Raw genomic sequence first — 72089 nt, 5'->3', positions numbered from 1 at the left:
ATGAGGCCACCATCACCCTAATACCAAAACCTGACAAAGATCCCAGAAAAAAAAGAAAACTACAGGCCAATATCACTGATGAACATAGATGCAAAAATCCTTAACAAAATTCTAGCAATCAGAATCCAACAACACATTAAAAAGATCATACACCATGACCAAGTAGGCTTTATCCCAGGGATGCAAGGATTCTTCAATATCCGCAAATCGATCAATGTAATACACCACATTAACAAATTGAAAAATAAAAATCATATGATTATCTCAATAGATGCAGAGAAAGCCTTTGACAAAATTCAACACCCATTTATGATAAAAACTCTCCAGAAAGCAGGAATAGAAGGAACATACCTCAACATAATAAAAGCTATCTATGACAAACCCACAGCAAACATTATCCTCAGTGGTGAAAAATTGAAAGCATTTCCTCTAAAGTCAGGAACAAGACAAGGGTGCCCACTTTCACCATTACTATTCAACATAGTTTTGGAAGTTTTGGCCATAGCAATCAGAGCAGAAAAGGAAATAAAAGGAATCCAAATTGGAAAAGAAGAAGTAAAACTCTCACTATTTGCAGATGACATGATCCTCTACATAGAAAACCCTAAAGACTCCACCAGAAAATTACTAGAACTAATCAAAGACTATAGTAAAGTTGCAGGGTATAAAATCAACACACAGAATGGGATCTCTTAAAGAAGAAATAAATCTGTCCATAGCCTACCTTAGGTCTTGAACTGCGACAACTCTTTCCAGAGTCTCTAGCCTGCTGGCCTATCCTGGATATTCTGGACTTACCAGTTTCCACTATCTCATTCCTTAAAATAAACTCTCTGTATATGCACATCTTATTGGTTCTGTTTCTCTGGAGAACCCTTACAGCAGGTGAAATATTTGGAAATACTACAAGACAAAACTACAGAACCGCTCTGAGGGATGCACCGTGATCAAGGCTAGAGATACAGAAAACAAAACAACCACATAATAAAAGTCCTCTAAGAACTCAGTCCACCCCCCCACACACACAATAAAACACACTAGCTTAAAACAAAACCACTCTGAGGTACATAAAAAAGTCAGTTTCATAGTAATTCTTTTCCATTCCATATAACATTATACTGAATAGTAATATGAAACAGAAAATAAAATAGGTATATTAATATTATATATATAATATAATATATTATTATATTATTATTCAGTCATGAAAGAATAACTGAATGATAAGGAAGGTAAAAACTATCAGGCAGATTTGAGACAGACCCAAATACAACAATTAAAAATGAAAACATATAAACAATAAAATTAAAAAATGTAAAATTGCTAATTTCTATAAATTAGGAATAGTTGAAGAGAGGACTGGAGAAACTGGGTCACTGCATTCATTAGCTATAATGCAGAGCAGAGAGATGAAAAAAATATGAGAGTAGTGAAGAGACACTGAGGCTAAAATGAGAAAATATAACAAACAGTTGAGTTATCAAAGTAAAGTATGAAAGAGAGGTAACATTTGAAGGTTCCATGGGGATATTCACATCCCTTGTTTACACCATATGTCTTGCACATCATGGTAAAACTGCTGCTGCTGCTGCTGCTAAGTCACTTCAGTCGTGTCCGACTCTGTGCGACCCCATAGATGGCAGTCCACCAGGCTCTGCCATCCCTGGGATTCTCCAGGCAAGAACACTGGAGTGGGTTGTCATTTACTTCTCCAATCCATGAAAGTGAAAAGTGACAGTGAAGTCGTTCAGTCGTGTCTGACTCTTAGGAACCCCATGGACTGCAGCCTATGTATCTCCTCAGTCCATGGGATTTTCTAGGCAAGAGTACTGGAGTAGGGTGCCATTGCCTTCTCCAGTGGTAAAACTACATAATAATACAACAAAAAATACTGAAGCCACTAGAGAGGAAAATGGTTTATTTGCAAAGGAACCTTGGACTCAAACTTGAATTCTCAGGCCCAGCATTCAAAGAACATGACAAATGAAAATAACTTGAACATGTTGGATGAAAGTGCATATAAATCTAGAAGGCTATACTCTGGCAAATTACTACTGAAACTTAAGTTGAAAGTTCTAATGGAAACTGAACAATGTTTGCTGTTTCTGGATCCTGGACTATTATTCAGCTAGTATTCATCAGAATAGCCACAGGAGTTGTTAGAACATTGAGATAATTCCATCAGTTGGAAAACAGCTGATGCTCTAAGACTTCTGATTGTCTCTCTGAATGACAGAGTGGAATAATGGAAACAATGGTAGTCAGACAAATCACTAAGCATTTGGTTAAAAATAAGGCAAGAAATGACTGCATAAAATAGGGCAATTATACCAACTAATATTTAAATTACAAAAATAATATGGAATTAAAATGCTGTAAGATGAAAGGAAATGTATCTTCAATAACAGAATTGGTCAATAATAATTGAAAATATCAATAGTAGCATGCCATTTAAAAATCAAATCATTAGCTAAAATTCTTCTATCTTCCTAATCCACATTTGAAAAATACATTTCGAAAATATCTAGGCCCAATTATTTTATAAGAGAATATTTTATTTAAAAAAAAACAGGTATTTGTCTTATTCAAACTATTTGCATTAGGAACAAAAGGAGTAGTATACCAAATAATTGTTGCTCTGAGATCAAAAACTAGGTAAGGACCTTGGAGTAAAATTATAAGTGAGTTTCACTTAAAATATAAGCATAAAAATTCTAAAACATAATTTTAAATGAATAAAACACTCACAAATCAAGTCACAATTATTTAAAGGTTATAAAATTTAAGATTTATATTTAAAATCTTTACAAGGAAAATAACTCAATAGGTGAAGAAAAGCTATTTTATAACACTATTATAATAAAAAGTAACACTCAAACTTCAGAAGAATATACTTAAATGAATTACCATTTTTCATATCTAGTGCTGAGAAGAACTCAGAAGAGGAATAAATTACTATGTTCTTTGTGACTATTATTTACTAGAATCTATAAAATAGTGCATACTCTTTGACTAAACAATCCTTCCTCTAGTAACCTACACTGAAGGAATGATTCAAGCACTAATCAACTTCTGTGAAGAAGAATGTTCATTTTGCATTATCCATAATAGCAAAAGCTGGAAACAACCTAAATCAAAAAGTGATTATTTAAGTAAATTATGGTTTAGCAATGCAGTCATATTATGTAGCTCCGGAATGAGATAATTCTCTAAGGACCAGCATAGAGTGCAACCATGATATAGTGTTGAGTGAGAAAGTAAGTACCAGAAACATATGAATAGTGTAAAGCAATGTGTATTTTAAAAAATCTATCTGTTTATGTATTCATAGAAAAACATCTAGAAGGATAGACACAAAACTATTTATAGTGGCTACCTCTGGGACATGGGATTGGAGTGAGTTTTTATGTGAATTTGTTTATTATGCCACACAGACCTTTGCATTGTTGCATTTTAAGCACCAATATTACTTTTAAATAATATTAGAATAAATGATCATTAAATGATTAAATTTACACCTGGGACATAGATCACCAACCTTTAACTCTCTGCTCCTTCCATATTCATTTATTAAAACCTCATCTCTAGTTAAATAACCCTGTTTATTCCACACTTGCTCCCTGTACCTGAACATGGCTAGATAGAAACAATCCATCCTGGTGACTATTCTGACTTTAAGTTCATAGTCACAAACATCAAGTGTGGTCTTTAGTGATGCCAATAAATCAAAATTCATTTCCAAAATTCAGTCAATATCCCCATGCTCCCAAGAAAGCTATTTTCTTTCTTCTTTCTTTTTCAAACTTTTTTTTTATTTTATTTTTAAACTTTACATAATTGTATTAGTTTTGCCAAATATCAAAATGAATCCGCCACAGGTATACATGTGTTCCCCATCCTGAACCCTCCTCCCTCCTCCCTCCCCATACCATCCCTCTGGGTCGTCCCATCTTCCCTGTCCTTGCTTTCTATGTGAATAAGAAAAAAAGGAGCAATCAGGAAAGCCTTGCCACCAGCTGTAACCAAACTCCCTAACCCATCCATGACCCTTCCCTTCTGTTACTATGGATGAGTTATGTTCTAAAATTAATACTCCTAAAATGCATTGCATTTTCTTCTTTCTCATCTACATGGAAACACAGCTTCTGCATTTCTCTACCTATGTCTAGTAACACATCAATGATAATTTCTCCCATTTTAAAAACAAAAAATCAAAATAAAAATTTCTTGTATCCATCTCCTCTCCTGACAGTGATTTATTTCCCTGCCCTATTTTTACAGCAAACATTTCAATGTTCTGTTCCCTAACTACTTCTCTATTGCCCTGCTTCCATTTACTTTTGAGCTCACTGCATTCAGCCTGTTACTACTAGTGCTTCACTCAAGATTGCTCTTACCAAAATCAGCTATCAATAGTGAATCTTCATTTGCCATCTAACTTGGCACATCTAGACATATTCTTGACTTTGCTTCTATATTATCCTCCTAGTTTCTTCCTACCTTACTGGCTATTTCTTCCCATAACTGTTCTTGGTTATCCTTTCCCATTCTCTTGTCTTGCCTATTTGAAGGGCCTTGTCGCACAGAGTTGGACACGACTGAAGCGACTTAGCAGCAGCAGCAGCAGCAGGGAAATAGATGAGGAAACAGTGGACACAGTATCAGACTTTATCTTTTTGGGCTCCAAAATCACTGCAGATGGTGACTGCAGTCATGAAATTAAAAGACGCTTACTCCTTGGAAGAAAAGTTATGACCAACCTAAATAGCATATTGAAAAGCAGAGACATTACTTTGCCAACAAAGGTCTGTTTAGTCAAGGCTATGGTTTTTCCTGTGGTCATGTATGGATGAGAGAGTTGGACTGTGAAGAAAGCTGAGCACCAAAGAATTGATGCTTTTGAACTGTGGTGTTGGAGAAGATTCTTGAGAGTCCCTTGGACTGCAAGGAGATCCAATCAGTCCATTCTGAAGGAGATCCAAACAGTCCATTCTGAAGGAGATCAGCCCTGGGATTTCTTTGGAAGGAATGATACTAAAGCTGAAACTCCAGTACTTTGGCCACCTCATGCGAAGAGTTGACTCATTGGAAAAGACTCTGATGCTGGGAGGGATTGGGGACAGGAGGAGAAGGGGACAACAGAGGATGAGATGGCTGGATGGCATCACTGACTCGATGGACGTGAGTCTGGGTGAACTCCGGGAGTTGGCGATGGACAGGGAGGCCTGACGTGCTGCAATTCATGGGGTCGCAAAGAGTCAGACATGACTCCGCAACTTAACTGAACTGAATTGAACTGAGTGATTAGTTCTTGCTCCTCTTTTCTTCTCTGTCTTCACTCATCTCCTTGGTTATCTCATTCAGTCCCATTGACTTAAGATCTGTTTCCATGCTTACAATTCCCGGATATGTATCCCTAGTTCAGACCTCTCCTCTGAACTCCATATTAAATTCTATAGTTGCCAATTCGATATTTTTTTAGAAGTCCCATAGTCTTCTCACACTTTTCATTCCACATTCTCCTCCTCCAGTCTTTAACTGATTAAGCTAAAATCCTATGGTCACATCCCACAGCCAGTCTGTCAGAAAATACTACTCTCTTTACTTTTAAGCATGCTCAGAAATTGATCATTGCACACTATCTCTATCATGAACACCCTGGTTCCCACTATCATTATTATTTAGCTAGATTATTTCAATAGATTCCAACTTAAATTTCTGTTTTTCTTTTCTCCCCTACTGCCTCTTCTCAACACAGTTCAGTGTTCTTTAAAAATAGGTCAGATCATATTAGTTTTTTGCCCCAAACCCTCCAATCACTTCCCATTTCACTTATAGTAAAAGTGAAGGTTCTTACAATGACCTGGGGGGCCCTACATGATCTGCTTTTCTTTTTATTACTTTTCTGACCCTCATCACCTTCTATCTTCCTCCTCATTCAGTTCATGCCCTGCTACTTACTGAACATGTTGACAAATTCCCTCCTGGTTGCCTTTGTGCTTGCTTTTTCTTCTGCCTGAAATATTTTTCCACTACATAGGCACACAAATGGTTGCTTTCTTATCTACCAGCATTTTGTACAAATTCTGCCTTTTGATTGGCAACTTCTTTGGCTGCCTCGTTTAACATTGTAAAGCTGTCTCTTACCCTAGAATTTCCTAGTCTTCTCTGCTTTATCTTTTTCCAAGGCATTTATCACCATGAGAAATATTTATTCGCATGATTATTTATGATAATGTGCCCCCAAAACCCTTTTATAATATTTGTTGGTTAGTTGCTAAGTTGTGTCCAACTGTTTGCAGCCCCATGAGATGTAGCACACCAGGCTTCCCAGTCCTTCACTGTCTCCTGGAGTTTTCTTAGACTCATGCCCATTGAGCCAGTGATGCCATCTATTTCATCTTTATAATATTAAGAAATTTTAAATTTATTGTATATGCTCAGCATCTAGGATATGCTTAGAAACAAAAGTTTTTCAAATATTTCAAATGAATAGATGAATGCTCAAGGTCTATCAGACTCAAAACAAATCTTTTGAAATGCATTAAAAATCAATGTAGAGAAAGTTAAAAATCCATTTGCTAAAATTTCCAATAAAACAATACCAGTTATTATAAAAGTTGGTTACCTATTAAAATCAAACATTTAAAGTCCATAGCATTATTTCTTTTTCAGTTAATAGCTCAATGCAAAGAAATAGAGGAAGACAATAGAACTGGAAAGACTAGAGACTACTTCACAGAGAAGGCAATGGCAACCCACTCCAGTACTCTTGCCTGGAAAATCCCCTGGATGGAGGAGCCTGGTAGGCTGCAATCCATGGGGTCGTGAAGATCGGACACTACTGAGTGATTTCACTTTCACTTTTCACTTTCATGCATTGGAGAAGGAAATGGCAACCCACTCCAGTATTCTTGCCTGGAGAATCTCAGGAAAAGTGGAGTCGGGTATGCTGCCATCTATGGGGTCGCACAGAGTCGGACACGACTGAAGCAACTTAGCAGCAGCAGCAGCAGCAGCAGCAGCAGCAGCAAAAGCAGCAGCAGCAGAGATTTCTTCAAGAAAATTAGAGATACCAAGGGAACATTTCATGCAAAGATGGGCTCAATAAAGGACAGAAATGGTAGGGACCTAATAGAAGCAGAAGATATTAAGAAGAGGTGGCAAGAATACACAGAAGAACTGTACAAAAAAGATCTTCACGACTAAAAAAATCACGATGGTGTGATCACTCACCTAGAGCCAGACATCCTGGACTGTGATATCAAGTGGGCCTTAGGAAGCATCACTATAAACAAAGCTAGTGAAGGTAATGGAATTCCAGTTGAGTAATTTTAAATCCTAAAAGATGATGCTGTGAAAGTGCTGCACTCAATATGCCAGCAAATTTGGAAAACTCAGCAGTAGCCACAGGACTGGAAAAGGTCAGTTTTCATTCCAATCCCAAAGTAAGGCAATGCCAAGGAATGCTCAAACTACTGCACATTTGCACTCATCTCACACGCTAGCAAAGCAATGCTCAAAATTCTCCAAGCCAGGCTTCAACAGTACATGAAACGTGAACTTCCAGATGTTCAATCTGGATTTAGAAAAGACAGAGGAACCAGAGTTCAGTTTGCCAACATCCGTTGGATCATTGAAAAAGCAAGAAAGTTCCAGAAAAATATCTACTTTTGCTTTATTGACTATGCTAAAGCCTTTGATTGTGTGGACCACAACAAACTCTGGAAAATTTTTAAAGAGATGGGAATAGACCACCTTACCTGCCTTCTGAAAATTCTGTATGCAGGTCAGGAAGCAACAATTAGAATTGGACATGGAACAATAGACTGATTCCAAATAGGGAAAGGAGTATGTCAAGGCTGTATATTGTCACCCTGCTTATTTAAAATATGCAGAGTACATCATGAGAAACGCTGGGCTGGAAGAAGCACAAGTTGGAATCAAGATGCTGCGAGAAATATCAATAACCTCAGATATGCAGATGACATCATCCCTATGGCAGAAAGCGAAGAAAAACTAAAGAGCCTCTTGATGAAAGTGAAAGAGGAGAGTGGAAAAGTTGGCTTAAAACTCAACTTTCAGAAACTAAGATCATGGCATCTGGTTCCATCACTTCAATGCACATAAATGGGGAAACAGTTGAAATAGTGACAGACTTATTTTGGGGGGACTCCAAAATCACTGCAGATGGTGATGGCAGCCATGAAATGAAAAGAAATTTGCTCCTTGGAAGAAAAGTTATGACCAACCTAGACAGCGTATTAAAAAACAGACATTACTTTGCCAACAAAGGTCTGTCTAGTCAAAGCTATAGTTTTTCCAGTAGTCATGTATGAATGTTAGAGTTGGACTATAAAAAGAGCCGAGTGCTGAAGAATTGATGCTTTTGAACTGTGGTGTTGGAGAAGACTCTTGAGGGTCCCTTGGACTGCAAGGAAATCCAACCAGTCCATCCTAAAAGAAATCAGCCCTGAATATTCATTGGAAGAACTGATGCTGAAGCTGAAACTCTAATACTTGGCCACCTGATGTGAAGATATGACTCATTAGAAAAGACCCTGATGCTGGGAAAGATTGAAGGCAGGAGGAGAGGGGGATAACAGAGAATGAGATGGTTGGACGGCATCACCAACAAATGGACATGAGTGAGTAAACTCCAGGAATTGGTGATGGAAGGGGAACCCTGAAGTGCTGCAGTCCATGTGGTCACAAGAAGTCAGACACGACTGAGTGAACTGAACGGACTAATGCAAAAGGACTAATTTTATTCTTAAGACTAGATACTTTTCCTATATTTTTACATCATCATTTATTGAGAGTTGCAACATGAAAATTCATAGATTTATGAAATTGAAAGTGGCTCAGTTGTGTACAACTCTTTACAACCCCATGGACTACACAATCCATGGAATTCTCTAGTCCAGAATATCGTAGTGGGTAGCCTTTTCCTTCTCCAGGGTATCTTCCCAACCCAGGGATCAAACCAGGTCCCCTGCATTACAGGCAGATTCTTTACCGGCTGAACCCCAAGGGAAGCCCTATGATCAATCATTTCAAGTCCAAAGCATGAATTTTCTCAGTTAATGGCAAATGGGTTAATTTTATTATTAAGACTAGATGCTTTTGATGTATTTTTAGATCATTATTTAATGAGAGTTGCAACATGAATTTGTCTTTGACTGGAACACAAAATGCATTGAAGACAACCTCTGATGTGTGCAGTAAATGTTTCTATCAGCATCTGACTGCAACACTATAACTTAAAAAGAAGACTTTTTCTTATTTTTAGTTACTTATCTAGAAATATGTCTTATACAAAAAGTTGTTGCCTGGTCAGAAACCTTTGCAAATCTCTACAGGTATAACCTCCTATCAGAAAGTAAGCAAATCATCACATAGTAGACATGTAGAGTCAATATTAAAGTAACCTATTTAACTGGATTTAACTGATGATTTTGTAAACTTACTTGAGCATCCAACCCTTTTTTCATAAAACACAAATTAATATGCTAAGGAACTAAAAGGCCATAAAGCACATGTGGATATATTGTTTCATTTGGTATCCTCTGTAATCATTTTTTTTCTCAACTGAGTATGGTTTTTGAAAAACAAATCTTTGAGAAAATTGTTTTAGTTGAATATATAATCAGTATCATATTCATAAAATGATGATCTTTGTAATATTTAGCATTTTATCATGAATATTTTTCAATATCACATTATTTATATGTTTCTAAATAATTTCTTAGAAGCTTAATACATCATTTCTGAATGGATGTGCATCTAATAAATCTATGCTCACACAGTACATGCATAAAAAGAATATATTAACTTAAAGTATTTAGCAGGTCAATAGAAGAATAAATGTAGTTTTCCAGACATCTTTTCTATAACCGAATAGTATCTACATGATCAAATATAATTTGCTGATTAATGTCATAAAGGGTGGGACTGATAACAGACTTTTTAAATAATAAGCGAGATTCAGATATCTGAGAAAAAGAAGAACCATTACTAAATCATTATAGATGAAATCAGAAATGAAGACAAGTCAAACTATGGATACCAAACTATGTTATAAAGAAACAATTCCCCCAGGTCACGTCTATTCGGGTGAATGCTGTGAATATGTTTTTCTCAGAGTAGTACCCCAGATAAGCCAAGGACCTGCTCAAACTTCAGTGATCTGCTGACTATACTCAGAGTAGGGCAGTTTCATTTTTGAGGAATATTAATAGAATGGTGATTATAGTGTAATGGAATTGATTTGCTTATGCAATTCTAAGTCATTTTGATAAAAAAAATTGTTTGAATAATAATATTCTGTTTTCTTTCCAATAGTAAATAAGGGTATTTAAATTATCATATTTCTCAACCCAAATCTCCTAGGTTTAGAACATACTTCTTACGCACATGTACAACATCTATCTCCACTCACAGGCACTTCTGTTTTTAAAGCCTAAAGTTGAATTTGTAAATCCCCAGAGGCTTTAAATCATTCCCTATCAAACTTGTAGATATCACAGTAAAATTATAATGTGGCAATAGCAACATTTCTCAAACAAGACCATCTCTAAACTAAGTAACAGAGAATTCACAGGTTCTGTATCATGTTTTAAAATATTTTGTTTTCATTTTGACAGCATCTAAAACACTCAATATACCTGGACTATCTGAATCACCTGCCCTAAAACCAAGATCTGACAAAGGAATTCATTCCTTGTTTGTTTTTAAATTCACATTGACACCACTTTAAGCTATTTTAATTTGCAGGGTAACAAATAAAAGAATAATGGTGACTCAATATTATAAAGATACATTTACCCAAAGAAAATGAAAACACTAATTCAAAAAGATACGTGTCCCCATGTTCATGGCAGTAATGTTTACAATAGTCAAGTTATGAAAACAATCTAAGTGTCCTTTGGTGGATGAACAGATAAAGAAAATGTAATACACACACATACAGGTATATTATATTCAGCCATAAAAAAATGAAATGTTGATATTCATGACAACATGGATAGATGTTGAGGGCATTATGCCAAGTGAAATAAGTTAGAGAAAGACAAGTACTGAGTGATTTCATTTATGTGTGGAATCTAAAAAAAAAATTCCATTATTGCCATGAAATTAATATCACTGTCGTACAGTAGCAAAGTTTTTGTATTTTAAATTAGTATGTAATATGTAATATTTTAAGTTCAACAAAATAGCAAGTTCAGAGAATCAAGTTTTTATTCATTTTTGAAGCATTAAATAAGAAAATTATATTACTCATTATATGAAATTTATGTTGATTATTAGCATTTAAGTGGTTTATATGAGTGCACATCTGTGTGGATACATATAGAAGAGTATAAGCTTGAGAAATGTATCACTACATTCATAATTGCACATACTTAAGTAGTAACCATACAATAAATATAAAGCTAAAAAAATAGAAATGGTTTGTCCACAATGGAAGACTCCTGACAATGTCTTTTAAAATGAACTCTAAGTTACTCAGGGATTCCCTGGTGGCTCAGACAGTAAAGCGTCTGCCCGCAATGCGGGAGACCCGGGTTCGAACCCCAGGTCGGTAAGATCCCCTGGAGAAGGAAATGGCAACCCACTCCAGTACTGTTGCCTAGAAAATTCCATGGATGGATGAGCCTGGTGGGCTACAGTCCATGGGCTCACAAAGAGTCGGACACGACTGAGCGACTTCACTTTCACCACATTATTTAAGAACCATGTCTTGGAACAGTCTAACTTTAGAAGTAAACCATCTGATGAAGCGACCACTCCCATCATGCGTCTGTGGCACGTGAAATGTGACTCCTCTGCACTGAGATGTAATGTAAGTATAGGTAACATTTCAAACTTTAATGACATTTTTTACATGTAAAATATTTCATTAATAATTTTATACCAATGCCATGTTGAAATGAAAATATCTGTAAAATGTCAGATGAATAAAACTTTAGTAAAACTGATTTTACCATTTCCTTTTACTATTTGAATATGGCTTCTCGAAAACTTATTATATATATGGCCTGCATAATATTTCTATTGAGTTCTTGACAAGGTTACCTGCTTCCTTATGTCATGGGCACACTTACTCTGGACACTTCTAGATTATCTTGAATGTACTACTGCTTTTTATTCTTCTGTATCTTTGCGTATGATATTACTTCTTTTTGGATTGCCCTTCTTATGTTTCTATTCTTTAAGAATTCATAATAACTCTTCGCTACTTAATTCAGGCTAATACCTCTGAAACCGTCTCTGATTTTTCTTAGTTGAATTTTTTTTCTCTTCTGAGCTCTTCTAGCCCTGCACATGTCTATATTTTAGCACCTCTCACGTATTACAACTGTTTTTCTTCATGTTTGTTTCCCTGTGAGATCTTGTGTGCCAGGGTATTGTTTTAACTAGCTTTTCATTCACATCCATTAGGCCAGCATCTAGTGAAGGCTCTGTACACAGTGATTGTTCAGTAGATAATAGTCAAATGAATTATTAAATGAATGAAAGATGAATCATTATAGTGGCAGCTTAAAGTGTATACTTTACATTCCTGTATAACTACCTCTTATGTCAGTAGGCTTATCTTTGCCCTACCGTCCTATGCAAGGTAGACTAAAGCCAAAGAAGTTTAACGTCTTCTTCATTACAGCTGTGAATTTATCACTGAAGTTTCTGAGCTCTTGTTTTGTGTAATTTATTTCACCTATGGGTTGTCTCTCCTTTCCATAGATGCTACTTCTATCCCTCACTTTTTCCACCCATATAAGAATTAGGCCATTTTCTAAATACCCAAAAATCACACAAAGAATTGTGTGTGTAATAGATCTTATTTAGGACTTGCATTGGTAAAAGGAGTTTTGTTTACAAAAATAAAACAATTTCAAAAGAAACGTCACACAGAACTACTGAAAAAGTTTTTCATAGATTGTCCAACACTGGATTTTTTTTTTTTTTTCACCAGAAAGGGTTGCAAACACATTTTTTTTTTTGCCTCTCCTGTATCTTCCCTCTAAAACTTCCGGCCTCTCTCTGTCATTCTTGAATGTCCAAGAGGTCTCCTTATACATATTATACACTTTTTTATTTCTCCTGACCTTACTTTCAGACTCAGCTTCAGATGTATTCTAGAGCTATCAAGAGAATCAAAAGGAAAAAAAAGGTCTCTTATTTGCTAATATATGTGTCATGATTATACATTTATGCTGGAAAATGCAGTTTTATCCTCAAAAACATATAAAAAAATACCATTGCAAATATAATTATGTTTTTGCTATTGGATTTAGAACCATTGAAATAAATTCAATATTTGTGAAAATAAACATCTAGAAAAAGATTGTAATTTTTGTTTTGTATTTTATGGTTTCTAAAACTAATTTGTTACATCCAGTTTAATATGTTTTGGGGATAATATGTTCTGGGGATTCCCAGATTTGGAATCTTGTGTCAGTCTGCAATATAGTTAACATTTTTTAAACTATCAAATGTATTAATATATAGTAAGTAAATTCTGATAAATTAATCAGCAACAAAGTAAAATAAGAACTATCTTCTTAAAGTAACTGGCATCAAAAATTCCAGAACCATAAAACATAAGTAAGTCTACTACTTCAGCAGAAAATAACCAAGAGCTTAAAAAAATAAACATGAATATTTTGATAAAGTCCATTTAGTGTTAAGTACTCATTTGGGCTTCCTAGTGGCTCAGATAGTAAAGAGTCTGCCTGCAATGTGGGAGACCTAGGTTCAATTCCTGGGTTGGGAAGATCCCCTGGAGAAGGAAATAGCAATCCACTCCAGTATTTTTCCCTGGAAAATCCCATGGATGAAGAAGCCTGGAGGACTATAGTCAGTGGTGTGGCAAACAGTCAGACATGACTGAGCAAATAACACTTCAACTATAATCACACATTTAGGGCAGATAAATATAAAAATGTATTCAGAACAATTTCTTATTCTATTACAAAGTAATTTGAACAAACAAACAAACAAAAGTTCAGTTTTAAAGAGCCATTTGCCCTCCCACTCCAGGCTTCCTGTTCAGCATCAGCTCAATTTTAAGGTTTGTGGCTCACTATTGCCTTCTAGTAATGACGGGGGTCTAAACTAAATCAAGAACAGGAACCAAAGTGTTGAGAAAAAAAAAAAAGAAAACATTCCAAGTTATATTTAGAAGAGAGAGTCAAGAAGGTATAAAATGAATTGGATGTGGTAGTTGAAGGAGTAATATAGGATGAGTCTCACCTTTTGAGATTCATGCAAATAAAAGACACACTGATACACAGGAGTGGCAGGAAACCAGAAAATCTTCTTGGTGATTTCTATTTTATGTGAAAATTAGAAAGTAATTGAGAGATAAAAATAATAGAACTTGAGGAAAAGAATGTGAAATCAGAATTGATCTGCTAGATTACAGACAGAATGAAGGGATAAAGGTCCAGGGTATTTCCACATAGCTAAAGAAGAAGTGTGTATTGTTTTTACACCTAAATTTATTTATTTATGTTTGTTTATTTGTGTTCACAAAAACACAAATTTTCTGGATCAAAGCACAAACTGATTATTTACTTGCATGTCAATCATAGTGCTAATTTTCTATGCCCTAATTCCCCAGGTGGAATGCAGCACGAGTCAGATATATCCTTCTTGTCCTTCTTATCGATACCACAGCAGAGGATCTCTGAAATTATGCATCTTGGAACTTATAGAGGTCAGCTGGTCCATTTAACCCTCAACCTCTCTGGAAAGAGAATGACCTTTGGTTTGGAAAGCAAAATCACCCTGTTTGGGAAAAGGAGGTAAAGGTTCCTAGATTTATTCTCATTTGATATGTAAATTAATGGTCCACTGGAGTTGTCTGAATCTCTCTCTCTGTAAGTCTTGTAACCAGAGCAATATTTTTTCTCTACTCTCTTGGGGTCTCTGGCTGAACTTGAGAATTAAGTTGACATAGACAGATTAATAGGAGAAAAACATATGCAGTTTATTTTTACATGTACATGGAAACCTTCACAGGAAAATGAAGGCCCAAACAGTGCTTAGGTCCCCTAAGTTATAATATACTAGATTGAAGAAAGAGTAGTAATTGTGAAAAAAGTAAAATATTTAGGAAGACCAGAGGAGGATAAGGGTCATTTTAACAAGATGTGTTTGTACAGATTCTTCTCAGCCTCAACTCCCCTTCTCTGGTGATGAGAATGTCCTTTTCCTCCAGGTTCAGGGATGGCATCTTTTGGATAGGAATTACATCTCTTGTTTCAAGAAGAAAAGTGAAGGTCAGATGCCTCTTTTGGTACCTGCTGCTTTTCTAAATACCTTTAGATCAAAAAAGTCACTATATCAAATTGGCCTATTTTGGGGTGGCATGTTCTGAACCCTTTCATTCTGTCTTTAATTTTCAAGACTTGTTTTCCACTCAAACACTTCTTTAACCAAGGATCCAGCAATCTTTGTTCCAAAAGCCCCATTGGTGCAGAAACATGGAAATATTCATGAAGCATTGTTTTCTGACAATGGAGTAGTAATGTGGGCCAAGATGAATAATGCAGTTTATGGATCAGGTTGTTCAAGCAATGACTGAGGTTGAAAAAAATTAGGGAGCTGGGTGGATTAACCCCATAGACTTCCTATATCTCATAAGAACAGAAATCAGAGATTTTCAAAGCCCTTTAAAATCTGTTGGAATGCCCTAGTATAAAGGAGTGTAGCATGTGTAGAGGCTATGAATCACAAAGAAAGAGGGCACTTTATAATCAGGCAAGAAATAGTTGAAAGCCCATAGAATTTTGATCACCCCTCACTTTTGAATCACTGGAAAGTAAGTAGCTTTAAAAAAAAAAAAAAAAGAACCAAAATAAAAAATGCTATAGAGAGAGCTGGGTTTGAATTGAAGCAAAATGAGGCTGCATGTATTCTGTGATGCGTCTGAGTAAATATTGTTTACCACAAAACTAGCATTTCAGAGACCTCAGGAGAAAGGAAAGAGAAGAAAGCATCTTTAGGATAAGAAGTCAAGGTAGATACATGGCAAAACCTCCTGTTTTCTGTATTCTACTACCCTTCACTTCTGACACCAGACATGGCTTTTTTTTTTTCAAACCAAGCAATTTTTCCAATTCTCTGTGGATACTAACTGGGTGTCCCCAGTTCTGACACTGTTTGGAGTTAGGAAAGACTCCACACATGAAGGACTCAGTACCATAATGAGGCAAGTAGTGGATGCCCCCCACCTCCGCCCCGCCGCCCAGTATAAAATAATTGGAGATCCATTCTCTGTGGACCAAATCTCCAAGACTAGAATAGCAGAACAATTGAGAGAGGAGGCTGGGTCCTATCCAGATCACATATTTCTCCTTCACCAAGCCAGGAGACTTCCCCAACCACACATGCACAGAAAGTCTCCTTGGAGGTCAAAGGGAGTGATGTCAAGGGATGCTCTACCCATAAGCCTTTTTGGTAGAATCAATCTTGGCTAAGAAATGCATGTGCATACATGAGAGGATCCTAAGATATGGACTCTGAACCAGGCAAATCAACATGACTGGCCAAAGGAAACCCAGAAAAGTTGCGACATGAAAGTAGTTCAAACTGCCATGAGAGTGCAACTCAGTCACTCTCTCTCTGAGCCCACCTGTCTGTCTATCCACACATATTGTACTCTTTTCCTCCTAATAAATACTTTACTTGCTCCACTACTTTCTGTTTTGTTTCTCCATTACTTTATGTTAATTTACACAAAGCTGAAAAGCCAGGGCCCTTGCCACTAACTACTGATCTAGTGGTTAGGACCTGTGTGCTCTCACCACTGTGACCTGTCTTCAGTCTCTGGCCAGGGAACTGGAACCCTGCTTTAAGCCACTGCAGGCCAGCAGAGGCCACCTGATATTAGGAAGACTGCCCTACCCCAACCTCAGACACCAATCACAATTTTTAGGTTGTCATCTGTATTTCTGATCAAACAATTATAAATTGGAAGTTCCCACAACCCCTCTCCTGAGGTTCAATTATTTGCTGGAATGGCTCACTCAGGAAAGCACTTTACTTAGTATTAGAGATGGATAACCAAGAATATATTACAGGATAAAAATGAACAGGCAGGTAAAGAGATACATATGATAAGGTATGTAGGAAGGAGTGACTTGCTTTTATACTCTCGCTGGCCAAGCGGCCCTTCTCACATCTCCATCTGTACACCAACCCAGAAGCTCCCTAAATCCCTTTGGTGAGGGCTTTTTAATTGAGGCTTCATTATATAGGCATGGTTGATTAAATCATTGTCCGTTACTGATCAATGCAACCTCCAGTTACTCTCCTTTCTCTGGAGGTTAGAGGTTGGGGCTGAAGGTTACAAGTCTCTGATAACATTTGGTTCCTCTGGCAATCATACCCTCATACTTAGGGGCTTTCAAAAAGTCACCTTATTGACATAAACTGAGGTCTGCATTGGTATTTGTTATGCATAACAAAAATATGTATTTCATGTCTATTGTCCTAGAGCTGCTTCAGGAACTCAAGACAGAGACGAAATATTATAATAAAAGATACTCCTATTGCTCTTAGAAAATTAGGAAATTACAATTAGAAATCATTTAGGAAATTACAAGAGTTTTAGATACTCTGGCCAGAACCCCCAAGAGGGTAAAGCAACTGGAGATTCATTCCCCCTAAACCAAAACTCCAAGATAAGAATAGCAGGATAATTAAGGGAGGAAGCTGGGTCTTCCCAAGACCATGTATTTCTCTTTCTCAAAGTCAGGAGACCTCCCAGACCACACAGGCACAGAAAGGCTCCTTGGAAGTCAAAAGGGGAGTGATCTCAAGGGATGCTGTACGCATATGCCTTTTCAGTAGAATTCATCTTGGCTAAGAGAAGTGTGTACACACATCTGTACACACATGAGAGGATCCTAGGATGTACCAAATATGGACTGTGAAGCAGACAAATATAAATGACTGGCTAACGGAAACCTGGAAGAGATGCCTATAAAAGTAATTCAAATTGCCACAAGGGTGTGACTCAGTGACTCTGAGTCCACCCCTGTGTCTATCCACATGTACTATACTCCCCACCTCCCTTAATAAATACTTTACTTGCTTCACTACTTTCTATCTTTGTGGAAATTCTTTTCTGCAAAGCCAAAGGGCCAGGGCCCTTGTCACTGACCACTGGTCTACTGGCTAGGATCTGGTGCTCTCAGGGCCACAACCCAGCCTCAATCTCCAGCTGGGAACTAAACCCTGCTGCAAGCCAACTCCACACAAGATCAGAAGGAAACTGAACATATTTGCTATTATATTTCAATTTTACAGTAGAGAAAGTTCCGACCAATGCAATGATGGATTTGAAGAAGGGCCATTGAATTAAAGGTGCTTTTTAAACAGACTGAAGACTATAGGAATATTTGATCTCAATTCCTTAGGATAAGGGTCTTTAAAAAAATTCATTTATCTTCTAACATAAACATAGTACTTGAGTTAATTTTGTTAAGCAGTTATTTGCAATGCCTGTTATTTTTTTCAACTTCCTAATTTATTTGTAACTAAGCTTGAATTTGGAGAAGGCAATGGCAGCCCACTCAAGTACTCTTGCCTGGAAAATCCCATGGATGGAGGAGCCTGGTAGGCTGCAGTCCATGGGGTCGCTGAGTCGGACACGACTGAGCGACTTCACTTTCACTTTTCACTTTCATGCATTGGAGAAGGAAATGGCAACCCACTCCAGAGTTCTTGCCTGGAGAATCCCAGAGAAGGGCGAGTCTGGTGGGCTGCCGTCTCTGTGGTCGCACAGAGTCGGACACGACTGAAGCGACTTACTTAGCAGCAGCAGCAGCAGCAAGCTTGAAATTATTGTTCACAAAGATGAAATAATGGTAGAAATTAGGTGTGAAGAGAATGTTGGAAGCATCTCCACACGGTGATGTGTATGTGGCAGGGTGTACATAAAGGTTCTGAGAGAAGCCATGCCCTACATGCCTGAAGGTGGAGAGTAAGGAGCAGGGAGTTCTCAGATCAGCCTTAAATAGATACTAACAAAAGTAAAGGAAGCTAGAGATAAATCGGAGAAGGCAATGGCAACCCACTCCAGTACTTTTGCCTGGAAAAATCCCATGGACGGAGGAGCCTGGTAGGGTGCAGTCCATGGGGGTGCTAAGAGTCAGACACGACTGAGCTACTTCACTTTCACTTTTCACTTTCATGCATTGGAGAAGGAAATGGTGACCCACTCCAGTGTTCTTGCCTGGAGGATCCCAGGGATGGGGGAGCCTGGTGGGCTGCCGTCTATGGGGTCGCACAGAGTCGGACACGACTGAAGCGACTTAGCAGCAGCAGCAGCAGCAGAGATAAATCACTACTATTTATACCTTCTTCCTATTTCTCCCTCACTTATCTTCACTTGCTCTTTCTTTTTCCTTATTTTTTCCCTCTTACCTATCACTCTTTACCTGCCTTTTTTCCTCCTCATATCATCACCTTTCCACTCTTTTTCTTCTTCTTCCTACTTTTCCTTCATAGTCTTTGGGGTTAACATATACACACTACCATAAATAAAATAGATAATCAATAATGACCTATTATAAGAGGAAACTTTACTCAATATGATAACCTTTATGGGAAAATAATCTGAAAAAAATGCTGTATATCTATATATAAGAGAATCACTGCTGTACCCCTGAAATTAGCACATTATAAATCAACTATACCCCAATATAAAATATAAATACTTAAATAAAAATCCGCATTTCAATAACTGCTTATTGGTTTTAAATCATGTGATTCTATTTTGAGATACTAGTCAGTAGGTGAAAGAACACTAAATTGTCATGATCTGGCCTATACTTTATACTCAGAACGAGCTAAAGAGAAATGCAGTGTGAGTGGCAGTGTTAGAAAAATAATAATGATATCTGCATTTTTCTGAGAATGCGAGGACATGTGGGAGGTATACGTTTAGAGTGCTTATCTGTGACTCTTATACTTTTGAGGATGCAATTTCTGACAAAGCGCATCCTTAAAACACTTTCCTTTTCATTAATATTCTTCCCTACACTTTAATTCATACAGCACAATGGACAGCTATAAATTTATTCAGTTTATTGAGTATTGTTGTTTAGTCACTAAGTCACATCTGACTCCTTGTGACACCATGGACTACAGCATGCTAAACTGCTCTTCACTATCTCCCGAAGTTTGCTCAAATTCATGTCCATCGAGTTGATGATGCCATACAACCATCTCATTGTCTGTCGCCCTCTCCTCTTTTTGCCTTCAATCTTTCAAAGCATCAGAGTCTTTTCCAGTGAGCCTGCGCTTGCATCAGGTGGCCAAAGTATTGGCGCTTCAGTTGCAGTATCAGTCTTTCCAATATTCATATTCAGGGTTCATTTCCTTTAGGATTGACTGGTTTGATCTCCTTGTTGTCCAAGGGACGCTCAAGAGTCTTCTCTGGCACCGCAGTTCAAAAGCCTCAATTGTTTGGTGTTCAGCCTTCCTTAAGGTTAAATTCTCACATCTGCACATGATTACTGGGAAAAAACAAAAGCAACAACATAGCTCTGATTGTATGGAAATTTGTCAGAAAAATGATGTCTCTGCTTCTTAGTATACTGTCTAGGTTTGTCATAGCTTTCTTTCCAAGGAGCAAGTGTCTTTTAATTTCATGGCTGCAGTCACCATCTGCAGTGATTTTGGAGCCCAAGAAAATAAAAATCTGTCATTGTTTCCACTTTTTCCCTTTCTATTTGCCATGAAGTGATGGGACTGGATGCCAGGATCTTAGTTTTATGAACGGTGAATTTTAAGCCAGCATTTTCACTCTCCTCTTTCACCCTCCTCAAGAGGCTCTATTTGGTTATTTTTTATTTCAGAATTTTTTTTTTAACTTAATCAAGAAATAGGGTGACCCCAATCTTTCATTATAAAAATAGGACATGTGAAATTAGAAGGAAAAAAAAAGAGATTTGGCAAAGTATTTTAACTTCTTTCAGGGTCATTTGAGTTCAAGCTTTGGGCAAAGATTCAGGCTAGTTCTTATTTTAGCCAAACTAGTGCATTCCTAATCACAATGCCAGCAGCCAGCTGTGTTGATTCACTTGTTTCTAGTACATGTTTTTATTGTACTACAGAGAAAAGGATCATTTCATTTTGTGCTCAGGCAAGGGTATTTTATCAAAAACATAAGACTGTCGCTTATATTTGCTATATTCCACATGATATTTATGAATGAGAACACATAAAAATTGTTTTTTAAGTTAATATATGACAATTTAAAAAAAAATTTTGCTTTTCTTGGATATAAAAATAGAAGCACTTAATCTAATATTTATTATATAATCACTTATAATACAGAGTTAACAGCCTTTACTTAAAGTCACTGGTTAATGGATTATACTGAAAGATACCCCAAACCACATCAGATGTTAATATAAAGCTGTCTGTCCTGTTATTTTTTTATTTATGTACATTCAAGAAAAGGTAGTATAAATGTGGGGATTGACAATGCCCTTACATATTATATTTGTTCACATATATAAATGCACATACACAGGAATATTATTCAGCATTAATTTAGTATCAATTGTGTTCCCATATTACTGTAAAGGGAAGTCACTTTTAAATTCACTTCAAGAATAAATGCAGCTGAATTTATGTCTTTATTTTTAAATGAATCAAAGTGTAGTGTAACTGAAAACTGCTAATATCCTAGAACATTATGCATTAGAATGCTATTTTAAGACACTATTTTAAAAGTATCTAAGATCATGGACAAATTACCTGCTCAATTAAGTGTTCCATATAAAAATCACATGTAATCCTGATTATATTGTATTTTTCAAGTACTCTAAGATTGAAAATTACATAAAATGTGTCTAAAAATAAATGTAAGTCATGTTTATACATAGATGATTGATGTGCTCTGATATAAATGATCTGAAAAACATTAAATTAGAACATATAATCTGTAGTAAATTCAAAAGTAGTCTACATTATATTTGTAACAAAGTTATTTTAATTACCTTGATATGTTAAACTATCAAGGTAATTAAAATATGTTACCTTGATATGTTAAACTTGATATGTTAAACTCCACAGAATATTTCAGTATTCCTCTAGAACTGTTTTGCTTAAATACATTTCTGAAACATTGAAAACCTACATCTTATTTTTGTAACAAAAGATGTATTTGAATAATGTATGTATGCTTAGTTGTTCAGTCCTGTCCAACTTTTTGTGACCCCATGGGACTGTGTCCACGAGGATTCTCCAGGCAAAAATACTGGAGTAGGTTGCCATATCCTTCTCCAGTGGATATTCCCAACCCAGGGATCAAACCCAGGTCTCCCGCTATTGCAGGCAGATTCTTTTCCATCTGAGCCACCAGGGAAGCCTGAGTAATGTGTGGTTCAACACTTTAATATCAAAATAACACTATTTCTATAGAGCCCAATGATATGATTAAGCTGAGTAGCTGAGAAAAACATAAAATAATAAAGAGCAAAGCAATGCATCCTGTGACTGAACAATCTAACCTGATGCTCCAATAAAGTTACCTTTCTCATTTTTATAAGTATCATCCTATTAAATAAATCAGTAAAAATAAAACAGTTTTGTCAGAGCTTGTACATAATTCCAGTTCCCCTTCTCTCATTTTTCATCAAGTCTCTGTCCCAGAAATTTGCGGTCAGTGAAGGGCAATTCCAGTAGGTGGAGTAATAGTAAAGCAAATAGTATGTGTTGCACTATAACTTTCTGCTTCTATTATCATTTTGGGCAGAAATTAGCATAAATCAGATGAGGTTAATATAGAAATAGACAGTATAAGTATAGATAAATGTATTACTGTTTAGAGTAAGTGTATTGCTGTAGAACAAAAACATATTCCCTTTAGTCTTCAATATTCTCTTTATTTTTCCTTTTGACTTTCAAAAGTTTTCTAGGGAACCTGTGTTTAATACAAAAGCCTGCTTATTATTAGTAGCCCCAGATTTGACAGACAGCTCCTGAGTAATGTATTGGGGGAAATCAGAGAGGACAGACTCAGGCAACTTCAAAGTTAGTATCTGGGTATTTAGATTTTAGATAATTTTCTAATAAGCTCATAGCCTTTCCAAACCCTACATCTTTGGCCTGGTCAGAGCCTTCACTATCCTGAGCAGAAGAATGGCAGAGAGATCTTTGCCAAGTCAAAGAGAGACAGAGAGAGAAAGCAGATGTTGAGGTTCTCCATGCGTTTATCTATATTTCTCCTGGGGATTAAACTGCTGCTATGGGATCTCTCTCCTAGGGATGAAAGCTCAATATGTCTATCAAATATGACTACAGTTATCCACCAAATATGTATATGTGAAGGAAAATAAATTCAACTTGCTGTATCTCCATATCTATACTTATATGTGTATCGCTATACATAAACTGGAAGAAAAAAATGAATGTTTGTACTTTATTACCATCTTTTATAATTTATAATACAGGTCTTTCTCCCTCCCCTCCCCCGACTCTAGTCATAAATCCTGGGAAAAGCTTCACTTGAACAGTAAGAATGTACCTGGTATCCAAAGGAAGGCCCTAGGATTGCTTTCTGAATGGACATCAATACATAATGTCCCTACTGAGTGTTTTTCATCTCATGTGGATTAATTTAGAGACTATTTCAGGATGCCAGAATAGCCTAGTTTAAAATCATGGCAATCTTGTCAACTGGAATTTGTTAGCCAATGCCTTGAAATCTAAGTAACATATAGTACTGCCGTGATATACAGAAACATATAGCATCTTCAATGTTTTTCTTATGTTCAAAGTAGTACAAATAAACAATTAAAAACAATTCAAATAGGGATTATTTATTTTGTCTATAACATTTATTTTTGGTAAAAGTATCCTTGTCTTATCAACTAAATAGATAGTATTTTATCAAAATGCTGAATGACAAAATAGTAATATAAGCTATGAATTCCATATTCTACTGTATCATTTCCTATCAAATATTTCTCCTTAGGATAGTTTAATAACATTATAATTACATATCATCACAAAATTAAAAAAAATTAATATGGCTATCAAAGTTACTCAAACAAAACACATGTATTTAGATTCATCTTCTCATTTGTATTCTCTTTATATGTACTTAGCTTGGTTAATTTAGGAAAAATCTACAGAATATGACCTGTACACTTCTACATTCTATCTGAATTTGCCTTAGTGAGAATCATTAGATAATTGAGCACAAAATCCCAAAATTCTGAAAGTACTTCATAATAGCAATTTTTACTAACAAAATTAAATAGCATAAAAGTTAATAAAAAATTTAATATCTAAACAAAAGTGAATCTTTAGTCAAGACTAATCTTTATTCTTTTTTATAAATATTAAACAGAGAGAAAAATCAGTACTCTCATGTAAATATTTCCACCTAATAATCAACTCAATTTTCTGTCATTTATCTTGTCCCTATAAATCCATGCCCCTCATAAGTAGATAACCATTTTTTTTTTCTGCCTCACAGCTACAGAATCCCAGAGGACACATTGACATTTTTCCTTCATTTTGAGGGGATAAAAAATTAATGAGTCACTACTAGAGGGATAAAAGTATCTTATCAGGGAATAGTCAACCAATTAAGTGAAACATATTTTATTAGAATATGTTATGTTGGTGGGAACACTGTTTGTCTCTGATGTCACATTTTCATATGAAGACACTCGTGTTAGAATACTTCTCTTTGGTATACTCTCATCTTTTATATCTCTTAAAAATATGCCGTCAATAACTATCTGGTTCATATTTCTTGACTTTGTAGAAATAAAGCATCGAAAGTTTTAATTGCTAAACACTTGCTTTAATTCTCCTCCACCACAACCAGTAAGAGACTTGAAACAAGCTGATTTGTATTTAATAAACACAAACTTTTCCTGGGATGGGTGGTTCCAAGGCATTTACAAGTTTAGGAAGATGTGGTTGTGTGAAAGAAGAAAAGAATAGTCAATACATTTTAGATACAAATTGAAACTGAATTTTGTACTTTTTTCTAATAACAATTTTTATATCTCTTGTATCTTAGTTTTCACTTTGTTTCTAATTGAGGAAGGACAGAGAGGAGTGCTATATATTGACATCCTTAATCCCTAAAGGTAGGTTTGACATTATGAGAACCTCTCAGTTGAATATAATTAACTGTGAAATAAGGAGCAACAACAGCAACAACAACTATGGTTTGTTACTGTTTAGTTGCTAAGTCATGTTTCACTCTTTTGTGACCCCATAGACTGTAGAAGGCAATGGCACCCGACTCCAGTACTCTTGCCTGGAAAATCCCATGGACAGAGGAGCCAGGAAGGCTGCAGTCCATGGGGTCGCTGAGGGTTGGACACGACTGAGCGACTTCACTTTCACTTTTCACTTTCATGCATTGGAGAAGGAAATGGCAACCCACTCCAGTGTTCTTGCCTGGAGAATCCCAGGGACGGGGGAGCCTGGTGGGGTGCCATCTATGGGGTCACACAGAGTTGGACACGACTGAAGTGACTTAGCAATAGCAATAGCAGTAGACTGTAGCCCACCAGGTTCCTCTGTCCATAGGATTTCCCAGGCGAGAATACTGGAGTGGGTTGCCATTTCCTTCTTCGGGAGATTTTCCCCATCCAGGGATCAAACCCACATTTCCTGCTTGGCAGGTGGATTTTTTACCATTGAGCCATCTGAGAAGCCTGCTAAATATGGTTCCAACTTTGAAATATCTTATAATTTATCTGAAAAGAGGATATCATATCAGAGAAATTTTGTATGGTATCATATAATTATTAGTGTCTTCTGGGCTTCCCTGGTGACTCAGCTGGTAAAGAACCCACCTGTCAGTGCAAGAGACACAAGAGATGTGAGTTCCATGCCTGGGTCAGGAAGGTCTCCTGGAGAAGGAAATGGCAACCCACTCCAGTATTTTTGCCTGGAAAATTCCATGGACAGAGGAACCTGGTGGGCTATATAGTTCATGGGGCCACAAAGAGTTGGACAGGACTAAGCATATGAACACACACTGTCTTCTGAAATTACTTATACCCAGGAGAAAGTCATAAAATAACACACTCTGCTGAGGATATGATAGTTTGTTCCTTGGTAAATGAGATTCTTAAATGTTTGAGCCTTCACTTAGACCTCTGTAACATTAACATAATATATTGGATAATTCCTATTAAGTTTTAGTTACTGAATCATGAAACATACCACTTACATATAAGTGGAGGCTATGCAAATAGAAGAGTTCATTATGTCAGTATATATTGGCTTGAAGGTTCCTATATATGAAGCTTCAGTTTACTAACATATGTCAGTGAAAGCACAGATAACACAATATTACTTAAGATTATGTCAACTGGCCATAAGTCAAGATGACACTTTCAACAGAAATAAAAGTACTTTTTTAATAACTCAGTCAAACTTCTGCAATGTCTTTCACTTCACACTGACATGAAATATAGATTATTGTATAATTTCCTTGAGAGAAAAATATGTAATTCCTATTAATTTTATAATCTTCATCTAAAGACATCAGTTATCTTGAATTTGAGGTAGAAATTAAAACAGGAAAAATAATTTGACCATATTGTCCTATTAATATATGAAGGCACAAAATCCAGGAGAAACAGCTTAACAATAAAGCAAAAAATAAATAAATAAAGTATTTATGCAGGCTATTGTTCAAGGACAGAAAGTAAACTTTTTCCATAAAAATGTAAAAGATTAATGCATTTGTGGATAGGAATATATTTTTAGAGAATCATTCCTAATCTCTCTAACATACAGACACACACTTGTATGACTTTAAAGGCATAACATGATTTAAAGTAGAATAGTATATATGGTACATTGTGACTTGAAAATGATGTTTCCAGTGTGAATGTAATATTAGCACAAAGAAAATACATCCTGAAGAAGGAAAAAATCATTATGTGGTAAGTTCCATCTCATCTAGATGGCAAAAGAGGTCATGTCAGTCATGAAGGACAATTCTAAACTATTGCAGCTGAGCAAAATTCCATTATAAATCATCTCAATATACATAGATTCAATTTTACAAAGTCATCAAATCATGACCTCATTTTGATAGTATATATAACATAACTGTAGATCTGGTTTCATTACTAACTAGCTGTGCAACTGCAGATCGACACTTCTCTTGTTTGAGGATTATTCTCTCCATGTATAAAATAAAAGGATTAGAACAGATGATCTCTAACAGCCCCTGGAGAGTGAACATTCTATGTTTGCTTCCCTAAAAACACAGAAAATGTAGCAAGAATACGACTCTTGCTTCTCAGTGTCAGGACCTTTGATGAGATTATCTTGCATTTTAAATGATAAATAAGAAAGTTTCAGGTTAAGTTAAGTTAGATGCATCAATTCCATAGAAATGTGAGTGAATTCTTCACCAGCTCAGGGGAGAAGAGTCACCCATCATTGATTTACTTATTATAAAGGGAAAGTTTCTTGATATTTGGGAACTTTCCAATTCAGTTCTATATGAAGGACTAGTTCTCTTTACACACACACACACACACACACACACACACACACATTATATACTAAACGTATAGATACATAATGAAGAATGTAACATCCCCAATAGTAATACTTCAACAGTCTCAAACTATTAAATGTTTTAAATTAGAAAAGGAAGTTATATGTTCATGAAATAATCTATTGCAGGGTTTTTCAACTTCAGTACTTTTATATACTGGACTGGATAATTCTTTGGTATGGGGGCTGTTCTGTGAAAAGTAGGATATTTAACAACATACTTGGCTTCTAGATGTTAATATAGAATTTTCCCAACAAATTGCAACAGCCATCTGTTTCCTGGGAGAAAAGTAGTCTCTGAGAAACACTGGCTCAATACAATGCTATATATATATATATGTATACTCTCACAAAAAGTCTAATTGTTTCCCAATATGTTCTAATTTCAATACTTCAGGATGAATTATTTCATTTAGATTTAAACATGTATTACTACATTTAGTGTGGACTTCTAGAAATATAAAAGTTAAGAAACAAAGGTTATTTTAGCTTAGCTTTTCTAAACTTAAAAATTATAGTGAAACTACACAGAAACACAAATAAGTTTCACAGTAGTCAAGATACTGATATAATCTAAACATTCTCCATGGGACGAATGGATAGAGAAAATGTGGTGTACATATAAAATGGAATATTATTCAGCAATAAAAATAGAAAATCCTGTTATTTGTGTCAATATGGATGAAACTGGAGAGCATTATGGCTAAGTAAAATAAGCCAAACAGAGAAAGCTAAATATTGTATGGTATCACTTATATATAAACAATAATTCTTTGCTGGTTCAGCGATAAAGAGTTTGCCTGCATTGCAAGAGACACAAGAAATGCAGGTTTGATCCCTGGATTGGGAAGATTCCTTGGAGAGGAAATGACAACCTACTGCAGTATTCTTGCCTGGAAAATTCCATGGACAGAAGATCCTGGCGGGTTAGTCCATGAGGTCACAAAGAATCAGACATGACGGGCACACACACACATGAATGACAACAGCAACAAAAAGCCAAGTAATAGAAACTGAGAACAGAATAGATTGCCAAGAGGTTGGGAGAGGGAGAAATGGGGAAATATAGCTTAAATGGCACAATCCTTCCGTTCTAAGAACTGTAAGCTCTGAGGATCTAGTATAAAGCATGGTGACTATGGCTAATAATATGTTATTATATACTTGAGAGCTGCTGAGAACAAACCTTAAGTATTCTCTCCACAAAAAGAGAGATTTAGCTGTGTGAGCTGATGGATATGTTAATTTTCTTGAGCCTGGTAATCTTTCCACAGTGTATATGTATGTCAAATCATCACACTATACTTTAAATATATATGATTATATTTGTCAATTATTCCTCAATAAAGTTGGGGGGAAAACACAAATGAGGCTTCTGCTGAGGAAATTGAGATCTGCAAACCTGCTTCTTTTAGCAAAGAATCTCATTACTGGACATACACCCTAAGTTCCTGTGTGCTCTATGAATAAGGAGCAGCTGATTGAATTCTGTGCCCTGTTCCATGACCTCTATGCTCAAAACACTGTATTATGCTCACAAAAACAAAAATTACCCTTTACGTTACTGGTCTTAAGCCAACAAGTTTGTTGGTTCCTAATGAAAATTCTTTATCTACTAAGAATTTTGTTTTCATTTTCCTTCTTTGTGGCTCTGTGACAATCCCATTATTATTCATTTGCATACATTGAGAATTATTTAATATTTTAATATCTTAAAAGTAAGCATGATTCAAGTCCCATGTATCTATGCTCTGGGGTATTCCGTTGAGGCAAAATCACAACTGGCATTAAGCCTAAAGAGAATTATGCATGGCCACAGAGAGAATGCTGTTCACTTAGAGCACGGCCACATAGTGACTTCAATCAGGTTTGCTTTTCAAGTGTTAAATGGACTGAGTGACTCTAAAGGTTTTTGGACACTTTCCAAAATTGGAGTAGTGCAGTTTTTGTTTTAAGTTCAAGTTCTGTGGTTAAATTGGGAGAATCTTTAATATGAAGCAGATAAGTAGGATTCCAAAAAGAAAATGCATTCAGGAAAATGAGGTTCTAATTTATTGATATGCTAATTAGTAAAACATCATGCAAATCCGAAGAAGGCCATGGAGATTTTTCCTTCTAAGCATAAAAAATACATCTAATGTTACTTAAGCTGCAGTCAATTACAGTAGTGTGAGAGACTCAACCACATAGGGTCTAATGTCCTTAACAGAAATGATCCTTTTTTATCACTATTTACTTATTACAAGTCTACTAATAAGTCTCCAAATAATATATTTTGTTATCAAATGCCTAAAACTTCTGGTGCATAGACTTACTTGCATATTCACTCTTATAGGAAAAAGTCATAAAAATGTAAAGAATATATATATATTTTTGCAATACAGATATTCTGTGAAGAGAAGCAGCTTTACTAGTTCATCTAATACTGACAGTGAAAACTTATGCTTGAAGAGATATGAATTTTATGAGATGAGTTGAAGGGAACCTTAAAAATAATCTATTTGTTTTTTTAAATAGGAAGGAAGAAGGCCAAGATCACATGGTCAGATATCCAAAAAGTGAAGACCAAAATACTACCCTCCCTTCTTGTATGTATGTGTGTATGTGAAGTCGCTCAGTCATGTCTGACTCTTTGCAACCCATGGACTGTAGCTTACCACACTCCTGAGTCCATGGGATTTTATTTTTTCATTTTATTTTATTTTTTTACAAAACAATCTGAGCTTCCAAAGCTATGTTCCTTTGAGCCACTGGGGCTTTCATGCAAACAGCCTACCTTTCAGCAAAACAGACATATTCCCTTAGTGTCACATATAGATGTATGGGCCATTTAAAATCTGCGCTAGTAATAACAGTGAGATATAAACACTCTCACGTATTTGGCTGGTTTAATTCTCTGATCTAAAATGAATTGGCAAGTAAAAAATATGCTAATAAAATTGATCAAAACTAAGAGGTATCACAGTATACAAAACGTATTTTTTGTTTTTGTTTGGTAGAGCTCTATCAGTAGCCAATGATTTGCAAATGCAGAGACTATATTTTGTGTATGCACCACATTGATAAAGCAAATAGGATCATTTTTTTTTACACAATATGAACTTATCAGAGCAAATTAACACAAGTTTTCATGATCTTACTTTTTTCTTTTTTTCTTGACACCCTAGAACCAGATTCTTTAATGACTTGCATCAGAGTTATTCAGGGTAAAAATTTTTTCCTGCAGATATTTTCTTGTTGTTGTTGTGTTTAGTTTTCATAGGTTATTTTTGCAGAATTCAATTACCACTCCCAATGTTTAATATAGGGCTTCACTGATAGCTCAGTTGGTAAAGAATCCACCTGCAATGCAGGAAACCCCGGTTTGATTCCAGGGTTGGGAAGATGTGCTGGAGAAGGGATAGGCTACCCACTCCAGTATTCATGAGCTTCTTCTGTGGCTTAGCTGGCCTTAATATAAGATATACAGCAGAGGTTTTGTTATCGTTGTGGTTGTTAAACTAAGCATAGACTAATTCTGATAATCTGACTAAGGTTTTGGTTCGATATGAATACACTGAGTCTACAGTTATATTTGGAAAATTTTACTCTAAAACAAAGCAAAACAAAACAAAACTAAAGGCTGGCTGAGTGAGGACTATTGAGCAAACAAGAAAAAAGCCACATCAAAGTGGGTTGGGGAGGCTGGGACACAATTATGCCATAAATGCTACCCACAGCACAGAGACCCACAGCTGGAAGAAACTCAAAACCCAGAGGTTATCTCCAAGAAGCAAAGGGTTCAAACTCTACATGGGACCTGCACCTGAGAGAAAAGCCACCAAAATATCCAATTTTGAAAACCAAAAGGGCTCACAAGATAGTGGCCATCTGGGAGATAGCTTGCAATGCTCAGAGTAAGCCATCCCAGAGTCCAACTCAGACAACTAGACTTTAAGTGAAAGAGGATGACCTGCTTATAAGTAAAGCATCAGCCAAGGGCAGGCATCTAATTTAACACACACATCTAGGAACCTGTTGAAACATTATCTAGGCATGGAGATATTTTCATGAGGATTCCATCTTCATGTGTTTCCTTTCCTGTGCTCCAAAGCACCAGTGTCTCCTGGGAGGGAGCTGTCCCATGTGTCTCGTGCTCTGATCTCCATGGTTCCCATGCAGGGAATATCTCTTGGCTGCCTGACTATGGAGACCAGGAGAATTTTGGCTCCTGGTTCCAGGGGACTGTAATAATTAGTGTCACTCAGAAAGAAGCTCATATGCCTTTCTGGCACCTTAATTTTAGTGGCTCTCTCAGGGGATACCTCTACATTGCCTGGCTCTGTGGGCTAGTGGGGCTTCCATTTGTGAGTCCTACATGACTATAACTAACAGAGAAAAAGTTCTTAAATAGCTACCACCCCCAGGGCACAACAAGAGGCAACAAATTCAGGGGCCCAGTCTTTCTGTGAATGAAGCCTATTAGCTAATCGTCATGGCTGTGGCCTAAGAGGAAGGATTCTAGCGGTTGGCTATCATCCTTTCCAGACACCTGTCTTTGTGCTCTTCCTATACTGTGATCCAAAGCATAGTATGTCATGGAAGAGAGCTGTACACATGGCTGGTAACCTAGCTTTTATGTCAGGTGCCCCAGTTTGGGCAGCTGCCACCCAGAGGATGACTCTTGATAGCCTGGCACTGGTGGCCATAGCATTTGCATTCCTAGGTCCCACCAGACGGTGGCTGCATCACCCCCCCACCACACACACACACACACACAATACTTAGGTATTGCATAAACTAAGGCAAACCTCTAGTCTTTCTCTGAAGGAAACCCCTTTATTAGTCCTGGAGCTTTGGCCTGAGACAAGACTTCAGGTTTGACACACATTTAGTAGGCTATGGAGGTGCTCTCAAAAAGTGTAAGCTGTGGGCACCATCTTGACACTCTCCATTTGTCTCACTCCAGCTTTCTCTTATATCCCAGAAAAAAAAGTTTTATATGTTCATCTGGAGCCCTGTTTTTTTGTGACTGCTCCTCCTTTGGACAGTGCGGCTTATACTCATAGTCCCTGTACTAAGTTGCTTCAGTTATGTCTGACAGTTTGTGACTCGATGGACTTATAGCCCGCCAGGTTCCCCTGTCCATGGGATTCTCCAGGCAAGAATACTGGAATGAGTTGCTGTGCCCTCCTCCAGGGGATTTCCCTGACCCAGGGATGAAACCCACGTCACTTATGTCTCTTGCATTGGCAGCAGGTTCTTTACCACCAGCACCACCTGGGAAGCCCCATACTGGTAGTCCCACCTGACTATAACCACTTGCACACTTTAAAAAGCTACTGCCTGAGAATCTAGCTTCCAAACCTGAATCTAGGTGCTGAGATCTCTTTTAGGGACACTGGTGGGCCCTCACACTTCCTCAACTATTGAAAGTTATTAAAAAATATAATAGACTACATGGACAAGCATGAAGGTTTGAGAGATAATAAAGGGCTGAAGCAGGGTTGAATGATAATGTTCATCTTCTACACCAGGTCAGTCCTTTAAGACTGGGAGAGATGATTGTTTCATCTACTGTCTAGAAACTAACAGAGATCAAGCAAAATGAAGAAATAGAGAACTGTGTTCCAACTGGAAGAACAAGATAAAACTTCAGTAAAAACCTTAATGAAATGGAGATAAGTAATTCACAGAATAAGCACTCAAAGTAATAGTCATACAAAAATGCTTACCAAACTGAGGAGGAAAATGGGTGAACACAGTGAGAACTTCAGTGAAGAGATGAAAATATACGAGTGCCAAACAGAAGAAAACTAACAAAAAGTGAAGATAGCATAAAAGATTTAAGGGTCATAAAACAAATTAACATTTGCATTATAAGGCCCCCAGAAGGAGAAGGGAAAAAGAAACAACTATCTTATTAGAATGCATAATAGCTAAACCTTCCCTAACCTGGGACTGAAAATAGACATCCAGAAAGGAAACCAAGAGAGCCCTAAACAGAGTGAAGTAAGCCAGAAAGAAAAACACCAGTACAGAGTGAGAGAGAGCCCTAAACAGTGAAGTAAGCCAGAAAGAAAAACACCAGTACAGTATACTAAATCATATATATGCAATTTAGAAAGATGGTAATGATAACCCTGTATGCGAGACAGCAAAAGAGACACAGATGTATAGAACAGTCTTTTGGACTGTGTGGGGGGGGGGGGGAGGGGAGGGGGGTATGATTTGGGAGAATGGCATTGAAACATGTATTATATCATATAAGAAATGAATCACCAGTCCAGGTTCGATGCAGGATACAGGATGCTTGGGGCTGGTGCACTGGGATGACCCAGAGGGATGGTATGGGGAGGGAGATGGGAGGGGGATTCAAGATTGGGAACACATGTACACCCGTGGCAGATTCATGTTGATGTATGGCAAAACCAATACAATATTGTAAAGTAATTAGCCTCTAATTAGAATAAATAAATTTAAATTAAAAAAAGAATAATTCAGAGACTGACAACAAGATATGTTATAATTAAAATGTAAAAACTTAAAGACAAGAAGAGAATATTAAAATCATTAACATTTCAATGGTTTTACTACCTAAAACTATCAGCAGAGTTTTCAACAGAAAGTTTGCAGGTCAAAAGGGAGTGGATAAGATATACTGAAAGGGGAAACAAAAATTCCAGGTAAGAATACTCTACCTGGCAAAGTTATCATTCTGAAATAAAGGAGAGAGAAAGGTTTTTTTGTTTGTTTTTAAGATAAGCAAAAGCTAAAGGAGTTTATCACAACTAAACCAGCCTTACAAAAAATGTTGATGCAAACTCTTTAAGCTGAAAAGAAAGGATCCTAATTAGTAACAAGGAAATGAATGAAAAAATAAATCTCATTAAACAGTTAAAAATATATTAAAAGCAATGAAATATTCTTTATGATATTAATATGAAGGTTACAAGAAAAGATAAGTAAAAGTAAGCATAATTATAATAATTACTGAAGGGACACACAATGATAAAATGTGAAATATAACATCAAAAACATAAAATATAGAGGGTAAAGTAAAAATACTTTTAAAATGAGATCAAGCTTAAGTTGTCCTCAATTTAAAGCAGACTGATAGAGATGTAAATTGCTATTTTAAGCCTCATAGTAATCACAAACAAAAAACCTATACTAAACACATATAAGGGGCTTTCCTTGTGGCTCAGCTGGTAAAGAATCTGCCTGCAATGAGGGAGACCTGGGTTTGATTCCTGGGTTCGGAAGATCCCCTGGAGAAGGAAAGGGCTACCCACTCCAGTATTCTGGCCTGGAGAATTCCATGGACTGTGTTGTCCACGGGGTCACAAAAAGTTGGACATGACTGAGCAACTTTTTCTTCACAAACATATATAAGAGAAAGGAATCTAAGCATATCACTAAAGAAAGTTATCAAACAACAAAGAAAAAAAAAAGAAGAAGAGGAGAGGAACTACAAAGATGCTGGATAAACAATTAACAAAATAACATGCGTGCCTGCGTGCATGCTAATCTCTTCAGTCATGGCAGATCCTTGCAACCCCATGGCCTGTAGCCCACCAGGTTCCCCTGTCCATAGGATTTTCCACGCCAGAATACTGGAGTGGGTTGCCATGCCCTATTCCAGGGGATCTTCCTAACCCAGGGATTGAACCAAAATCTCATGTCTCCTGGATTGGCAGGTAGGTTCTTTACCGCTAGTGCCACCTGGGAAACTATAAACTGACATGCCTATTAATAATTATTTAATTGTAAATAAATTCCCCAAAAGATGCAATAGATTAAGAAAAGGAAAAAACAAACAAACAAACAACAACCTCTATTCTGTGTAAAATAGACTCACTTTAGATATCACAGCCTTGTTGTGGCAAAGGGACTTGGGAAAAGAAATGAAGCTATGAGACATGCCTTGTAGGGCCAACCAAGATGGACGGGTCATAGAGAAGAGTTCTGACAAAGTGTGCTCCACTAGAGAAGGAAATTGCAATCCAGTATAGGATTCTTGCTACTAGAACCCCAGGAACAGTATGAAAAAAATAAAATAGGCATAACCCTGGAGATGAGCTCAAGTTGGCAGGTGTCCAATATACTATTAAGAAAGAACAGAGAGCAATTACTAAAATAGCTCCAGAAAGAACAACGTGACTGGGCTAAAGCAGAAATGCACTCAGTTGTAGATGTGTCTGGCAGTGAATGTAAGTTTCAATGCCATAAAGAACACTATTGCATAGGAACCTGGTATCTAGGTCCATGAATCAAGGTAAATTGGACATGGTCAAACAGCAGATGGCAAGAGTGAATGCTAATGTTTTAGGAATCAGTGAACTAAAATGTATGGGAATGGGTGAATCTAATTCAGATGACCATTAAATCTACTACTGTGGGCAAAATCCATTACAAGAAATGGAGTAACCCTCATAGTCAACAGAAGAGTCTGAAATGCAGTACTTGGGAGCAATCTCAAAAATGACACAATGATCTTGGTTCTTTCTAAGACAAACCATTCAACATCACATTGAAATCTATGCCTCACCCACTAATGCCAAAGAAGTGGAAATTGGTGAGTGGAATTGGAAATCTGTGAAGACTGACAACACTTTCTAGAGTAAACACACACACACAAAAAAAGAACCCCTTTTCCTCATAAACAATTGGAATAAAAAAGTAGGAAGTCAAGATTTACTTGGAATAACAGGAGTTTGACCTTGGAGTATGAAATGAAGCAGAGCATAGGCAAACAGACTTTTGGCAAGTGAACACACTGGTCATAGCATACACCCTTTTTCAACAATGCAAGAGAGAATGCTACACTTGGACGTTACCAGATGGTCAATACTGAAATCAAATTTCTTATGTTCCTTGCAGCCAAACATGGAGAATCTCTATACAGTCAACAAAAGCAAGACCTGGAGCTGACTGTGGCTCAGATCATCAGCTCTTATTGCAAAATTCAGGTTTAAATTGAAGACAGTGGAGAAAACCACCGGGCCATTCAGCTATAACCTAAGCCAAATCCCTATGATTATACGGTGGAGGTGACAAATAGATTAAAGGGATTAGTTCTGGTAGACAGAGTACCTGAAGATCTATGGATGGAGGTTTGTAATATAGTACAGGAGGCAGTGGCCAAAAATATCCCAAAGAAAAAGAAATATAAGAAGGCAAAGTGGTTGTCTGAAGAGACTTTATAAACAGCTGAGGAAAGAAGAGAAGTGAAAGCAAGGGAAAAAGGGAAAGATACACCAAACTAAATGCAGATTTCCAGAGAATAGTAAGGAAATATAAGGAGGATTTCTTCAATGAACAATGCAAAGAAATAGAGGAAAACAAAAGAATGTGAAAGTCTAGAGATCTCTTCAAGAAAACTGGAGGTATCAATGGAAACTTTCATGCAAGGATAGGCATGATAAAGGACAAAGATGGTAAGGACATAATAAAGGCTGAAAAGATTAAGACAAGGTGGTGAGAATACACAGAACTATACAATAACCAAGATAACCTAAAGCCAGATATCTTGTAGTGTGAAATCAAGTGAGGCTTAGGAAGCATTACTATGAACAAAGCTAGTGGAGGTGACAAGATTAGAGCTGAGCTATTTCAAATCCTAAAAGGTGATGCCGTTAAAGTGCTGAACTAAACACGCCAGCAAATTTGGAAAACTCAGCAGTGGCCACAGGACAAGAAAAGGTCAATTTTTATTTCAATCCCAAAGAAGGAAAATGCCAAAAAATGATCAAACTACCATACAATTGCATGCATTTCACAAGCTAGCAGGTTTTTGCTCAAAATCCTTCAAGTTAGATTTCAACAGTACATGAACCAAGAACCTTCAGATGTATAAGCAGGATTTAGAAAAGGCAGAGGAACCAAAAATCAAATTGTCAACATTCGTTGGAACATAGAGCAAAGGAATTCCAGGAAAACACCTACTTCTGCTTCATTGACCATGCTAAAGCCTTTGACTCTGTGGATCACAACTAACTGTGGAAAATTCTTAAGTAGATTGGAATACTACTACCTTATCTGTCTCCTGAGAAACCTGATATGTGGGTCAAGAAGCAACAGAATCAGACATGGAACAAGTGACTGGTTCAAGTTTGGGAAAGAAGTATGAGGGCTGTATATTGTCACCCTGATTATTTAACTTCTATGCAGAGTACTTCATGCAAAATGCTGGGCTAGATGAATTACAAGCTAGAATCAAGATTTCTATGGGGAAATATATATATATATATATATATATATATATAACTCAGATATGTGATGATACCACTCTAATGGCAGGTAGCAAAGAGGAACTAAAGAACCTCTTGATAGGGATGAAAGAGAGGAGTGAAAAAGCTGGCTTGAAACTCAGCATTCAAAAAACAAAATCATGGCATCTGGTCCCATCACTTCATGAAAAATAGCAGAGGAAGTGTAAGCAGTGACAGATTTACTTTTCTTGGGCTCCAAAATCACTGCATACAGTGATTGTAACATGAAATTAAAAGATGTCTGGTCTTGGAAGGGAAGCTATGAGCAACCTAGAGAGCTTATTAAAAAAACAGAGACATCAATTTGCCAACAAAGGTCTGTATAATCAAAGCTATGTTTTTTCCAATAATCATGTACAGATGCAAGAGTTGGACCATAAAGAAGGCTGAGCACCAAAGAACTGATACTTTCAAACTGTTGTGCATGGAGAATCCCGTGGACAGCAAAGAGATCAAACCAGTCAATCCTAAAGGAAATACACTCTGAATATTCATTGGAAGGACTGATGCTGAAGCTCCAATACTTTAGCCACTTGATGCAAAGAGCCAATTCAGTGGGAAAGATCCTGATGTTGGAGAAGATTAAGGAAAGGAGGAGAAGGGGGTGATAGAGGATGAGATGGCTAGATGGCATCATTGACCCAATGGACATGAGTTTGAGTAAACTCTAGGAGCTAGAGAAGGAAAAGAAAGTCTGGCTTGGTGCAGTCCATGGGATCACAAAGAGTCAGACACAACTGAACAACTGAAAAACAACAATGAACCATTAGATAGCAAAATTTGATAACATAGAATAAATGAATTCTTAGAAACCTATAATTTAACAAGACTGAATCAACACAAAACAGAAAATCTTATTCACAGACTGATTTTGAGTAGGTATAGTGAATCAGTACTCAAAAACCTCTCAATAAAAAAAAAAAAAAAAGTTCAGTGCCATATGCTTTACAGGTAATAATAATACCAAACATTCAAAGGAAAGTTAATACCAATCCTTTTCAAACTCTTCTGAAACACTGAAGAGGAGGGAAACCTGTTTGCAGATCAAGAAGCAACAGTTAGTTAAAACTGAACATGAAACAACAGACTAGTCCCAAATCGGGAAAGGAGTATGTCAAGGCTGTATATTGCCACCCTGTTTATTTAACTTATATGCAGAGTACATCATGAAAAATGCTGGGCTTAATGAAGCATAAGCTGGAATCAAGATTGCCAGGAGAAAAATCGATAACCTCAGATATGCAGATGACATCATCCTTATGGCAGAAAGCAAAGAACTAAAGAGCTCTTGATGAAAGTGAAAGAGGAGAGTGAAAAAGTTGACTTAAAATTCAATATTCAGAAAACTAAGATCATGGCATCCGTTCTTATCACTTCATGGCAAATAGATGGAGAAATGATGGAAACAGTGAGAGACTATTTTGGGCCGGGGGTAGGGGGTGGTGAACTGTGGTGTTGGAGAAGACTCTTGGGAATCCCTTGGACTGCAAAGAGATCCAACTAGTCCATCCTAAAGGAAATCAGTCCTGAATATTCATTGGAAGGACTGATGCTGAAGCTGAAACTCCAATACTCTGTCCACTTGATGCAAAGAACTAACTCATTTGAAAAGACCCTGATGCTGGGAAAGATCAGGCAGGAGAAGGGCATGACAGAGGATGAGATGGTTGGATGGCATCACTGACTCGATGGACATGAGTTTGAGCAAGCTCTGAAAGTTAGTTTACAGGGAAGCCTGGTGCTCTTCAGTCCTTGGTATCACAAAGAGTACGACACAACTCTTTTTTACTCTCCTCTTTCACTTTCATCAAGAGGCTCTTTAGTCCTTTGCTTTCTGCCATAAGCGCTTTCTCTTGATGTACTCTGCATATAAGTTAAATAAGCAGGGTGACAGTATACAGCCTTGACATACTCCTTTCCCGATTTTGAACCTGTCTGTTGTTCCATGTCCAGTTCTAACTGTTGCTTCTTGACCTGCATACAGATTTCTCAGGAGGCAAGTCAGGTGGTTTGATATTCCCATCTCTCTACGAATTTTCCACAGTTTATTGTGATCCACACAATCAAAAGCTTTGACATAGTCAATAAAGCAAAAGCAGATGTTTTCTGGAACTCTCTTGCATTTTTGATGTTCCAACAGATGTCAGCAATTTGAAATCTGGTTCCTCTGCTTTTTCTTAGTCCAGCTTGAACATCTGGAAGTTCATGGTTCACGTTCTGTTGAAGCCTGGCTTGGAGAACTTTGAGCATTACCTGACTAGTGTGTGAGATGTGTGCAATTGTGCAGTAGCTTGAGCATTCCTTGGCATTACCTTTCTTTGGGATTGGAATGAAAACTGACCTTTTCCAGTCCTGTGGCCACTGCTGAGTTTTCCAAATTCGCTGTTGGGTGCAACACTTTTACAGAATCACTTTTTAGGATTTGAAATAGCTCAACTGGAATTCCATTACCTCCACTAGCTTTGTTTGTAGTGACGTTTCCTAAGGCCCTCTTGAGTTCACATGCCAGGATGCCTGGCTCTAGGTGTGTGATCATACCATCATGGTTATCTGGGTCATTAATATCTTTTTTGTAAAGTTCTTCTGTGTATTCTTGCCACCTCTTCTTAATATCTTCTGCTTCTGTTAGGTCCATACCATTTCTGTCCTTTATTGTACCCGTCTTTGCAAACAGTATTATAAAGGGCTACTGATTCTAAAGTCTACCATTTACTTTTGTCTTCTTACCTCTATTTTATAGCTCTTGATAATGTGCAATTTAAATTTGTTTTAGTTTCTTTTCCTCTATATCTCTATATATAGGATTATCATTTAAATTAAATTACAGAGTACATATAGAGCATTTTGAATAATCATAGCAAGCATTCAATAAGCATTAGCCCTTATCACTATGCAGTTCCTAGTTAATACAAATTATAAAACTACTAATACATCTTCAAACATGGATGTGTGCTGTGCTTAGTCACTCAATCATGTCCAACTCTTTACGACCCCATGGACTGTTGCCCACCAGGTTCCTCTGTCCATGGATTCTCTAGTCAAGAATATTGGAGTGCATTGCCATGCCCTCCTTCAGGACATCTTCCCAACCCAGGGATTGAACCCAGGTCTCCCGCACTGCAGGCAGATTCTTTACTGTCTGAACCAACACAAATAGTCATATGATAAAACATGTTACAGAGATGGGCGGGCAGTGGGTCCGGGTCTGCAGGCTGGCCCTATGGGTGGTAGGCTATGGGTTGGGCCCTGTTCCCGGGTCTTGTGAGCTGGAGTTCCTGCTCTGCACAGCCACGCCCTCAAACCGGACTGAGCGCACCCTCTAGGCAGCCCTGAGGCATGGAGCTGGAAGGTCAGCCCAGCCAACTCGCCCATTTCACAGATTTGGAAATTCATCCTTAGGGATAGGATTTAACTTGTATCTCTAAGATACTTCAAGATAGAGACCAAATGGGACAGATGGACCAGCCTTTCCACTTCATCCCTCCAGTATGTTCATTCAACAAGTATTTATTAAGTACTTCCATGATCCAGGAGGCCTGGGTTCGATTCCTGGATTGGGAAGATTCCCTGGAGGAGAGCATGGCAACCTACTCCAGTATTCTTGCCTGGAGAATCCCTATGGACAGAGGAGCTTGGCGGGTTACAGTCCTTGTGGTTGAAAGAGTCGGACATGACTGAGTAACTAAGCACAGCACAGGGCAGGCAGGAAACCCTGGACACCTCTGCTACTGTGGCTAGGCCCACAGGGCCATGTGGATAGCTTTGTGCACATTGGTCAGGCTCCATTCAGTGGTCTGTCCACACAGACAATTCCAGAGACCCTGCTTGAGCTTGGAGCTGCCTCCCTATTTCCCACAGCTGGTGACTGGCCCAGTAGGCCTCACCTTTAGGTCTTTACCTCTAAGCTGCCCACTTGTGGGGCAAGGAGGGACAGGAACCATGCTGGCCCCTCACATTGCTGTGTTTTCCTAGGAGCCATGCAGGGCCAGAGGAGCCTGCGGCTGGGCCCTGCCTGCCTCTGCCTGCACCTGTGTCTGCTCCTGGGTTACAGGTGCCACTGCCCACCTCTGCTCCATGGCCTGATGCAGCGCCAGCGCTATGGCAAGGTCTGCCTCTGCTCCCTGCTCTACAACTCCTTCGGGGGCAGTGACACCGCCATGGACGCTGCCTTTGAGCCTATCTACTGGCTGGTGGACAACATGATCCGCTGGTATGGGGTGGCGTTCGTGCTGCTGGTGATTGTGCTGACCAGCTCCATTGTGGCCATCACCTACATGTGTGTCCTGCCTCTCATCCTCCAAACCTACTCCATGGCCTGGCTCTGCTGGCATTTCTTCTATAGTCACTGGAATCTGATTCTCATTTTCTATTCTAGTCTTCCATTTCTACTAGGCTATTACCACCCGACCTGGATACCCACCCCAGGGAAGGAATGATAGGACAACAGTCTCTATCTTTAAGAAGTGCATTAACCCCATGCCAGCCCGAACACACCACTGCAACATCTACAATAGCTATGGAAGCTGGGACCTTTTCCAGGAGGCTTATGCTGCCATCGAGACTTGCCACCAGACCCACCACCCATTTTCTCCTTCCAAGAAAGAGTGACTCACAAGAGTCTTGTCTACCTCTGGTTCCTGTGCAGTTCTGTGGCACTTGCCCTGGGTGCCCTAACTGTATGGCAGGCTGTGCTCATCAATCAAGGTGAGACTAACATCGAAAGGCACATCAACAAGAAGGAGCATCGGTGGCTGCAGGCCAAGAGCAGAGTTTTTAGGAATCATTACAACTATGGCTGCTTGGACAACTGGAAGGTATTCCTGGGTGTGGACACAGGAAGGCACTGGCTTACTCAGGTGTTGTTACCTTCCAGTCATTTGTCCCACGGGAACAGAATGAGCTGGGATCCCCTGCCCTGGGTGACTGCTCACTCAGCCTCTGTGATGGCAGTGTGAGCATGTGAGCCGGAGTGTGTCAGCCACAACTTGAATACCACCATGCTTCCTGTGTTGCCTCAAGGGCCTCCAAGGATAGCTTCTTGGGATCCTTGAGCCAAAAGAGCCAGTGGGCCTGCCCCAGGGTACCATGCGGGGACAGCTCAAGGACCGGTATCCTGGCCATTGCAGAAGCAAGGCACGATGTGGAGAAATCCTAGGACTGATGTCCCTTTACTCAGGCAAACAGAAGTTCCAGCCCCAGACTAGAGATCAGGCAGCTAGCAACCTTGCCAGGTTGACCCCGATCTCCTCCAGGTTACAGCACTGGGGTTGGCCACTACCTCTTCTACTTGCGGTCTGAGGAAACAGCTGAATGGTAGAGATGAGATTCTGGCTTCTCAACAGGGCAAAGATACCAGGCCTACTGCTGAGGTCACTGCCACTTCTTATGTGCTGCCGAAGGGAGCAAAAATAAAGGTATTTGATTTTATTAAAAAAAAAAAAATGTTACATAAGGAAGGATCACGCATAGTGTTGTGAATTTCATATATAAAATATGTATATCTTGTATATTTCAATGAAACTCTTCTATTAGTAGTTTTCTTCTACAAAGAGTAAAAATTCTAGAAATAAAATGAATGATTCTGGTTTGGCTTTTAAAATATGTTCATAAAATATGAAGATAAAGTTTCAAGACCACTTCTATAAATAAATATGATCTATCCACATCTAATTAATATACATTAATAATTGCTGGCACCTCTTGTATTGCTTGCTTGGCATTTTGTAGATATTTTCTAATTTAATCCTCCTAATGACCTTGTGATTTAGGTTTTACTACTCTAATTCATCATATGAAGCAATTGAATCCACAGGTTCTAGTGGATCTGTTATTCCAAGTCAAGTGTCACTGCCCGAGTGAAATGATAGGCCTGAACTTCTAGAAGTTCTCTCACTTGAATGCAAGTATTTGCTTGAAGACTTGATTTTTGGAAAGAAGACAGGAAAAGAAATTATAATAAAAAGTAATTATCCCCAATTTTCTCACCACATAGAAGCAAAGTAAAATTAGCCCGGGGTGACACTGATTCTGTTTCACCTATTGTTAACTCACTACTCTGTTTCTCAGTCTCTAAATTATTCTTATCTCAAAGAAAAATGTGTGTGGCAGGGGAGGTCAATTAAATCTTTGGAAGTAGCTCAGGTATGTGCCAGGGACTGTGCTTGGAATATCATAAACACATAACACAAGAAAACGTTGGGGGTAGTAGGAGGAGTTAGGGAGAAGAGAGGTGGGAATTGTAAAAGATGAGAAAATTGGCCTAAAGGCATTTCAAGTTGAGTTGTCTTAACTCCAAAACGTATACTTGGAAATGAGAATTTGTTCCTTCCATTTAACTAAGTCAAGGAGTTTCTTTTCTATGAAATATCTTTGCCTAGTTCAAATTTGCTTAATTTAGTGTTAGTTACTTAGATGGTAAACTTCAAGAAAGCATAGGATTTTTTTTTTAATTAACTTTCTGGCCCTACAGACCCTTATTTTAAAACAAATAATGAACAAAACTAATTTTGATTATTATTAATTTATAGCCACATCCCTTCATTAAACATTAGCAGAATAAATACATTCATTTCTGAGTTAAACTCTGGTGTCCTAAACAAACACTAAAATGTATTAAATATTTTTTACATTATCTGCCTAGTTAATATATTTTGTCATTAAATTTAACTTAAATACATTAATATGTAGGTGTATGAAACATATTCAATGATTGCTTATAAATTTAATGAAAAAATAGATTAAAAGTCATTGCTTAGAGTAATTCTTCAAAAATTGCAAAGATATCACAAAAGATGAGGTGTTACTTTTAAAGAAGATCAACTAAAATATTATCAATGAAACAAATTCCCTGTAAGAACAGCTTACAATGGCAGTTTAGGATTAAATTGTCCTCATTATGAAGGATTTGCAGTAGGAAGCTGAGTTATTTCTAGACTGAGTACAATAGGGATGCAGCAGGACATGAACCTTAAGCAGCAGCCAAAATGACTGTGGATAACAGTTAACTTTGTTGCAGTAATTTACAACTATAGGACCAATATTTCAAGTATGGCATTGAATTATATTTATCATACTTCTTGCTTCTGAAAAAAATCTAAGTAAATGAGAGCTTAAAACTGTAGTACACTATTATATATGGGTTTACAACTATTTCCCCCATTATACATTTTTAAATAATACTTAAAAAACAACAACAACTATCATTTCCTTACCTCCCCTACCTTAAAGTGATTCTCATTATATTTTTGGCTCATTTCTTCTTAGATGTCAAGAAAAATTCAAAAGAGGGGTAGATTAATGACCTACATTATTAGCTTAATACATATTTGTAAAATAAGTGAATGAACAAACTGGTACTAGAATTTTTAGGATAATAATTTTAAATGGATACATTATTTTCAAAATGAAATTTGAGCTTCAAATTTGTAACTATTTTAATATTTAAAATTCTTGGCTCAGCAAAGCATCCGCCTGCAATGCAGGATATGCAGGTTCAATCCCTGGGTTGGGAAAATCCCCTGGAAGAGGTCATGGCAACCTACTCCAGTATTCTTCCTTGAAGAATCACATGGATGGAAGAGCCTGGCAGACTACAGTCCATAGGGTCACAAAGAGTCAGACATGACTGAAGTGACTGAGTACACATGCATGCTGTTATTTTCAAGATGAAATCTGAGCTACAAATCTGTGAATATTTTAATATTTAAAATACTTATTCCTGTAACATCAATATAACATGTTATCACAACTTTTTTTCCAAGAGAAGAAAAAAAATCAAGTTAGATTTAGTAAGCCAAAAATAGTGAAGAACGCTGTGTATGCTCATAGAAAGAGGAACCTCTCTTTGTTGTTGCTGTTTTTCATTCATTTGTTTTGCTATTGGAGTATAATTGCTTTACAATATTGTATTAGTTTCTACTGTACAACAAAGTGAATCAGCTATATGTATACATATATCCTACCCCTCTTGAACCTCCCTCTTACCCCCACATACCACACCTCTAGGTCATCACAGAGCACTGAGCTCCTGCTATACACCACAGCTCTCCACTAGCTAGCCATTTTACACATGGTAGTGTATATATGTCAGTGCTACTCTCTCAATTCTTCCCACCCTCCCCTTTTCCCACTGTGTCCACAAGTCCTTTCTCTACATACTTCCCTGCAAATAGGTTCATCAGCAATCCCACTACCGAGCATATACCCTGAGAAAACCATAGTTCAAAAAGATACATGTATCCCAGTGTTCACTGAAGCACTGTTTACATAAGCTAGGACGTGGAAGCAAACTGAATGCCCATCAACCAATGAATGGATGAAGTTCTTGACATACATACAATTGGAATATTACTCAACCATATAAAAGGAACGAAATTGGATCATTTGTAGTGATGTGGATGAACTTACAGTTTGTCACACAGAGTGAAGTAAGTCAGAAAAAGAAAAACAAATATTATATATTGATGCATCTCTTTTCATTTTTTAACATGTTTTTTCCCTTTACCTGGCTGTCTATGTAAGATGACTTAGCACCTATGTAAACTTTGGAGAGAGTTCAACAATTTTTAGTTTAAAAAAATAAGGGAGAAAAAAAAATACATTCTTACATAAAAATCATCTTTGTTCTCCCCAAAATGATTTTTATTATTTTACATAAATGAATTTTATTTTATTTTATTTTTTAACTTTACAATATTGTATTGGTTTTGCCATATATCAACATGAATCCACCACAGGTATACACGTATTCCCCATCCTGAACCCTCCTCCCTCCTTCCTCCCCATACCATCCCTCTGAGTCGTTCCAGTGCACCAGCCCCAAGCATCCAGTATTGTGCATTGAACCTTGACTGGTGACTCGTTTCATATATGATGTAAAAGAATGAAACTAGAACACTTTCTAACACCATACACAAAAATAAACTCAAAATGGATTAAAGATCTAAACGTAAGACCAGAAACTATAAAAGTCCTAGAGGCATAAATGAATTTTTAAATGCCACATAGATTTCCTTTTACCTAGAATCAGTAAGACTCATCCTCCTTGAGGGAAAATCCTTTCCATTTGGAAAATTTGTGATAATATTAAGGTTTTAATAGTACTGAATAAAACTAATCAGAGATAAATTCATAGAAATAGGACCAATAATATATGTGAAACGATATAAGTAAGTTATGATAAAATTGTAAGAGACTATTGATAAAAAGAAACACAAAAGAGAGAATATAAAAGTTGCACTAAAAGTGAAATGATAGACCAACAGATTAATTTCAGATTTTTTGACACTAATGGAAGACAGAGATTGAATGGAAAGGGAAAATAGGCATCAACCTAAATTTGCTTACATAGCAAAACTATATATTAATAATGAGTAAAATAGTGCTATATCTAACAAACAACAGTTAGTGTTATCCACAAATAATTTTCCCCTATAGAAATATTTAAAGTATATATTTCAGGAAGGAAAAAAATATTATTCCAGAAGAATGGTCTAAGATGTATGAAAGTACAGTGATAAAAAAAGTGGTTTGGGTAAAATGAAATAAAAGTGCCATGTGAACATGAAGACACCATCTGAAAGCCAAGGAGAGAGGTTAGAACAGATCTTTCCTTTAAGAGCTCCCAAAACGAAAGAGCTATTAACAACCCTAATGACACTTTGATTGTGGATATCTTGCTTTCAAAACCATATGCTAAGTCATTTCAGTCATGTCGACTTTTTGCAGCCCTATGGACCACAGCCTGCCAGACTCCTCTGTCCATGGGATTCTCCAGGCATGAATATTGGAGTGGTTTGCTGTGCCTTCCTCCTGTACATCTTCCTGACCCAGGGATCCAACCCATGTCTCTTATATCGCCTGCATTAGAACGTGGGTTCTTTGTCACTAGCGCCAAAACTGTGAGACAACAAATTTTTGTTATTTAAACCAGCCAGATATTTTAAATTTTTAAAAATCTAAATAAAAGTTATCTGTATAATAATAACATCAAATGTATTGGATTACAAAACAGAAAGTAAAATCATGAACAGAATAATCTATAAAAACAGATTAGAGTTGAAAAAGTGAAAGAGTCCCAAGGTAAAAGAAACATTTTCAATTGTTATATAAAATTAGAGGGATAAAGTTCTTAAAAAGTGGGGCAATGATTAAACACTAAGTAAGTTGAAGAAATAAGTCAAAATATATCAGTTATCAAAGGACTAAACTTGTTGGTTAAACAAAAGTATGGAAAACCCAAATGGAAAATCAAATAACATCCCACAGTATGCTATTTACAAATAACATACATAAAACATAAACAGCCTCAAATTTTCAAATATATATAAATAGGAAAGTGAGAGTCACTACACAATGTTCAATTAATTAGGGTTATATAGCAATTGTGAGAGAAGGCAATGGCACCCCACTCCAGTACTCTTGCCTGGAAAATCCCACGGACAGAGGAGCCTGGAGGGCTGCAGTCTATGGGGTCATTGAGAGTCGGACACGACTGAGCGACTTCACTTTGACTTTTCACTTTAATGCATTGGAGAAGGAAATGGCAACCCACTCCAGTGTTCTTGCCTGGAGAATCCCAGGGACGGGGGAGCCTGGTGGGCGGCCGTCTATGTGGTCGCACAGAGTCGGACACGACTGAAGCAACTTAGCAGCAGCAGCAATTGTGTTCTTGTTTACACCTAACAAAACAGAAGTCTTAGATTAAAAGTAGGGCTACATGTGCCACATATAAAATAGGGATGGCTGAAGTAGTTCCCCCTCCCACTTTTATACACTTAAACTTCCAATTTTGATATAAAAAATGATTTTTCTTCAAATTTCTCTAGGATCAGGATTCTTCTTTCTCATCTCTCAGTCACACTTGGATACAGTCTTCATCTTCCTGGTCCAAGAAAGTGACATTTTGTGTCTCATGTTGTAGGCTAGAAAAGGGATAAACAGGGCAAAAGTTCTATGCCAACTATAGGGAACAACTGACAAACATTCAGAAAACTAAGATCATGGCATCAGGTCCCATCACTTCATGCCAAATAAATGGGGAAACAGTGGAAACAGCGGCTCACGTAATTTTTTGGGGCTCCAAAATCACTGCGGATGGTGATTGCAGCCATGAAATTAAAAGATGCTTACTCCTTGGAAGGAAAGTTATGACCAATCTAGATAGCATATTCAAAAGCAGAGACATTACTTTGCCAACAAAGGTCCGTCTAGTCAAGGCTATGGTTTTCCCAGTGGTCATATATGGATGTGAGAGTTGGACTATAAAGAAAGCTGAGCACCGAAGAATTGATGCTTTTGAACTGTATTGTTGGATAAGACTCTTGAGAGTCCCTTGGATTTCAAGGAGGTCCAACCAGTCCTTCCAAAAGGAGATCAGTCCTGGGTGTTCATTGGAAGGACTGATGTTGAAGCTGAAACTCCAATACTTTGGCCACCTGATGTGAACAGCTGACTCATTTGGAAAGACCCTGATTCTGGGAAAGATTGAGGGCAGGAGGAGAAGTGGATGACAGAGGATGAGATGGTTGGATGGCATCACCAACTCAATGGACATGAGTTTGGGTAAACTCTGGGAATTGGTGACAGACAGGGAAGCCTGGCGTGCTGCGGTTCATGGGGTCGCAAAGAGTCAGACATGACTGAGTGACTGAACTGAACTGAATTATAATGAGATATTTCAACATTCATTTCTTAAAATCTGAGAAGTAAGACGACAAAAATATGTTTACTTTTATAAATAAATATATATTTAAATATTTGAACAAAAGAACTGCCAAACTAAGTTAAAAGACATATGTATCACACTGAAACCAACAATTGAGGAATATTATTAAGAGCATAGAGCATATCTACACAAACTGGCCACCTACGAAGATTTAAACAAGCTACCAAGAAAATTTTAAAAAGTCAGTGTCAATAGAATCTTAAATAAAATGCAAATTAACATAATGATAAATTTATTAAATATTATAAATGCATATACTTATAAGTAAATCTCTTTTAAATATCTAACATAACAAAAAAGATCATTATAGAAATGGAAATAGTAAGAAATGAGTGTATGTATATATAAAACTTCCTTGGTGGCTCAGACAGTAAAGAATCTGCCTACAATGAAGGAGACTTGGATTTGATCCCTGGGGTCAGGAGGATCCCCTGGAGAAGGAAATGGCAACCCATTCCAGTATTCTTGCCTGGAGAATCCCAATGAACACAGGAACCTGGCAGGCTACATTGGATGAGGTTGCCGAATCAGACATGACTGAGCGGCTAAGCATAATACTCAAAGTGAAAGTTTATCTGCTAGTGAGAAAAAAAAAAAGTGCACATTCTTAGAAAATCTGTATAACCAATCTTAAATTAGGAAGAAATGAACTTCAAACACTCCTTAAACAAATAAGTAAGCTAACTGAATCAGTTTTTTCAAATGTTCCAAAAAGCAAATTCCAGGACAAATATGTTTATGAGTAGTTTCTTTGAAATTCTAAGAAGAGACAATTAAAATGAAGAAATACTTTCCAACATATTCTGTGAGGTTGTATATCTTCATTATTAATTTTAGATAAGAAGATGATGGAAGAGTAAAGTATAGGGTACTTCTTTTTATAAATATAGATGTAAAACTCCTAAACAAAATATTAGTTAACTTAATCTAGCAGTGCATATGTTGATGCTATAGCATAACTATGGTTGATTTATCCAGAATTGCAAGGGTGGTGTATCACTAAAAATCTGTAAATGTGATTACAAATGGGTAATTCAATAAATACAGGCATATCATTATTAATTCAAATTTTATCCATGAAAAGAACTATTAGTAAGCTAGAATCATCTTTAATTTAATAAAAAATAAGCCACAGGAAAATAATTTTTAATATTGAAAGCTTAAAAGTGTTCTATTTAAAATCATAGGCAACATAAGGATAACAACACAATTTTTTATCTTTGTATTGAAAAACATTCCCAATGCAATAAGATAAGAAAAAAATAACTTTATAAAGATTAGAAGGAAAGAAATGAATTGGTATTATTCATATATGATATATTTGTGTAGAAGCTACAAAAATATTCATAAAAATATTAAAATTGAAAGAGGTATTAAGAAAGTTGCTGAGTGTAGCATTAATGCAAAAATATTTATTGTATTTTTTAAAAACTAAAATATTGATAGAACACATTCAAACAGAATATTGATACATCAGATATCATTTGCAATGGTGATCTCTGTTAATCTCTGTCAATGTCATCTCTGTCAATCTAAAATACAGAAAGATATTTTCACAGAAAATTACAAAGTTCATTATGAGGCATAAACAGAAAACACACATTTTTCTCAATACGGATCTATTTAAATTGTTATAATATTTTTATCAGAATTTTTGTAAAATCTGTATGGAATTACAAGGCCCAAGAGTAACTGAAAGGTTCCTGAAAAAGAAGAGTGAGTTTGGATGATCTTTATCAAATACCAGGGTTTATTAGAAAACTAATATATTTAAGTTAATGTGGTCCTGAAACAGGAATAGACAAACTAGATTTAACACATCCATTGATTGGAGAACATGAAATATATGACAGAAGACACATGGCAGTCATTAATAAATAATTGAGGAAAGAAGAGACTAGTTAATTAATGGTTCTGGGACAATTAGTTATTCATATATTAAAAAAAATGAAATTAGCTCATGAGATCTATAACAGTCAACTTCAAATAAAGACTTAAGGAAAACAAAAACTTCAAAACCTTTAAAAGAAAAAATAATTTTTTATTGACTTTGGCATAAAATGCTATTCAAACTGAAGAAGAGTTTATTTAGAACATGAACCAAACAAGAAAAGCAAATGAAAGATCCTCATTACTAATTAGGAATATGCAAAATTAAGAACTAAAGTAAGAAAATTTTTTATTCGTAAGACTAGCGATGTCTGACAATACCAAAAATGCTGGGAATATAGAACATAGGGAACTGTGTATATTTTCTAGTGGAAAATCCTGATGCAATTATATTGGAAGCAAATTTGGCATGATCTTATAAAATGATGTGTGCAAATACTAAAAACCAGATACTCCACTTCTAGACTAAACTTTTGCAAATATGCCATAGAAAACACATATAAGAATATTCAAAATAACATTATATCAACAAAAATGTAAATTGCCCCAAAATATAGGAAACTATATAAATAAATCAATGTATTTATATTGAAATAATATTATATAACAATGGCAACAAATTTATAAAACTCCATAGGCGTAACATGGATAAAATTTAGAAATACAATGTTGAATGGTAAATGAAAATATCAAAAACTTTTTAAAGTATTAAAACACTTTTAAAAATCTCAAAGTAAATAAAATTAATGTACCTTATATAAGAATTCATGCATATAATAATTACATACCTATAGCATATGAGCAAAATTCCAAATTTTAAAAAAATTCAAAAGATTAATTCTCAATACAGTGAGAATTAATTCTTACTGATTTATTCTCACTACAGTGACAATGGAATGGGGAAGAGTAAGGTAGCAGTAATGTTTGTGGTTTCAATGATATCTGTTTTATTCTACTTTTAATGTACAAATTTGTTACATGCATTTTTATGGATCAAATAATACATGATTGTTCTTATATTTCAAAAAGCAAAACAAAACCTGGTATCAATTATAGCTGCTTTTTTTTTAATCACAGAGATCTATTACTGAGCTATATTCAGAAAACAATGGTTAGGAAAATGATATTATATTATGCCATTAGTAACAGGTGACAGCTCATTTATTTTGTAAGAATTATAGATTTATTTAAGATTAATAGAATGCACACATAAATGGAGAGAAAGAGAAACAGCAAGACAGTTTGAGACTGCTTTTCAGTTAAATTTCAGCTTCAAATTATAATCCCCACATTAATATCCTATGTCACTTGGTCAAAGTTGCTGATTCTGACTACTGAGTTAGAAGCAAAAAGAATGCTCCTTCCCAAACAAAAGTTCCCCAAGTCTGAGCAAAATGTCCAAATCATCTATTTCACATTGATGTGCTTTTTAAAACTTTTCAAATCAAGGTCACTTCTTTGTTCCACATTTAAAGAGCTGATGAAATATATTCTAATAGATTCATATCATAAATCTCTAGTGTCTAAGTAGACCTGAAGAAACATCTATCTGTCCTGATCAGTATCTCCAGAGGCTATTATATTCCCATTAAAAAAAAATATATTGTCATCTGTGTAGAGCCCATCTCAGTCTCTAGCTTGTCAGTTCAAGAACATTAGAATGCCTATTTAGTTATGCTCATTAAGATGTATATCTTTTATGCCTTGTGATAACTATTAATATTCAAAAAACATAGGGAAAAGCATAAGGCAAGTGCTTAAACTAGAGAATACAACTATTCCAAACATTTGGAGCTTCCCAATTACTACTGGACCCTATTTCCATCTGGCAACTCAGGGTTATATCACACCATAATGCCATTTTGAGACTCAAGTAAGCAGCGTCAATCTAACTGCTATTTGCAGGATGACTTTGTAGTCCTAGAGGATTGCACGATACGGATGATTGCTCCTTAGAGGAATAACTGTTGACAGGGCTGGTGAAACAACTCACGAATGATGAACTGAGAAAGTGCCCAACTGTTCATGCAGACCTGTAAAAGTGCCACAGCACAACCTCAGGAAGGATTACAGCAATTTTCCCATGTCCTATTATTTGTCTCTGAATGAAATTGACAGAGATGCACAGCATCACTAGACATCGTCTACGTGTACATTTCACACATCCTGATCCTTTAACATCATTGACTTTAAGAAATGTCATCAAACAGAGCTATCAAAATCTTGAAGCTCTCTATTATACCTTGAACAGGGATCAATTTCCTCTGTCACAAAATTAATGACTAAAAACAACTCTAATAATGTTTAAAATGAATGAAGAATTTGCCAAGAGTTCAACACTGTATTAATACTTCTGTCTAACCTTCTATTCCCAAGGCTGATAGCATGCACAAAGACTTTGACTAGGACTTGCAACACACAATTAAAAAAAAAAAATCAATCTGACCATCTGTGTGAATTTATGTAAATATAAGCATATAATAGGCATACCTTGAGTAGCTGTAATCAAAGAAAACCTTTTACATAGTAATCTAAAAATAATATATTGTTAAAAAAGAACGTAGTTCATTCTTCTGCAGGTAGTACTGTCCCTGGTAATGATAGTGACAGCATTTACAAAAGGGAAAATATGATGCAGTTGAGAAAAAGAATTAATATACACTCAAGAATGGGATCATTTACTATTTAACAGAGCATTCCCATTCTATTGATGTCTTTGACATATTACCACTATAAACTGTTCATCATATTTGCTCAAATACCATGCCGTATACCTTAGTAGTTTAAAATTCGGCAGTTAAATAACATCAACAGTATATGAGCAAACTTTTATTTCCCTCCTTGTCCTATATATTGTACCATCTGTCTCATTTACTTTTCATGTGCTGCTCATCTATTTTTTGGCCATTAATAGGTTACTTTATTCATCCATGTGTATCATTCATTAGCTACTACTTCTACGATTATTATCATTATTGTTGTTGTAAGAGCACTTAACATGATATCTGTTCCCTTAACACATTTTTAAATGCATAATATAGTATGTTAAACTATGGACACAATGTTGTATAGCAGATCTCTAGAACTCATTCATCTTGTATATTAAAACATTAATGTCTGTCAAACAGCAACTCTCCACATCCCACTTTGTCTTCACTGTTCCCCAAATCACAGTGATGTCCTTGTGTTTACCACGTTCTTTGTTCTTTTCTCCATTTTATCTACTCTGCTTCTTAGAAAATATATAGATTTTTATTTTATTTTTACTCCCAATTCCTGATAAAATCATTTCAATTCTATATGTGGATAGTCAAAAAATAAAATAAAATCATTATCTAGTAAAATGATTTTATTTTATGCCCATTAGAAAAACACTTCATAGTATCAATGTTTTAGGAGTTCCATTCAGTTCAGTTCAGTCGCTCAGTCGTGTCCGACTCTTAGCGACCCCATGAATCGCAGCACGCCAGGCCTCCCTGTCCATTACCAACTCCTGGAGTTTACTCAAACTCATGTCCATTGAGTCGGTAATGCCATTCAGCCATCTCATCCTCTGTCGTCCCCTTCTCCTTCTGTCCCCAATCCCTCCCAGCATCAGAGTCTTTTCCAATGAAGTCAACTCTTCTCATGAGGTGGCCAAAGTACTGGAGTTTCAGCTTTAGCATCATTCCTTCCAAAGGACACCCAGGGCTGATCTCCTTTAGAATGGACTGGTTGGATCTCTTTGCAGTCCAAGGGACTCTCAAGAGTCTTTTCCAACACCACAGTTCAGAAGCATCAATTCTTTGGCGCTCAGCTTTCTTCACAGTCCAACTCTTGCATCCATACATGACCAATGGAAAAACCATAGCCTTGACTAGACGGACTTTTGTTGGCAATGTAATATCTCTGCTTTTGAATATGCTATCTAGGTTGGTCATAACTTTTCTTCCAAGGAATACCTCTCTGCTAAAGAAGAACTAATTTATTATGCTATCTAATACCTTTCTTGTAATCCAGCCTGTCAAATTAGGTTCTATATCTAAATTAAGGTTCTGCTTGTTGTTCTTATTGATTTTAGTGTGATCTTAATCTCTCCTGTTATTTAAATCTTTTAAACAAAATGAAACAATGATGTTTAATAACCAGCAAAACCCTAAGAAAATTTAGCATTTGGATGAAGAAGACCTAGTCTCCAGCAGGATGAGATAACAGAATAAGAATGGCCACAGATGCATCTCAATGGGAAAATTTTTAATGTTCTTTTATTTTGTTTTGATTCTTTTTAATTAAAAATTAGTATTTTATTATTTGCTATACCTTGTGGCATGTAGGAATCTTAGTTCCCTGACCAGGGATACTTGTGTTCCCCTCTATGGAAATGTGGAACTCTAACCACTGGACCACCAAGTGAAAATGAAAATCGCTCAGTCGTGTCCAACTCTTTATGACCCCATGAACTATACAGCCCATGGAATTCTCCAGACCAGAATACTGGAGTCGGCAGCCTTTCCCTTCTCCTCTGGACCACCAGGGAAGTCTCTTTTGTTTTGGTTCTTAACCAAAATTTCAAATGACAGTGAAGGCTAATTCTGTATTATTGATTTGTTGATGATGGTTTTACTAAACGTAATTCATTAAAATTCATCCTAAAGTTGTTTTTCAGCAGGTTTTATGTGATAATGCATATTCAGTTATATTTATGTAAGTGCATTTGAAACATTTTAAAAAGCATATAGCTTAAAAGTATGGAACATTCAAGAACTTAATACAGAAATTTTTACTTATTTTCAAAAGGAAACATAATTCTTATTACTACATAACCCCTTGGGTAAAAAATTAAAATGTATTACAAATACCCTTCTGTTCCCATTTGAGAGAAAGACTGAATCAAACACATTTGAAAATAAAAGACGTTAGTCAAGATAGACATTCTTTCTTTTAAACTATTTCTTAAAACATAACCTAGGTGATTACATTTAAGAAATTTCTTCTTTTTCTTGATATAGTATTTTGACATACTCGTCTATGAAAATAGGGCATGCAGATGAAGTTTCTTATTTGGAACACGATTTATGATGAAAATATATAGGTCCACACATATTTACATATATGGATTATGTTCTAACATCTCCACTTAGAAATCCATGTTCATCAATGTGAGTAAAAGTGTTCGACTCTTTGTGACCCCATGAACTGTAGCCTGCCAGGTTCCTCTACCCATGGAATTTTCCAGGCAAGAATACTGGAGTGGGTTGCCATTTCCTTCTCCAGAGCATCTTCCTGATCCAGAAATTGAACAGTGGTCTCCTGAATTGCAGGCAGATTCTTTATCATTTGAGCCACCAAGGGAACTGTTTTATATTATTAAATATAAAACATTTACTGTTCAAGCTGCCAGGGAAGCTGTATTATATTATAAAATTATTAAACATATATTTCTCAATCAACTATAATTTAATGATATATTTATTTATTAATAGTGACAGGACAGACTTGGCTTAATCATGCTCAAGTATTCAATTGGTAAATTCAGTATACTGCACATTTATTAGAACAATGCATTTAACCATAAATACTTTTTTCTGTAACTTTCTATGTTTGGGATTACTGTATATGCTTCCAGCAAACATAGAGGGACAAACATCTTGCAGTATTCTTATGTCTGTTATAATAACAATAATCTTTAAAATATTCAACTAAATACATTTATTATGTGTGTTATAATTTAGCACATGATAAGTTTTCTATAATTATTAGATACACATAATTGAAATAAAACTGACAGTAATAAAAAAACTGTGATCCTTGTTTTGCTTGTGAAAATTTAGTTGGTCATGATAGCACTAATTGGAGAAGGCAATGGCACCCCACTCCAGTACTCTCGCCTGGAAAATCCCATGGACGGAGGAGCCTGGTAGGCTGCAATCCATGCTAAGGGTCGGACACGACTGAGCAACTTCACTTTCACTTTTCACTTTCACGCATTGGAGAAGGAAATGGCAACCCACTCCAGTGTTCTTGCCTGGAGAATCCCAGGGACGGGGGAGCCTGGTGGGCTGCCGTCTATGGGGTCGCACAGAGTCGGACATGACTGAAGTGACTTAGCAGATAGCACTAATTCATTATGACTATAAACTATTTATCTGCAAAATTAAAATTAAGTAGATGAAACACTTTTATTGTTGAATGTAGGAAATACATTCCTGTAACACTGTCAAAAGTATATTTACAAGGCCTGAATTTTGGAGCCAGAGAGGCATTTTTTTAAACTTTGCATCTGCTACTTACATATACTACAATTTTAAGTCAAAGTGGGAATTTCAAGACCTTGAAATCAGTCAAAGTATGTAGTGTAGATTAATATGAAATTATATGAAAAAAATCTACATAAAGGACCAAGAAAGTAACTGGTCAACCGTGATATAACCACAAATATTTACAAAAACCCTTCCTTTTTTTTGTCCTAACTGCAAGTATTCAGTGATCTAGATAGATATTTTTCCTTATTCTTAAATATTGTGATAAATATTCATAACATAAAATTTACCAATTTAACCATTTCTAAGTGTACAGTCAGGCGGCATTAAGTATATTCACATTGTTGTGCAACAATCATCACTACTAATTTGCATAACTTTTATCATCCCAAACTGAAACTGTACTCATTAAACGACTCCCTATTCTTCTGCCTCTTGTATGGTTTCCAACACTAGTCTATGTCTCTATGGTGGTGATGGTTTAGATGCTAATTTTATTTGACTCTTTGCAACCCCATGGACTGTAGTCTGCCAGGCCCCTCTGTCCATGAGATTTCACAGGCAAGAGAGTGGGCTGCCATTTTCTTCTCCAGGAGATCCTCTCAACCAATGGGCCCAATCTGCATCTCCTGCATTGCAGGAGCATTCTTTACTACTAAGCCTCCAGGGAAGCCTCTATATCTCTATGGGTTGTTTTATTAACCACATATAAGTAGACAGAATGACCTCTGTTCATTTCCAAGGCAAATCATTCAATATCACAGTATTCCAAGTCTATGCCCCAACCACTAATGCCAAAAAAACTGAAGTTGAATGGTTCTGTGAAGATGTACAAGACTTTCTAGAACTAACACCAAAAAAAGATGTCCTTTTCGTCATAGGGGCCTAAAATGAAAAAATAGGAAGTCAAGAGATACCTGGAGTAACAGGCAAGTTTGACCTTGGAGTACAAAATGAAGCAGGACAAAGAGAGTTTTAGACCAACAGAGTTTTTCCAGGAGAACACACTGGTCAGACCAAATACCCTCTTCCAACAACACAAGAAAAGATTCTACACATGGACATCACCAGATGGTCAATATTGCAATCAGATTGATTATATTCTTTGCAGCTGAAGATGGAAAAGCTCTATGTAGTCAGCAAAAACAAGACTGGGAGCTGACTGTGGCTAAGATCATGAACACCATACTGCCAAATTCAGACTTAAATTGAAGAAAGTAGGGAAAACCACTAGGCCATTCATGTAAGACCTAAATCAAAGCCCTTACGAGTATACATTAGAAGTGGCCAATAGACTCAAGGGATTAGATTTGATAGAATGCCTGAAGAACTATGGACAGTGTTTTGTAGCATTGTACAGGAGCCAGCGATAACAAAAAACATCCCCAAGAAAAGAAATACAAAAAGGCAAAATGGTTGTCTGAGGAGGTGTTACAAATAGCTGAGAAAAGAAGAGAAGCAAAAGGCAAAAGAGAAAAGGAAAGATATATCCATCTGAATCCAGAGTTCCCAAGAAGAACAAGGGGAGACAAGAAAGCCTTCCTAAGTGAGCAATGAAGAGAACTAGAGGAAAGCAACAGAATGGGAAAGACTAGAGAGCTCTTCAAGAAAATCAGAGATACCAAGCGAACATTTCATGCAAAGATGGGCACAATAAAGGACAGAGACATCATGGACCTAACAGAAACATAAGATATTAAGAAGAGGTGGCGAGAATACACAGATGAACTGTACAAAAAAGACCTTAGTGACCCAGATAACCATGATGGTGTGATCACTCACCTAGAGCCAGATATGAGTGTAAAGTCAAGTGGGCCTTTGAAAGCATCACTATGAACAATGCTAGTGGAGGTGATGGAATTCCAGCTGAGCTATCTCAAATCCTAAAAGATACTGCTATGAGAGTGCTGCACTCAATATGTCAGCAAATTTGGAAAACTCAGCAGTGGCCACAGGATTGGAAAACTTCAATTTTCATTCCAATCCCAAAGAAAGGCAATGCTAAAGAATGTTCAGACTACCACACAATTGCCCTCATTTCACATGCTAGCAAAGTAATGCTCAACATACTCCAAGCTAGGCTTCAAAACAGTACATGAACCAAGAACTTCCAGATGTACATGCTGGATTTAGAAAAGGCAGAGGACCCAGAAATGAAATTTGCCAACATTAGTTGGATCATAGAAAAAGCAAGAGAATTTCAGAAAAACATCTACTTCTGCTTCATTGACTACATTAAAGCCTTTGATTGCATGAATCACAACAAACTGTGAAAAATTCCTAAGGAGATGGGAATACCAGACTGCCTGATCTGCCTCCTGAGAAATCTATGCAGGTCAAGAAGCAACAGTTAGAACCAAACATGGAACAACGGACTGGTTTCAAATTGGTAAAACAGTATGTCAAGGCTGTATATTGTCACCCTGCTTATTTAACCTAACAGAGTTTATCATGTGAGATACGGGCTGGATGAAGCACAAGTTGGAATCAAGATTGCCAGGAGAAATATCAATAACCTCAGATATGCAGAAGACACCACCCTTATGGTAGAAAGTGGAGAGTCGGAAAGAGTATCTTGATGAAAGTGAAAGATAAGAGTGAAAAACCTATCTGAAAATTCAACATTCAAAAAATGAAGATCATGGCATCCGCTCCCATTACTTTATGGTAAATAATGGGGAAACAATGGAAACAGTGACAGACTTTATTTTCTTGGTTTACAAATTACTAGAGATGGTGACTGCAGCCATGAAATTAAAAGACTCTTGCTGCTAGGAAGAAAAGCTATAAAAACTTAGACAGCCTACTAAAAACAGATATATTACTTTGCTGACAAATATCCGTATAGTCAAAGCTTTGGTTTTTCCAGGAGTCGTGTATGGATATGAGAATTGGACCATAAAGAATGCTGAGCACTGAAGAGTTGATGCTTTTGAACTGTGGTGTTGGACAAGACTCTTTATAGAGTCCCTTGGACTGCACGAAGATCAAAACAGTCAATTCAGAAGGAAACCAATCCTGAATATTCATTGAAAGGGCTGATGCTGAAGTTGAAGCTCCAATATTTTGGCCAGCTGCTGGAAAGTGCTAACTCATTAGAAAAGATCCTGATGCTGGGAAAATTGAAGACAGGAGGAGAAGGAGACAACAGAGGATGAGATGGTTGGATGGCATCACTGACTAGATGGACATGAGTTTGAGCAAACTCTGGGAGATGGTGAAGGACAGGGATGCCTGGCGTGCTGCAATCCATGGGGTTGCAAAGAATTGGACATGATTGAGTGACTAAACAACAATTGCAACATACAAGTAGAATCATACAACATCCATTCTCTTATCTCTGGCCTATTTCAGTCAGCATAATGTTTTAAAGTTTCATCTGTGTAGTAGCATATATCAAAATTTCATTCTTCACAAAGGCTGAATTATATTCTATTGTATGTATATTCCACATTTTGTTTATCCAATCAACCTTCGGTGAACATTGGGGTTAGTCTCACCTATTCAATATTGTGGGAAATACTGCTATGAATATGATGTGCAAATATCTGTTTGACAATTGCATTCAACTCTTTGAATCTCTTTAGGGTTTATACCTATACTTGGAATTGCTAGGTGCTATGGTCATTCCATTTAATTTTTTTGAAGAAAAGATCATTTTCCACAGGACTTTCATCACTTTAAATTCCCACCAGCAATGTATAAGGGTACCAACTGCCTCAGGTCTTTTCATATAGTATTATTTCCCAGGATTTGTTTTGATAATAGCCATTATAATGAATATGAAGTGGCCTCTCATTTAGGTTGAGATTTGCATTTTGCTAGTGATTAGTGATATTGATTAGTAATGTTCCTCTTTTCTTGTGTATATTGGTTATTGTAAATCTTTGAAGAAATGTCTGTTCAAGTCTTTTGCCCATTTTTTAATGCTTCCCATTCCTTTTGTTTGAGTTTTAGAAGTTTTATTTTTAATATTTTCTGAATATTAATCCTTTGTTAGATATATTATTTGGAAATATTTTCTCCAAATTTGTGCATTGCCTTTTCATTCCAATGCCCTTTGATACAAGTTTTTCATTTTTTAAAGTTCATTTATTTTTTCTTTTGATGCCTATGCTTTTAATGTCACATTCAATAAATCACTACCAAATCTAATGAATCTTTCACCCTATGTTTTCTTTTAATGTTTAGCTCTTTTGTTTTAGGGCCTCCCAGATGGAACAAGTGGTAAAGAATTATCCTGCCAATGTAGGAGACACAAGAGATATGAGTTTGATTCCTAGATCAGGAAGATTCCCTGGAGAAAGAAATGGCAACCTACTCCGGTATTTCTTGCCTGGAAAATTCCATGGGCAGAGGAGGCTGGTGGGCGCAAGGGGTTTCAAGCAGTCAGACACGCCTGAGTGCACAGATGCTAGATACTTATGATTTCGCTTTTATGTTTAGGTCTTTGACCTGTTTGGGGTTAATTTTATATATGACGTGAGATAAGAATTCATAACTATTCTTTTCCATAGGGGTATCCAGTTTTCCCAGGGCCATTTGTTGAAACACTGACCTTTCCCCGTTGAATGGTATTGATACTTTGTTGGACATATTTGATCATATATACGTAAGTTTACTTTTTCAGTTCTCTTTTCTATCCCATTGTCTGTATGTCTTCCTTTATGCCAATTCCACAATCTTTTTTGAGTACAGCAGATTCTAAGTAAGTCTTATGATCAGATCATGTGAGTCCTTCAACTTTGTTCTTTTTCAGGAGTATTTTGTCTATTTGCAGTCCTTCAAGGCATGGAATTCAGGATTTTTTTTTATATTTCCTCAAAAAAATATTATTTGAACTTTGAAAGGGATTGCATTGAATCTGTATGTTGCTCTGATGGTATTTACATCTTAACCATATCATTTGTTCCACAGACATAATATTAACATTTTAACAATGCTATGTCAGTCCATAAACACAGATGTCTTCCCATTTGTTTATGACTAGTTTCTTTCAGCAGCATTTTGTAGTTTCAGTGTACCAGTAGAACTCCCTTGGCTAAGTTATCTCTAAGTGTTTTATTCTTTTTGAAGCTTTTGTAAATGGATTGTTTTCTCAATTTCCTTTTTGAATTGTTCACTGTTAGTGTATTAAAACATACCTTATTTTCTGAATGGAATTTTTATTCTGAAATGCTGCTGAATTTATTTATTCACTGAAACTTTTGTGTGTGTGTGTAATTGTTAGCACTTTCTACATGCAATTTCATGTTGTCTGCAGAGAAAACTGTACTTTCTCCTTTCTTTGGTGTTCTGAATTACTTAACTCCTCCCTTCCTCCATTGCCTAATCACTCTGGCTGGAACTTCCAAAACTATATCGTATAGAAGTGGTAAAAGCCATTATATCTTATCTTATATCTTAACTCATCACTTACCAACTATGTGTCTTTGAAGTCATATAACTCTGACTGTTTTCAAATAGGAATAACTGTGTCCACTACATTTGATAATTTTACATATTTAATGACAGTTTATTCCATAACTTTCAGCATAATCTCTAACAAATAGAGGATGTACCCCAAAATTAGTTAGAGTTCATTCTTCTCATTTTCTTTATATCTTAAAGGAATTAAATAGGGATTAAAACCACCTTTAAATTAAAAAAGGAAATAAGATATGTGTTAATTTTATCTTTTTCATTTTATTTCAATAGTCTATTTTCATATATATATGATAAGTAATTCTATAAATAATTATACATTGAAATGTAAAGGGTAGTATTTTAAATATTTAGTTGATTTTTACCCTTTAACATATTTCTTCAGACACAAAAACATATGCATTTTTAAGGTTGAATGTTCTTGACTAACTAAATATATAAATTAATACATATTTATAGCTAAATATGTAAATTAACACATATTACATACATATTTAATAGCTAAATATGTAAATTAATACATATTTTCCTTTACAAGACCAAAAATGAGCAGTTAAAATATTCCCACAATGTTCACTTGGAAACACACAACTATATAAATTCAGTGAAATTTTACATCATTACACTCATGTCTTCATTTGTTTCTAACTCAGGATAAATCCAGAATGCTGAAGAGTAAGTTAATTTTAGCTATTTGGTTGTTTAATCTAATTTTCAATTGGGTTTAAACTCAAATCTTACATAGGACAGTTTGTGAAAGCACTTTCTTCTTCAAAGGAAAAAGGAGTAAAGGTGTATTTAATGAACATACAGAATATAATCATGTTGTTTAACTGAGAGACTGAAAGAAAATAAACTGCATCTTTATAAGTAAAGGATAAGTTTGTTAAATATAAAGTGTTGATATTAACTTGAAAAAATGATAGAAATAGAGGTTACCTTAAGAGGCTCAAATTGGTCTTTTAGATAAATTTAATATTTTTAAATGCTAGTGACAATAATGAAGGCATTACAAGGGACAGCTGAAATGTAATTCAAGACAGTGAATAGAATTTACTGTCACACACATGCTGATACTATGCAGGGCAATACCTTAGCTGCTATTTTATTTTCTTTCTGTGTTTTTGACATACTCCTATAAACTTTTTCTCAAAATAGGAGATATTCTGATACCTCCTGGTCATAAAAACAAATGCAACCCAGCTATGAGACTAATTATATTTTAAGATCATACAAGCATCTATTCTTGTGAATAGAATAAAGCTCCATCATTAAAATATTGTCTTCACAAATGAAACCCATTGCTTGTGGAAGGTGCTTTTAGGAAAAGGGAAAGAATAAACTTAACATCTTGAGTAACAGGATATCAGCCTTATTGTATATCTGTTAATTACTTGTTATAAGAATTGAAGTGAAGTGTTAGTTGCTCAGTAGTGTTTGACTCTTTGTGACCTCATCGACTGTAGCCTGCCAGGCTCCTCTGTCCATGGAATTCTCCAGGCAAGAGTACTGGAGTGGGTTGCCATGCCCTTCTTCAGGGGATCTTTCTAACCCAGAGATCAAATCCGGGTCTCCCGCATTGCAGGCAGATTCTTTACTGCCTGAGCCACCAGGGAAGTATACTTGATATAAACATATATCTGATATAAATGGTTATTATATCTTCTATAAAAATGATATATCAATTTTATTTATATATATATCATAAAATAATTGTTCAGGTCTGCAAAATTAAGAATATTAAATAGAAAGGTTATGAACAATTTTGATAATGTAATTCTGAAGCTGCTGCTGCTGGTAAGTCACATCAGTTGTGTCCAACTCTGTGCGACCCCATAGACGGCAGCCCACCAGGCTCCCTTCCCTGGTATTCTCCAGGCAAGAATACTGGAGTGGGTTGCCATTTCCTTCTCCAGTGCATGAAAATGAAATGTGAAAGTTAAGTCGCTCAGTCGTGTCCGACTCTTTGCAACCCCATGGACTGTAGCCTACCAGGCTCCGCCATCCATCGGATTTCCCAGGCTACTGCTAAGTCGCTTCAGTCGTGTCCGACTCTGTGCAACCCCAGAGATGGCAGCCCACCAGGCTCCTCTGTCCCTGGGATTCCCCAGGCAAGAATACTGGAGTGGGGTGCCATTGCCTTCTCCAGGCTAGTCACCCTTAATTACCCTTACAATATCCTTACACATATTTGCAAATTTTACAGATCATATATATTTCTTCTATTTACCTATAGTCTGATTTCCACCTTTGACTAGATTTTCATTTCCCACTTTCTGTTTAGTAGCTGCTTTAGATGACTTTTTCCTATTTTGCTTGACACATTTTAGACATCTGTGGAAACTCTCATATTCTATTCATTAAACATGTATCTATTTATGTTCAAAAACTTATTTGATTCATATATTAGACAAGCAGTATTCTATAGAGAGCATGCTCTCTCTCTCTCTCTCTCTATATATATATATATAATAAAACAAAAGCTAAAATAATGCTTTGCTCTCCATAATTTGTCCTCTTAAAAAGCTCTCAGAATAAACTTATAATAAGAGAAATAAAATATTTATCCTCAATAAACTTAGCAGTGTGTGGCACCAGATTCCTCTTTTAGAATTTAACAATCTAGTTAATAAAATCTTGACCATGGCTTCTAATTACATATTTCTAATATTTTAGTAAATATATTTACTGAATATAAAAATTAACGTAGTAAACATATGCTTTTCTATTATTGTACAATCAGATTTCTTTAGTTTTAATTTTTTTCCCCAGGAACATAGAAAATTCTAATGGTATTGGTTCATCTTGGTAGGTACTAGGACTATTCTTAGATTGTATCTAAAGCAGAATTCTCATAAATGGGCCATAATTTATATGCAAAAGTGTTTATATACATTTTATTGCCCTCATTGGAATGTACTACCTCACTGTGTTTCATTAGTTCCTATTTGTCCTTTGAATTTTACCTGAAATGTCTCTTCTTATACAATGTTTCCTCTAATATTCCCCTAGCTGTAACTATCTTTTGTCATAGTTAGAAGGTGATCATTGGTTGCAGGAATTGTGTCTTATTTCTTTGCCCCAATGCTTAGCTTAGTACATGGTAGATAGTAGACAAAAAAGTTGAAGAGTGAAGTAATTGTTCAAATCTCATACATTTTCCTTTTTCCTGCCTTTGATTTATTTACATATTTATTAATTTACTGAGCTCAATGCTAAAGCTGATTCAAAATATTACCCAAACATATTTCTTGCTACTTATAAATTATAAAAGGATATTAAAAGGAAAAGAAGGAGGAAGATGATGGATTTCCTTAATTTTTGTTACAGTCAACATTATGCTGATTCTTAGCACAGAGATAGAAAATTTGCTGAGTTTCCTGAAAAGTCACATTCTGAGGCAGCACCATTATATTCTTTCTTTTTTCCAAAATCCAACCTCATTGGTGGAATTTAGCTTTCCGTGTTTGAACAGTAAATATTTTAAATTGAACATTGGCAGGCTTTCAAGAAATAATATATGCATTTATAGTTTGTACCCATATCTTGCATGTATTTGGTTTGGCTATGACCACAGACACATCCTCAGAATAATCCTTCTTGACATTAGGAAAGCCCTATGTAGCTAAGATAAACTATACATTTCACTACTTCTATCATATAATGTTTATGAAAAAACATGCATTTAATAAATAATGTCACAATTAATAAGACTAGATTCCATGCCCCATAGCTCTATGTGAACAAATAAGGCCTTAATTTCCCTAGGAGAAAGTTAAACTCCCAAGACATATTTCAAAGCAACTTTCAATTATCATAATTTATGGGATTCCTTCAGTCATGAGTGAATAATAATCTCCTTCCATTTTCTATGCCACATTTGGATGGTTTTAATTCCACCACATCACTTTTCAAAAATCTATCTAATCAATAAAATGTGTAAAATTTAAAAGCTCTAAACTTTACTACAAACTTTGTTTCATTGATGAATGACTAGTCTTCATACATATTTAAGGTTTATCATGTGTGAGAGTCATGTATTTTGAAATATTTCTTTACTGGTCAAATATTTACTGGTCATTAATTACCATCTGTGATTTAAAAATTCAATATCTCAGTCATGTCTGACTCCATGGATATAGCCCACCAGGTTCTTCTATCCATGGAATCCTCCAGGCCAAGAATACTGGAGTGGGTAGCCTTTCCCTTCTCCACAGAATCTTTCCAACCCAGGGATAGAACCTGGGTCTCCTGCATTGCTGGCAGATTCTTTACCATCTCAGCCACCAGGGAATCTATGACACACCTAGACAGCATAATAAAAAGCAGACACATCACTTTGGCAACAAAGGTCCCTGTGTTTGTATTAGTCATTCACTCATGTCTGACTATTTGTGACCCCATGGACTGTAGCCCACCAGGCTCCTCTGTCTATGGGATTCTCCAGGAAAGAATAGTGGAGGGAATTACCATTTCCTTCTCATGGGGATCTTCCCGGCCCAGAGATTGAACCTGCATCTCCTGTGTGTCCCCTGCATTGCAGGCAGATTGTGGACCATATGAGCCATCAGGGAAGCCCAAGGTCCATATGCTCAAAGCTATAGTTTTTCCAGTAATCATGTATTGATGTGAGACTTGGACCATAAAGAAGGCTGAGCACTGAAGAATTGATGTGCTTGAACTGTGGTGCTGGAGAAGACTCCTAAGAGTCCCTTGGACACTAAGGAGATCAAACAAACCAATCCTAAAGGAAATCAGCCTTGAATATTCACTGAAAGAACTGATGCTGAGGCTCCAATACTTTGGCCAGCTGAAGCAAAGAGCCGATTCATTGAAAAAAAACTTGATGCTAGGAAAGATTGAGGGCAGAAGAAGGGGGTGACAGAGGATAAGATGGATGGATGTAATCACCTACTCAGTGGACATGAGTTTGAGCAAGCTCCAAGAGATACTGAAGGACAGGGCAGCTTGGTCTGTTGTAGTCCATGGGATCTCAAAGAGATGGACATGACTTAGCGACTGAACAACCTATTCTTAGTGATATTGCTTGTATTTAGAGGTTTCATAAATCAAAATGCATCTCTGTTATACCAAGCTTACAGAACATATAATATTCAGGTTCATTACTGAATGAATTATGATCTGTTTACCTTAACATACAGAGAAGGCAATGGCAACCCACTCTAGTACTTTTCCCTGGAAAATCCCATGGATGGAGGAGCCTGGTAGCCTGTAGTCCATGGGGTCGCTAAGAGTCAGACACAACTGAGCAACTTCACTTTCACTTTTCACTTTCATGCACTGGAGAAGGAAATGGCAACCCACTCCAGTGTTCTTGCCTGGAGAATCCCAGGGACGGGGGAGCCTGGTGGGCTGCCGTCTATGGGGTCGCACAGAGTCGGACACGACTAAAGCGACTTAGCAGCAGCAGCACCTTAACATAAGAGTTTCCTTGTCATAAGAACTGGTGAATTTCAGCTTGCATTTGGTAGTACCTATATAACTGGTTGAGACTTGAACTATTATCCCGCTATGCTAGGCTGTGAACAGATACCTTGTTACTCAGTTTTTCTTCTATCAGTTCAGTTCAATCACTCAATCGTGTCCAATTCTGTGACCCAATGAACCACAGGACAATAGGCCTCCCTGTCCATCACCAATTCCTGGAGTCCACCCAAACTCATGTCCATTGAGTTGGTGATGCCATCCAACCTTCTCATTCTCTGTTGTCCCCTTCTCCTCCTGCCCTCAATCTTTCCCAGCATTAGGATCTTTTCAAATGAGTAAGCTCTCCGCATCTTTGGCAAGGTGGCCTAAGTATTGGAGTTTCAGCTTCAAAATCAGTCCCTCCAATGAACACCCAGGACTGATCTCCTTTAGGATGGACTGGTTGGATCTCCTTGCAGTCCAAGGGACTCTCAAGAGTCTTCTCCAACACCACAGTTCAAGAGCATCAATTCTTCTGTGCTCAGCTTTCTTTAGAGTCCAACTCTCATATCCATACATGACGACTGGAAAAACCATAGCCTTGACCAAATGGACCTTTGTGGACAAAGTAATGTCTCTGATTTTTAATATGCTTTCTAAATTGGTCATAACTTTCCTTCCAAAGGGCAAGCATCTTTTAATTTTATGGCTGCAATCACCATCTGCAGTGATTTTAGAGCCCCCCAAAATAAAGTCAGCCACTGTTCCCACTGTTCTCCCATCTATTTGCTATGAAGTGATGGGACCGATGCCATGATCGTAGATTTTTGAATGTTAAGCTTTAAGCCAACTTTTTCACTCTCCTCTTTCACTTTGATCAAGACTTTTTAGTTCCTCTTCACTTTCTGCCATAAGGGTGGTGTCATCTGCATATCTGAGGTTATTGATATTTCTCCTGGCAATCTTGATTCCAGCTTGTGCTTACACCAGCCCAGAATTCCTCATGATGTACTCTGCATATAAGTTAAATAAGCAGGATGACAATATACAGCCTTGACGTACTCCTTTTCCTATTTGGAACCAGTTTGTTTTTCCATGTCCAGTTCTAACTGTTGCTTCCTGACCTGCATACAGGTTTCTCAATAGGCAGGTCAGGTGGTCTGGTATTCCCATCTCTTTCAGAATTTTCCACAGTTTATTGGGATCCATGCAGTCAAAGGCTTTGGCATAGTCAATAAACCAGAAATAGATGTTTTTTTCCTGAAACTCTCTTGCTTTTTCAATGATCCAGCGGAGGTTGGTAATTTGATCTCTGGTTCCTCTGCCTTTTCTAAAACCAGTTTGAACATCTGGAAGTTCACGGTGCAGGTATTGCTGAAGCCTGGCTTGGAGTATTTCGAGCATTACTTTGGTAGCATGTGAGATGAGTGCAATTGTGTGGTAATTTGAGCATTCTTTGGTATTCCCTTCTTTGGGACTGGAATGAAAAATGACCTTTTCCAGTCCTGTGGCTACTGCTGAGTTTTCCAAATTTCCTGACATATTGAGTGCAGCACTTTCATAACATCATCTTTTAGGATTTGAGATAGCTCAACTGGAATCCCATCACTTCCACTAGCTTTGGGGCTAGTGATGCTTCCTAAGGCCCACTTGACTTCAGGTTCCAGGATGTCTGGCTCTAGGTGAATGTGAGTGATCACACCATCATGATTATCTGGGTCATGAAAATCTTTTCTGTACAGTTCTTCTGTGTATTCTTGCCACTTCTTCATAATATTTTCTGCTTGTTAGGTCCATACCATTTCTGTCCTTTATTGAGCACATCTTTGCATGAAATAGTCCCCTGGTATATCTAATTTTCTTGAGATCTCTAGTCTTTCCCATTCTATTGTTTTCCTCTATTTCTTTGCATTGATCACTGAGGAAGGCTTTCTTATCACTCCTTTTCTTCTATAGATATCTTTAAAAATCAAAAATTTCAAAGCATATTTCAAATGTTTATTCCCTTCTCATTTATTCTTCTATGTGTGAAGATTCTAGAGTTCTTGGAATCATAGGTTCTTAAACTACAGTGTGCATTAACATCACTGTAGTCTCTCCATCCCCAGAGACTCCATATCAGTAGGGCAATAATGAGACCCCAGATATGACATTTTCAGCAATCTCACTGGATGAATCTGGTATTGTTAACCTTAGATCACACTCTGAAATTCACCATTTTATTGTGTTAAACTCCAGGTTCAGAATTCACAGTAAACGGAGAACTTTCTGAGAGACCACCCTGCACTGTGTTTCAGGCATTCATAATATTGTGTAGGAAGACAATTAATGATAAATTGACTGTGATTCCTAATTTGAAGTAAGAATGGAGATACTCCAAGTAAGTCTTATGTAAAAGAATCACTAGAAAAACTAAGGGGTCACACATTTTTACAATGAAAATGCTCTTAGCTGATGAAGGGGTAGGAAGAAGATCTTCAGATACAAATGTAGCCAGAGACATCATTCTTAGTTACAATCACATCAAACAGATCTTAAAATTAAACAAATGAAAAAAGGAGGGGACATAGAAAGTCACTGTAATTAAACACATTTTTGAGTCAATAATGAATATGGATATAATATGAATATTAACTCAAATACCATGTGAATTGTGATTAAACTTAATTTTATAGTGAAAAAATAAAACATCTTTTAAACCCTGTATCCTACCAGATCTTATCTTGAGCAAGCCTACAAAAGCTATTTATGTTGTGATTAACTGCATTGTTTTAACTGCATTGCTCATCTAAACTGAGCAAATGCATTCACTGTAAATTGTCTTCTGACAAAATGATGACATTCTTAATTGCTATAGTTTAGATGATCAAACCAGAGAAATAGAGAATGATAGCCCTGTGAGAGAGTTGAAAGACATGACATCCTGATCAGTCACTTTTTCAGAGTCAGGTACAATGTAGGCATGAGCCACAGTGACAATTTTGTGTGTGTATGTATGTGTGTTCAGTTGTATCTGACTGCAGTGCTATGGACTGTGGCCTGCTAGGAATTTCCCAAGCAAGAATACTGGAGTGGGTTGCCATTTCCTTCTCCAATGCATGAAAGTGAAAAGTGAAAGTGAAGTCGCTTAGTCATGTCCAACTCTTCACGACCCCATGGACTGCAGCCTACCAGCCTCCTCTGTCCATGGGATTTTCCAGGCAAGAGTACTGGAGTGGGGTGCCATTGCCTTCTCCATCCTCTGCCCTTAGCAAGTTGCAATGTGAATCTGGATACTAGAACCCAAGTAATTTTTTTCCCATAGAAAAAAACTTCTCACCTGTTCTTTTATATATATATAGTATTTTAGAGCTGTTTTAGTTCAGTTCAGTCGCTCAGTCGTGTCCGACTCTTTGTGACCCCATGAATCGAAGCACACCAGGCCTCCCTGTCCATCACCATCTCCCAGAGTTCACTCAAACTCAAGACCATCTAGTTGGTGATGCCATCCAGCCATCTCATCCTCTGTCATCCCCTTCTCCTCCTGCCCCAATCCCTCCCAGCATCAGAGTC

General features: G+C 36.7%; 1 pseudogene; it reads left to right on the top strand.

The window, feature by feature from the left end:
- The first annotated feature begins 41809 nt into the window (after positions 1-41809).
- Positions 41810-42787, top strand: LOC113898550 (annotated as a pseudogene).
- The last annotated feature ends 29302 nt before the right edge of the window (positions 42788-72089 follow it).

This window comes from Bos indicus x Bos taurus, chromosome 1, assembly GCF_003369695.1.
Source record: "Bos indicus x Bos taurus breed Angus x Brahman F1 hybrid chromosome 1, Bos_hybrid_MaternalHap_v2.0, whole genome shotgun sequence".
NCBI classification, from domain to species: domain Eukaryota; kingdom Metazoa; phylum Chordata; class Mammalia; order Artiodactyla; family Bovidae; genus Bos; species Bos indicus x Bos taurus.
The sequence above is the reverse complement of the archived record's forward strand: the minus strand, read 5'-3'. Positions and strand labels throughout refer to the sequence as shown.